Below are 60,319 nucleotides of genomic sequence, written 5' to 3' on the forward strand. Positions count from 1 at the left end.
TAAGCATACGGTATGACCCAGCAATTCCATTTATTGGAATTTATCGTACGGAGATACACAGGTGGCTAAAGACATATATGCAGTGTTCATTGCAGCACAGTTTGTCATGGCAAAACAAATAAACATGGCACATGCATACGATGGAAGACTACGTGACAATGGGTATTCATAGGCTTTGGAAGGATCTTCAAGTGCTAAAGGAAGAAGTGGATCAGTAACTACAGAATAATTTCATTGTCTAATAAAAGGTCAGCATAAGCATGCTGTGTGTGTGTGTGTGTGTGTGTGTGTATTTAAAAAATGATTTGAAAGGATTACCAATCAACTTGGGTTACATCTGGGTAGTACAAATGGGAGTTGGAGTATAAAAGAGACTCTTGTATAACATTCTATTCAATTTCAATTACCTTTTTAAATAACCATGAACACGCACTTTTATAATTTGCATGTCTTTAATAATTACAAAAAGTGTAATTTTTTTAATTAAAAAAATTTAAAGAAATTCTTCCCCACCCCAATATCATAGAAATGCTCAATGCTATTTACTTCAAATTTACATCTTTAAAAATAAAATTTATATGCTTGAATTAATTCACTCAGGATTACAGAATGGGGATATATGTTCAGAGTGTTCTGCAGAGAATGATTATTTCTTTTTAAAAAACTGATAAATTATTTGCAGCAAATCTAGAAAAGAGTAAAGAATAACCACTGGCAACGCAGAGAAAATCTCAGTTAACATTTTGGCACATTCCTACCAAAGGTGCCCAGAGAGGTGGAACCTGAAAGCTTTTCATAGACTTTTGCTGATGACTTGATGCCATTGGCGCGGGGGGGGGGGGGGGGGGGGGGGGAGACAAAAGGGGAAGCTGGTAGTTTGGCTTCGTTTGTTTGAGAAATCCAGCAGAAAAGGTGATACTGAATGGTGAGGCAAATATTCGTCCATTGTTCATGGAGAAAACAGTGAGGTCACCTTAATCCTGAAAGCAGATGTTGATAGGACATGTCCTGCCATAAGGAGGATCAAGTGGTCTTTTAGCTAAAACTTTTCTTGAAGTACAAGGAGAAATCAGTTTCCCAGGAGTGACTTTAACTCACTGTGTGTCCTCCACAGAATTACTTCAGATGGAATATTCAGTCTGTGTGGAAGGCACACACAGTTACGTGGGCTGTGGGATGGCTTGTCTGAGCCCAGCACCACTTAGCAGCATGACGTGGATTTCGGAGTGAGAGCTGCCCACCTTGGAACAGTTGGAAGGGAAGGGTTGGCTCCAAGCACCATGTATGGCTGATGTTACCCCGTTTTGGTCACTGACAGACATTTCCCCAGTCAGCCCACACTGCCCCAGGGACCAAGATGACACCTTCCATTTGCAAACACTAGAGAACAGAGCCTGGTAGAGGACTGAACAGACCCTGGTGACAGAAATATGCATGGACCCTTTGGTCTCAGCTTGTAAGAGGTGGGGTCCAGATTCAAACCCACCATGCCAAGTTCCTTCTCGGAAAGGAAAGAGGAGAAATATCCTGCAGGCAAACAATTCTGTTTTAACAAGGAAATGAGGTAATCCATCAGGTTCAAACAGAGAAAAGGGCTTGAAAAACCAAGAAAATGTAAATTAGGAGGATGTAGACTTCTTTGAGCCTGCCTGGCAAGAGGCAGAGATTTGCAGCTTGATAATATACTTAAACCCACTAAAGCAGAAGGGAAGGTAGGGTAGGAACCTGGAAGTAGAATATGGAAGAAAATGGGATCTTGACATTTAAAGAAAACCAAGACATCTGACTTATCCTTCTCTGAGTCTTGTTCATTTCTTTGATGACATCAACTAAGGGAAACAAGAGGGCGGGAGGCCAGATTGGGAAAGGTTTAGGAAGAGCAGAAATCTAAGGAGAAAGTCTGGTTGATGGGACCAGCTGATCTGGCTCAACCGCCTAACCCTCTGTAGGTAACGAAAACCAAGACCTGGAGAAGTAACGCAATTTTTCCCTATAAAACCACACTCAGCGGCTAAGACTCTTGACTCCCAGTCCAGAGCTCTGAACCCCTGCCCACCAGGAGTGATCCACAGGCCAAAAAGGAAGAGGGGATTAAAGTCCGGGCAGGAGAAAGCAAAGCTACACACCCAAAAAGGAACTACTCAGGCCAGGTTCCATTACTTCTCAGCCTTGGACAACAACTGAATGTTCCCAAGCCTGGATATCTTCATCTGTGAAATGAGGGTGATGGTGCTTCCTCCAGCAGGGCTGTGCAGGGGTTAGGGTGGCAATATGGTAGGTGTTTATTTTAACGGTGTGTTTTTTTACCACTTTCTGGAGCAATCCAGGGCTGGAGACCCTGCTGAAGGAGTTAGTACAAAGGGAGGTGCTGACACATTCCCCACATCCAACCATCCTGGGGCTGGTTAGAGCACAGGACAGAGTCCAATGGTATCACTGAGTTGTGACAGGACTCAACACTTCTCCCTGTCCAGGCACCCGACCTCAGCTCAGCAAGTCTGTGGTGTAAACACAGACCATGTACATACTACAGGGCCCCCATGCCCACGACGAACTGTCCGGTGTCCCAGCCAGGGACCAGAGGTGCCGAGTGTGCGTGCTGCCCAGGTCGCCTCCAGACTGTATGCCATGGGAGGCAGCAAGTGTAAGCTGTCAGCTGAGCGCTGTGGATAAGTCATCCTACACCTTGCAACCCAGGCAGGAAGGCTTTCCTAGGCCCAACTCAGCTGGCCAACGTAAGATGAGCAGGTTGCCACCTGGTTCACCTTCGGGTCGTTGCCCAGCTCTACGCCCAACAGGAAATTCCAAGGGCTGTTGGGCCACAACTATGCCCTGGCCTCCTCGTGCATGGGGCGAGAGTCTGAAATAACTCCTGAAGGCTAGACCCTCCTGCACAGCCTCAATCCTGGCCTCCCCTTCCCAAAGCGAGACTTTGAGAACCAGGGGCAAGAGATGTGGGGAAAGCCCAAGGTCTGAGGAGAAATGAGAGGACGGCCACAGTTTGAGACCCAGTTGTGCCTCACCCCATGCCAACAGGAGGCTAACACACTTAACTCTGCCTACCCCCCAGCCCCTGAAGCTGCGTGTGCAGGGCCCACTCCACGGTACATACAGAGGTGTACGTGCATGCCCACGGCCACCCTTCTGCCCTGTCCAAGTCCTGAGCCAGGGCAATCTTCCCAATCCGGGTACCATTCCAGGCCTAAGTGGATCCCAATCCCCATCCTCAGTTACCTTCTAGGTGATTCCAGCGAGCTGCCCTGGTAAGGGGGCTGTCTCACCAGAGTGCCTGGGACAGAGTCTCATCCCCACCGGTGCCTTCAAAGTGCACGCATCTGTCCATCCCTGAGTCCTCCCACAGAACAGGCCGAGTCAGGGGCAGGGAGGAGCCTCCACATTTTATTAGGGATACTGCAGAAGCAGAGGCTGGAAGCAGAGCAGCCACATTTGTAACGACAGATAAATTAACCGCAATGCGGGGATGGGTGGGGTGGTGGGGACCGGGTCAGGCGCTTTAATATAAAAAATAACAAAAAAGACAAACATGCCCCAAAGACAGGGGGCAGGGAAGGGCAGCACCGTCCAGACAGCAGAAAGGACCAGGGCAGACAGAGAGAGAAGGCAACTTGACCCCTCGCCGCCCCCAAACTCCATCAGCACGGGGTTTCCGGGCTGGCCCCACAGGGGCTCGGGGCAGGGAGCAGCCAGGTTGGGCGGAGATGGCACAGCTGGCGGGCAGGAAGCCCAGCACCACAAGATGGCTCAGCCTGAAGTAGGAGCTAGGGCTGGGACACAGCGGCCTGGAAACCCAGTCCCTCAGAGGAAGAGCCTTACTCTGGGTGAGAGGAGGGACCAAAGGTGGTGTCTCTCCCTGAGCTGAGAGTGGTCATCTCCTCCACAGCAGCGGTGAGCAGTTGGGTGTGCCAGGGACCCCCTTCACCTTCTTATCTATCTGCCTCCTTGGTCCCTTCAGGGAGCGGCCACACTAGCCCTGAGGGTGCAGGGCGTGAGCAGAGCCATTCCAGTCTGTGGTCCCCAACTCCAGAGAGGAGCGTGGCACAGCCCCTCAGCCCTGACTCCCACAGGAGGAGAGTGAGTCATAGAGTGAGTCGCTGAGGGACTCTGACGTCTCCAGCCCTGGGGGGCCCCCACTGGCCACTCTGCCTTCCTCGCCCATGTCCGATGTGCTGGGGGTGCGGCTACCCCCAAACGCCGGGCCCTGGGGAGTAGGGGCTGGGCGGCTGGGCTCCAGGCTCCGCTTCCGGTCCACGGGCAGGGCCTGGGAAAGGAAGGGAAGCTCGGGAGGAAGTTCCTCTCACCTCCTGGCCCAGCCAGAAAGGCACTGGGCTCTGCCCTCAGGATGGGAGATCTGCAGATGGGGCCACCGAGGTGGGGTGCACTCAGAGGAAGCAGGCTGGAGGCATGGCTGAGCAGTCCTACCAAAGTTTTGGGGAAGGAGAGAAATGCTTTCCCCAAGAGGGGTGTAAGAAAGGAAGTGAGTTGGCTGCCCAGAGGGGCATCCAAGGGGCTGTCCCCTCAATCCTCCTCCCGGACAGAGCTGTACCTCACTGGTCTCCCGTCATTCACTGCACCCTTCAGTCCCATTCCCTTTCCCCTTCAGCCATGCTCACCATGGGGGTCCTGGGCAGCCCCTCCAATTGTCGGGGTGGGCACAGGAAAGGGTCAGCGGAGCCACCGGCTGTCCTCGAGTTGGGAAAGGTCCAGTTCTTAGCCAGCTGGACAGGAGGGGGTGGGCCTGCGTCTTCACAGGGATCTATGTGGTGACAAAGGAAGGTGGGTGGTGGTGGTGGGTGGAGCTCCTGGGAAGGCCCACCCCCCTGCCCAGACACTCACCGTCAGGACAGGTCTGATGGCACCGGTGGCCAGGAGCAGCAGTAAGCAGTGCGGGGAAGGCTGGCATACTGGGGTGCCGCCCGCTCACCAGCAGCTCTTCTATGCCTGGCACCTCACGCTCCAGCGTGTGGGCACGGCGGGGGACTTTGGTAAGGGGTGGGGGCCGAGCTGGGGGCACCCCAGGTGGGGGCTCCAGCCGTGGCGGCTTGGTCTTGGGAGGATTCTTGCTGGGGGTCCCACTGCTGCCATGGTCTGGGGGTGGGAAGGTTCCAATGCCACTGTCCAGGGTTCGAGTCAAGGAGCCACAGGCTGGGTAGGGGAGAGTAAGTCACGGATGTGAGGCTGCAGGCAGCTCAGCTACTCTGCCTTCTTCTAGCTTCCTGCCCCAGTCCAGGCTCCATCCCTGGTCAGGGCCCTCCAGGCCCATTCACCCTGCCCCACTTCCCCTAGGCTTGGGGGAGGGGAGGCAGGTACCCTCTGAGGGCAGGAAAGGGTTTATTTCTGTGTAGCCCCAGTGCCCACCTGGTGCTTGGCACCAACATGGCACTCAGGGTCTGGCAACTGCTGTTGTGACAGGAAGGAGTAAACAGCAGGTGAGGATCAACTCCCATCCTTGGCCCTTGACCCTGCTGACCTGTGAAGTGTGAGGTGGGCACTGGCTCAGCCAGGCTGTCCTCCGAGGGCATTTCTTCCCGCCTCCCGGGCTCGCTGCTCAGCTGTGGGGAACAGGAGACCTCGGAGCGCATTCCTCTCACCATAAACCCCTCCCCAAGCCCTGCCATTAGGACCCCTGGAGTATGGGTCTCAAGAGTGCAGGCAGCCCGCCAGCCCTCGGAGACCAGGAGTGCACCTGGCAGCCTCCAGGGCCCAGGGAGTAGAGCAACTCTGGGGAGCGAGCCAGCAGGGTCACAGGGCCAGCGCTCCACCCAGCCCCCATCCCAAGAACCTACCTTCCCAGGAGGTTTTCCACAGCCCTGAAGAGGGCCCACCAGGCCATTTCGGGGTCCACAGGCTGGCCAAGGGTTCTTGGGGTCCGAGGACACTGGCTGGAAGTCACTATACTCGGGTTTGGGCTCCCTCCAGCTCTTGGGTGGCAGCTCCTTGCCATCCACCCTAGGGGCAGCCATACAGACAGGTGAGGGAGGCCTGGACCCACCGAGACACTCCAGCCTCGCTCCTTCCAATCGTGTGGTCCTAGTGAGGCCCGCATGGCCCCCTGCCCCTCAGGGAAGGGGACATATCCCTGGTGGTTGTTCCCAGCAACCCCTCCTGACTATGGGAACAGGCAGAGGAACAGCAGGGGCAGGGAAGATGAGAGGACTCTCCCAAAGCTATCCAGGGCCAAGCCTAGAGACCACTGGACAGTGTCGGCAGGAGATGGCAGAGCCGGTCACATCCTGGTCTAACATGACACACCTGCTTGCCCCAGCTGCACTTGAGCAGGCACTTGCTATCCAAATCACACCCTACCTGGGCCCAATTCCTGCCATTCTGGAATTCTACAATTCCAACATTCTACCTTACCTGGCCCAGACACAGCAATCCCAAGGGGGGGCCCTTCCCTAAACCACAGCTCCTATTGCTGGGTGTGTGGCAGGTGCTAAAGAGCAAGATGGGAAACCCCAGAGGAAGATCCTCATCAGGCCACAGTTGGGAACTTTCTCTTGATTACCGTGTGCAGGCATTTGGGCTGCCTCATCCGACATGAGATGATCCAGGAAAGTGTGGACTGCTCATTTCCTCCCAAATGAGAAACTGCGTCTCAGCACATCTGACATCAAACAGCCAGAGGTAGGGAGCAGGGGCACACACCCCTCTTTCAGTCAGGCCACTAACCCCCCGGTGCTTTGGTGGAATTTTACTTGCTCTTCAACCCCCTTTAACCTCTGTGAAGCCCGAGCTCCCAGGACAGGCAGTCCCAGCCACAGCCCCTGGTGTGCCCGTGGAGGGACAAGCGCCCACAGGCACCAAAGCACCTGCTGACTGGTCCCAGACCCTCACCTGTTGAGCAGCTGCTGCATGAAGGTGTCTGCGCCCTGGTACATACCAGCCAGCTGGCCTTGGACCTGCCCCAGCCCTGCACCGGACCCTGGCACTGGTCCCCCGGGCCGCGGCCGGGCCCTGCTGCTCAGGTAGGCCTTCTCCTCCTCCAAAGCCCGGCGCAGGTCTTCCGCCTTAGCCATCAGCTTGGAGATGTTGAGGCTCTCTGCCTCCAGCTTCCGGGCTTCCACCTTGACCTCCTTCCGGAGCGGGGAGCCCCCACTGGCCCCTTCCTTGCTCTTGGCGGCCTCTGTACGACGGTTCAGTGCTGGCAGCTTGCTTTTCTTCAGGCCAAACCAGCTGGCAATGCTGCTGGCGTTGCGGTGCTTGGCCTCGGTGCCTGGTGCCCGCTCCTGCCCCTGTAGCCGTAGCACGTTCTCCTCGATGCCCTTCATCACCTTCTCCTCAATGGCCGAGTGTGGGGCGCGCCCCTCAGGGCCCTGGCTTGGGTCAGCGGGGCCGGGTGCCGAGGATGTAGGCTGGGCTGTGGTGCTGCCACAGTCTGCCCAAGGCGGGCCCTTCCCCTTGTCAGGCTTGGGGGGCTCCTTGGTGGGTGGTGAGGCCACAGGTCGGGGCACCACCTTGGTAGGTGACTTAGAAGGAAGCTTTGTTGGGCTGCCGTGGGGGCTCTTACTGGGCTTGCCCAGGCTGGGGGCTGAGGTTGGCACTTTGGCAGGGGTGCGGGGTACCTGGGGGCACAGGGCCCCTGCCAGCCGGCTCTTGGCCAGCTCCACTTTGGTGAGGCAGCTCCTTGGTGAGACAGGCTCCAGGTCCACCCGGGCACCCATGGAGTGGGAAGAGTAGACTCGAGCCCCGGGATCCCCTAGGAGCCCAGGGTCCTGTTGCTTCAGGCTGCTTGTGCCCAAGGCCACTGGCCCTCGCAGCGCCCCCTTGCCTTCTGGCTGCTCAGGGAGCTTGGGGGTGGTGGTTGTCATATCTCCAGTGCTTTCCCCTGACCTCCCTGCTCCCCGCACCTTTTCGGTGCCAGGCCTGACTGTCACCCCATTCTTCTCTGGGCCCTGGGGCCCCTCGGGGCCAGTCTTCAGTTTCCCCAGGGCTGCCAGTCTGTCCCGCAGAGGGGTGTAGCCAGGATCCCCAGGTCGCCGCCCCGCCCCCTGGCTGGGCTTCCTGGATGAGCCGCCTGGGGTCCTGCGGCCAGGATGGGGAGACTCCAGTCCTGCTTTGTCCAAACTCTTCTCCTGGGGGCTCCCATAGGGGCAGGATTCTGGGAGACAAGGGCTGGGGGGCACTCCAGGGCTTCTGAGGACCTCAGGGGCCTGTGGTACCTCCAAAGTTAGTTGTGGGTAGGTGGGCACCTGCAATGGGGATGGAGGTGGCTCTGGGGAAGGCCCCCTAAAGGTGCTCCGGGAAAGGTCCAGGATGTTCTCATAGCACGGAGACACCACTGGTCCTGGGGAGAGCGTGGAGGTGGGCATGGCTGGCTGGGGAGGTCGGAGCTGTGCAGAGTCCGGGGTGGTAGAGCAGGGTGAAGGGCTGGTGGGCAGGCCCTGCGCCCCTTCTGGGGAAAGCTCTCCTCCACACAGAGCCCTGCGGGCCAGCAGCGGGGAGGGGCTGCCATCGGAGCCACTGTTCCGACAGGGGATTCGGGTGTTCCGGGGGAACTGGGGGCTGAGCTGGGGGCCTCCTGGGCTGGGGATCTTCTCTGAAGCTGGAGGCAGCTTTAGGAACTTGAGACCTCTGGCTGGGGAGGGCAGCAGGGGTCCCTGGGCTTCTCCAGGAGAAGGGGGGCCAATTTGGAGCTTGCTTTTCACCTGAGATGAAGAGTGGGGGTGGCCAGGTCGTGAGCCCAGGGGGGCATCCTCTGCACCCATGAACATGCTGAGGAAGGGCAGGGGTCCCTGGACCTCTGAGGTAGCACCAAAGCCTGGCCTGTGAGCCTCTGGGGTACCCCCACTCCAAGCTGACTTGGGGAGGCCTTTGGACTTAGACAGCTGTGGGAGCCTCTGGTCTGGGGAGGACGGCTGCCCAGGACCTGGGTGGTCCCCGTTGAGTGGGCCTGCAGCCCCGGCCAGGACAGCCTGTAGGTAAGACTCTGTGTCCTCAAGGAGCTGGCCCAGGTTCAACTGTTTTCGGGCCAGGGCCCCGAGCAGGGTGTCGGGGCTGGATGCCTCGTTGGGGTCACCCGCCTCATCAGAAGAGGAGGAGGAGCTGCTGCCTGGGGCACAGGGTGGGCCAGAGCTGGCACCCTGGGCCTGCGGGGAGCCCCTACTAGGGCCCCAGGGCCGCCCAGCACTCTCTTCTTCCCCTGGGCCCCCCAAGAGGCGCTCCCAGGGCAGCAGACCTCCCAGGCTACCAGGGCCTAGTAGCAGGTAGGGGGCCCAAGGTGAGGTTTCAGGCTGGGGTGGGCCACACAGCTCGCCATTGATGGGCTCTGGTGAGCCAGGACCCTCACTTGAAGGCCGCCAGGGGGTGGCAGGTGAGCACAGAAGCAAGGGGTCAGTCTCTTCCAGGGCTCTCAGCACCTCCAGGATCTGGGCTTTCTTTCGAAGGAATGGGGACAGAGCATCCAGCACGGGGGGTGGGGCGGCGGGGGGTCCAGGGCCTCCTGGCCGCAGCTGCTGCTCCCAACACACCTTGGGGGAGAAACGGCATGAGGAGGAGACCACTTGCAGACCCAGAACCTGCACTGGACATAACTGAGTATGTCAAGAACAGAGCTGGCCGGGTTTTGTTTATGTCTCCAAAAGGAATGGACAGATCCTGAGATGTGATGGCTCAGCTTCCTCACGGGTCACTGAGCCCTAGTGAGCCCGACTCTTCTTTCTGGCGTGACTGGGGCTGGGTGGGCATCTCACTTCCCCTTCCTGCTTATCCCAGCCCCACTTCCCACTGCTGTTTGGGTCGGCAGTGCTGACAACCATGCTTGTTCCAGCGGACGGAGGCCTGTTTTTCAGGCTCCAGAAAGAACACAGAGACTCAAGAAGGGGATATGATGTGGCCAAGTCCTATGTCCGTCACGGTAGCAAGCCCAGGCCTTCTCAGGTCAGACAGGCTTGCTGACTTGATCCTCACGAGAAGGGGATTCCGAATGTGTCCACTGCAAGCCCTTTCCGGCTTTTGCCCGGCCCCTTCTTGGGCCCAGTCCAGTCTGATACAGTGGGTAATTCCATGGGCTCTGCAACCAGACTGTGTAGGTTTAAGGCCCAGATCTACCACTTAATTAGTTATATGATGTCAGCAATTTATTTAATCTCTAAGCTTCAATGTATCATCTGTAAAATGGGATGGTAATCACGTTTAATCTCATAAAATAAGAGCCAGGTGTTCAGCACAGTGGCTGGCACAGAGTCAGCTATGGCTCTTACAGCAGCACTAATGCATTTGCTTGCAAGGCCAGTGGTTGGGGGTGGGGACCTGTTTGTCTTGGTATGAGGTGACAACTGAGGGTTGGCTAAGAATCTGTGTCCCAGGAAGCAACCCTTCCCCTGGGACTCATTAGGAAACAGCAATGGTAGCCACTGACAAGCCCATAGCCAGCACAGCCACAGACCACCATGTTCAGCCCTCCTACCTCTCTCTGCCCAGCACAGCGCCCCAGAGGCAGCAAGGTGGCTGGTCCCTCGGCGGAGCTCAGAGAGGGGGAAGCTGGTGGCTCGGATGGTGGCTGGAGTGGGGCAAGTGGGATCTGCAGGGAGAGGCAGAGTTAACACAGGTGCTCTGTCCCAGGTCCCTACTCCCTCCATCTAGGGGAAGGAAAACATCCTTCCAAGTTTGCTCCTTTAGGGACATCTCCTGGTCCAACATGTGCTTTCACCACTGTCCCCACCACCTGGTCAGAGGAGCCTCAGGAGACCACGACACAGGCAGACTGAAGTGTATGCCCAGGTGGTAGGGGGCGGTGAGACCGATCAGGGGGCTTTGGAGAAGAGGGAGGCCCCTTGGCCTGAGGGCAGTGGCAGGCCTAACCTACTGTTTCCCTGAAAAAAAGACCTAGCCAGACAATCAGCTCTAATGCGTCTTCTGGGGCAAAAATTAATATAAGACCTGGTATTATACATTATATAATAGGTATTATATTATATATAATATTACATTACATTACATCATATAAGACCTGGTCTTATATTACAGTAAAAAAAGACCAGGTCTTACATTCATTTTTGCTCCAAAAGACGCTTTAGAGCTGATTGTCTGGCTAGGTCTTCTTTTCGGAGAAACACGGTAGGTGCCACTGTGGCTCCAGGACCACTTTTTCTGTGGGGCCTCCTCCCCGATTACAGAAAGTGTAGGCCGGGAGGCCCCTTCCTGTTCTGATGGCATCACAGGCTGAGACTAAGGCAAGAGACATTTGTTACTGGTTCCTAGAAAGAGATGGCGGGAGTCTTCATTCTGTCTTCCTTATCCGATCTCCTATGAAACTTCTACTCTGAGGAGTACAAAGTAGTATGTAATCATGGGTCACTTCTCTCTCAGTCCCTGAGAATGTCACTTCGTTCTCTTAGGCATCTCACCTAGATACCAACTTTAATTCTTCCGTCTCCTTTTCCATAGCGTTTAAATCCTGTCCCTGCAGCATCTCTCTGCCTTCCCTCTGGCCACCCTCTGGTTCGGCCGCTCCTTCAGCCCAGAACCTCACGCCTCAGGCCTGGACGCAGCGCAGCGTTTCAGTCTCCCTGACCTGGTTTGGTGGCTTTTCAATTTCTAGTGCACAAGGCAGCCTAAAGCACATTTTTCTTTCCTTTTTTTTCTACAGCATCTTTGTGCTCCAAGCCTCCTATGCCTGCCCACTGCCTACGGAGACAAGTCTGAACTCCTCTGCCGACAATCTGGGCCCAGCCTGCCGGCTCTTCCCTGACACCGTCTCCAGCTCTGTCTCACTCATTGCTCTTTTACACACCCTTTATTCCAGCCCCGTTGAGCAGCTTGCTGCTCCTTAGGCTTCCCTGCTCTGTTCCTCACACCGGGAATCCCTTTTCTCCAGCCCCCACTGCAATCTTTTTAAATTTCCCATCTATCAAGGCCCAGCCCCAACGTCACCTTATTAAGGGAGCCCTCCCCAGCCCGTCTGTGATGGCATCTCTCCCCGCTCATTCTTAGACAGCACTGTCACTCTGCTTTGTGCTACTGCTGTCTGTAGCTTCTGCAGTCCCATCCTTCAGGGGTTACATTCGCTCTGCACAGACCACAGCCCTGTCCAGATCCACATGAGTTGAAAAGGCACTGCTCACAGTAAGAGCTGCATTAGCATTTGCTCAATGGAGCTTTCGTCCTAACAAAGCACAACTTGGGAATAATGTTAATAACGATATTTAGCTGCCGATTACTGACGATCTACAATGGGCTAAGCACTATATATCATCTCACTTAATCTGCACAACAACTTGCAATACAGGCATTCTTATCCCCATCTATAAGGGAAAAACTGTGCTTTGTAAGGTTATATCATCTGCCCAAGGTCACACAGATAAGAATTAGCTAAGTTAGGGATCCAACCAAGTTTACCTCAGGTCAAGGTTAACGCTACTTCCACCAAGTCCTGTTACCTCTGGGGAAGATAAATCTATTGTCCTAAACCCCAAAGTTCATTTTAAAAATCCCAAATTCAAATGCCAGAATTCATGTAAGTAAAAAAGTAATGTTCTACACCTCTTTTTATCACCAGCCACTGAGAAGGGAATGGACAGGGTGATACTGGCCCACCAGTGTGGTTAGCTCTCTGGGGATCCCGGGGGGAACCCCGTAGCAGAGCAGGACTCAGGGCTGGGGCCTCCAGAAATGTCATGGTGATGACATCCTCCTCTGCCAGGGGTCAGGCTTCCCAGGGAGCTGAGGGCATCCTGCTCAGGGTCTGGGGGCCAAGAGCTGCCTGGTTCACGTCAGACAGACAGACACACACACACACACAGAAGGTACTTCTCTTCTTGTCAAGGTCAGGGGTGGGGTGGGGGGTGTGCCGGCTGACCTCAGAACCTGCTGTTCACCTCTGGTACCTAGAGCTGCTCCTAATCCTCCCACCCCCACTTCTCACCCCATCCTTGAGGCTTTCTGATAAGAGTGACCCCAAGTGACACCTTAGTATCCCCCAGGTAAGGCAGGTATCAGGGCTAGAAGCAGGGACCAGGGTCTGCAGCCACGCCTGAGTCAGTGGGTAAACATATGAAGTATGCGCACACACAGAGTAATCTGATCAAGTGCCTTTGCTGACCTCTCTGTGACACCAAGCACTGGGTGCCTTCCACCCAGTCCCACCCCTGCCCCTGGCCAAGAAGAGGCAATGCAGTGGCCAAAGGGGCCCCTGGGGAGTGTGAAATAATTTCATTTTCAGCCTCCACCCATCTCCCCACACAGGGCGAGAACAAGCAAGAACCTTCTCTGTCAACAAGAAGGGACGCTATCCGGCTGGGTGGGGTATACCTGCAAGGTAGGGGATGGCCCAGCTTGAGGGGATTCAGGGAGTTTTCACTCCATCTAAGGCCCAGATCTATCAGGATAGGAGGGCCTTCTCTGGACGGGCAGACCCCAGAATGGAGGGGAACGGCTGACAACCTGCTTCTCTAGGTGTTTGGGGGAAAAAAGAGGGTGATGATGGGGGAAGGCAGGAAGATGCGATAGGATGAGGGAAGGAGACTGGCTGGTGCCCACCTGAGGGAGGGAGCCTGTCGTGAGCTGCAGTTTCTGCTGAAACAGGGCGCTCAGCATCTGGTTCTGCTGTTCCAGGTCAAACACCCTCTTCTTCAGCTTGATGCACTCTTCCCGAAGGTCCTGCCAGCGCCCAGGAGGCAGGGGGAGAAAAGAAGATGATGGCAGGCAGTGAGGGGGCGGGATGAGTGCAGTGTCCCTCCCAAGCATGCCCTTCTCCTGCAACCTCCCCCTACGTGGGAGCTCAGACTGCCTATGTGTGCAGCTATCACAGCTTCAGGGAACGGTCAATTCTCTCAAGCTAACCACCCAGGTAGGCGGCAGATTCCACTGGCGTTGGTATCTTCCCCATCTCTGGTGCCAAGGCCCTGCCTCTTAGAAACCACACATCAAAGAAGGGCCCATACAAGGCAGAAGAACACCTAGGGGTTAGAGGGGACCATATGTCAAGAAGTTACCCATAGAACTTGGGTAAATATTTAGATGCCACCTTATGCTCACAACAGCAACATTTCTTTCAGGGTCATTACAACCAGGAGAAAGCAGCCAGGGCCACAATAAGGGAAAGATTCAAGCCCAAATCAAAGTTACCATAACTCAGAGATCTGGCTTTACCTAGCCCACCCCTGCCTCCAGGGAGAATAGTACAGCCCTGTCTGAGGCGGGGAAGCTGGGGCATTATCAGGCCAATAGGACATTTCCACCAAGCCGCCTTCTCCAGTCGCTCTGAAAGGCTTTGCTGAGCAGGCTCAGAGTCCCCAGGAAGGACCTCCCCTGCAGTACCCAGGGCCTGTTCCAGAGCAGCTGGGCTCAGGGGTCAGAATGTGTCCTGTGGCCACTTACCTTTTGGTTCAGCAGTGCCTGCACCACGTGGTTGGCAACCTGGGGACAGAAAGCCCCATGGCAGAATGTCAGCTAAGCCAGCTTCTGTCTGGAGCAGACAGGCCATGTCTCTCCACACCCCAACATCAGCCCCACTGCAGACCCCACAGACCTCATCCAGACAGCGCTCATAGGTTTCCCGCTGGTTTTCATTGGCCTGAGCAAGTGCTGAGTTCTCTGCCTGCAGCAGGGAGGAAGGGGGTAGAAAGGAGGCTATGGGGTCATCCTTCCCTCAGGGCAAATTCCTTCTGGGGAAGGAGAGACAAGCAGTCTATGAACTACACCCCTGCCCAGCTCTCGACTGGGCAGGACTCTGCCATGGGGAGGCCCGCGGAGACCGACCAAGGGCATCAAGAAGGCAGAGCTCAGATGGCTGGTTTTCTGTAAACCCAACCTCAGTCAGTGAGCTGGAGGAGCCGGGGAGACGCTGGCCAGGAGGACCGAAGGTGGGAGGTGCCAACAGTGGCCGTGATTTCCCTGGGGAGAGGGCAGAGAAGGCCGGAGGGAGGAGGGCAGGGTCTTCGGAATGTGATGAAGGGCCTTAGTTTAAGGGTACATGCCCTTGCCCCTCAACTCCCGAATGCCAAGTCATTCGAACCCTTCTTCCTATGGCCTGTGCAACCACCCATTTCCTACAGCCAGCAGAGGCTGGGGGAGTGGGGGTGAAGTGGGGGAGAAGAAGAGGGGTAAAAAAGGGAGACATTGAGGGGTTAGGACAGCCCTGCCCTGTGCACGCTTCTTGTCCCTGAGCTGGCAGCTAGCCTGGCGAGCGAAGAGCAAGGACAGGGCTTCTCAGAGGAGCTCTGCTAAGAAATGCTCATCTCTGCTCCAGCCTGGTGGAGGGGGCTGAGAGGAAGGTCCACCCACATGAAGCTCAGAGGAAAGGGCAGTCCTGCCACCCTCACCCACCCTGCCCCATGCCCCACCTCCAGCTCCCGCAATCGGTGCAGGAGCTCCTGGCAGGTGCCTGGCTCCATGCTGCCGTCACCACCCTCTCCGGGCCTCAGGTTTCCAGGACTCCCAGGCGGCTGGTCCATGGCCTCCGACATCAGGCCCTGGGAACACGTGAGAGCAGGCCCAGCAGGCTACTCTGGGGCCCAGGGAGGAGGTGAGCAGGGGAAGAGGACAAAGACCAAACTTGTCAGTATTCTCAGAGGTGACATTGTAACAACTCAGGGTCAGGCTGAGACACTCCTGGTCATGGGAAAGACACAGACACTCTTCCCATTCGAAGAACAAAGACCACTGTTTTAAAAACGCCTGTAACTACACTCGCCCTATCACAGGTCACACAGACACTGGCTAGGAGCCGAGAAACTTGAATCCTCCACTGAGACTGGCCTCCAACTGGTACACTGTGTCTTCCTGGGGACTGGGGAGGCAGCCTGCACGCCTCCAAGGCTCCCTGCTTCCACGAGAACCAGCAGACTAGCCTCTTGGCGCACACAGGTCCTCTGCAGGCGTCTCGATGCCCTCCCCCCTTTCCACTTGGCCCCCTCCTTTTTATTCATTCTTCAGGGCTCCCAATCCAAGTTCAGCCAGGTTCTGTAACTGTCTCTCCTAGACTGTCAGCTCTGTGAGGGCGAAGGTGCTGTATTCACTTCATTGCCCAAGCCCACACAGCTGTTATACCTGGTGTGCAAGAGACAGACTGATTACTAAACAGACTAGTCTGTCACTGCCCGAACACAATTCAGCCAGGGTTCTGACCTGTACTGCGTATGTGACCCCCCCACCCCACCCCACTGTTGCCATGGTTACTGACTATCCTTGACTAGGCTTCATCTTCCATTTGAGTTTCAATTTCTCTGCTAGAGGAAAGTGCTCATTTCCTTCTTTTGCAAAATATTGTGGAATTTTCCAGTAGATGGGAAACCTTTCCTCATGTAAAAGGCTGGAGATCCCCGGTCCACCACCAATTACTTGTCTCCCTGTTCCACTGAAGCCCCTATAAAAAGAGCTTAGTGCTTTTGGACCACGGAAGTGAGGAGCCCTCAGCAGCTCCTCAACCAAGCATCTGAATGTTCTTTCCTCTGTCCTCCACGGTGAGACACAGGGGGCCTCTGCCACCCCCAGCCTTCCTCCTCCCGTCCTCACCAGCAGCATGCACAGGCCCCAGAGCCCCTCACCTGTCTCTGCCCCCTCAACCAGGCCGGCACACTCACTCTAGCAGCCAGAATGGTCACCTTGCCTGTGGAGGAAGAGGGAGATGTCAGCCATACATTCCACAAGCATTTATTTACTGCGCTTCTGCTGTGCGCCAGGTGCTGTGCCACAGGGAAAGCCCTGCCTTTATGAAACATCCATTCTACTGGGGGAGGCAGACAACACACAGATAAACCAAGGAGCATATACTGGGCCCTGAGAAGGCACTGATGGGTGACAGTTAAGCAGCGACCTGAATGAAGTCCGGATGAAATCCTGAGATGGAAAAAGCATTCTGGGCAGAGGAAGAGCCAGTGCAAAGGTCCCAGCTCTCAGCCAGGAATCACTCAGCTAGCAGATGGAAAGGAACAGCAACACGTGGTTGCTACATGGCCCTTCCACAACATACGTCTTCTTTAATCTTCATCGCAACAAAGGGAGGTCAATGCTATTATCAACACCTAATATTTGAGATGAGGAAACTGAGGAACAGGAAATTGCACTCACACTGAAAGTACCTTGTGTGTTGGCACTTTCTCACGCACCACTGCATCTGATTCTCCTACCAACCTTGTAAGGGGGGCACCAGCCTGGGTGAGGAAACAGGCTCCAGAGGTAAAGGACACCGTCCAAATTATATGGCTGATTCAAAGCACACTGGACAGGCCTAGATTTCGTCCTACCCCCATGCAGCCTCTCTGGACACACACAAGCTGTGATGTAAGCTCCTCATATTCTGTAAGCTCTGTATCGTCCTGGGCCTCCAGGAACGTTGCACTTAAACAGATCTAGGTTAGAATCCTAACTCTGCCAGATCTGTTTCCTCATCTATAAAATGGGGATAAGACTACTTAGCCCAAAGGGTTGTTGGAGGATGAAATGAGATAACGTATGTAGAGTATCTTGAACGAACTTAGTACGTGGAGGCTTTTCCTATTATCACATCCTGATACTGGCACAGTGCAAAATCTCGCCGTGGAGCCTGCAGCTACATTCCCCGTCTTCCTGCCTGTTCACTAGGTAGGCCGACCCTGAGTCCCAGGCCCCCCACCCGAGGGTCCCCACTGTAGGGGCACCTGAAGATCTGAGAGTGCTGCCTAACGTGCCCTGCCCTCAGGGGGCTCCTGCTCTCCAACCCCCTTCCTGCCAGCCACTCTCCCGCCACAGGGCCAGCTCAACGTTCACTCTTCTCTGCCTGATACCCTAGAAAGAGAAGGGCGTAACAGGAAAAGGGGAGAACGCATCTTCCTGAGTGTGAGTATGTATGCGTGCACAACTGTGGCCAAGGGGCTTCTGAAAACTAGAAGAAAAGGAAAAACTGTGTAGTATTTATTTTTAATACTCTACCACAATCTACAGTCCTTTGCGAGTTTAATATCATAAAAACATATTGTGTATAACTTTGCTCTTAACATTATGGTTGATATATTTAGAAAAGGATAGGCCTAGAAAAACATGAAAAAAAAATTAGGGAATATCCTCCTTCGCACATACACAAATAGGGGTTAAAACCAAAAAAGGCCTCAGGTTACCTCCACCATTGGGCCAGTCCCGCCCCACACACAACACTCAGCTCTGGGCCAGTCAGAAGCTGCCCTGCTTCAGGAGAGGCCGGCGCCCATGGATCACTAGCTTTCCCTCAATCCCCTCACCATTTATTCCCCCAGTGGACACTCCCAGGGAATAGAGGGGTAGGGGGGCAAGGGGTGGGAGTGCTGGGGAGTGTGAGGAAAATAGTTGGGAGGATGAAGGAAGGGAGTGGGATGCAGAGGCCAGGGAAAAATAAAGATAAAGCTTTGAGTTCTTCACACAACAAAACCAAACTAAGGGTGAAGGTGGTTTAGGAGATATCTTTTCCTAAAAACACAAAATGAAAAGAAAAAAGCATCCAGGTCAGGCACCAAGCCCAGAATGTGAAGGCTGGCTGTGGGCTGTGTACATGTGGTTTTACTCGTCTATGTGTTAAGGAGGGTGAGGCTGCAACACACCCCACAGAACCCCAACTACGCCCCCCTCCAATCTGAGCCCCTGTGGATCTCAGTGCAGGGAGGCCTGAGCCCCACTGTGACCTGGGGGAGACCCTCCAAGTGATAAGACTTCCAAGTTCCGCCATGTGTGTCTCCATATCCCTGGCTGGGCCTAGGAGAGGTCCCGGAAATGTCCGCTGAGGCAGGCTGTGACTCAGCCCCACTTTGGGGAGATGTTTGCTGCCCTCGGCAGAGGGGCTCTGGCCGACTCAGGAAAAGGGGCCTTCTCTGTGTCTACAGGGCCATGAGCAGAGGGCAGGCAGAGTCACGGGGAAGAGGCTTGCATTTGAACTTGGCAGTGGGGAGGAGTGCTCACTATGAGTCGAACTAAAATTTTGAGTTCCAGATTTCTATGGCAAAAAGAAAACTTCCTGCATCTTTACACTCCTCTGGGGAATATTAAGATCCAGAGAGTTACTACTACCTCTGGCTCCCAATCTGAGCCTAATTAGCCTCTTCAGAGTCTGGGGTTTGAGCCTAAACCTCATGAGAAAAAAACCCAACCCAGGTCAGTTCCCCAGTGGCTGCCCTGTCCCTGCTGGGTGTCACTTGGGCCCCTTGGCCCGGGGCAGAGCACCCTCCGGCTTCCCCCAAGTCCACAACTCCTATTCAAAGCTCCTGTGTTCAGCCTGACCTGGGGCCAGGGCAAACCCTGGCCTAGGTATTTCAGGATGGCCCTGGTTTCAAACACTCCTTTGGGGTCCTACCATCCATCTTGGATGTTGGGTCTAGAACACTTGATGCCAGCCAGACTAGGTAGGGGTGAAGCTGTACGGCGTGCGAGCTCTAACTTGATCTGGTGCCTTCTTTCTCCCTCCAGAACTGCCAACGGGCACCGCCTCCCACAAAGGCCAGATTCAGAGGGAGGTGACCTCAGTGCTGAGGGGAGGGAGGGAAAGAAAGAGAGGAAGAGAAGAGCTGCTCTAGCCTGTCCTTGGGGGGTGGGGTGGGGGCAGTTTGCTCGTAGCCAGGAACAGGGAAGTGGGAACAGCTGCTTGGGGGGGTTCTCTGGGTAACCTGGGGACGTGGCTGGATCAGCCCAATTGGAGAGTGAAATCTGGGGACCACTATCTCTTCAGCCTAGTTAGTTATGTATGGCCCTTGTACCCCCTGCCCCTTTAAAACCAGGAGGGGATGGGGCTTCCAAGGCCTCAAAAGACATCTGACTTTCTGGTCTTTCTGGCAGCCAGATCAAAGGAGTGGGATCTGCAGCTCCCACCCCCTCGCCTGCCAGGGCACAGGCTGAACTCCGGTCCAGGTCTGGGAGGAAGGGGCCAGGGAGGTGGCAGGAGGCCTGTCCTCCACGCTCCCTCAGCTCGGTCCTTCGCCAAGGCCTTCAGGCCCTGATGAGCCCCTCACTTACCAGCTGTTCCCCCAGTCCTCTAGGGAGAGAAGCCAGGGACCAGGAGGGGGAGAGGGCTGGGCAGCTGAGGGGAAGGCAGGGATGGAGCAGCTCTGACTTTAATGACAAAATCATCCATAACATCAACCGTTTTCCCCTCTGCTCCCCCTCATCCCCCAGCTGCTTCTGGAATCCCTGTCACACCCAAGAAGAGTCCACTTGTAAACAGCAACCTCTGCACCCACAGCAAACACTCCTTCCCAGCTAAGATCAGCCCTGGGTTGCCGTGGGGTATGAGGAGGGATTTAAGGACAGACGCCCCAGGACACGTCTGGCCTGGAAGTGGCCACCTTAATCCCTGGCCCAGGGCATCTTTTAGCCCTAAGAATTCCAACTGGTCTCCTCCCCTCTCAGGGAAAGAACGCAGACAAGAATTTCCTTCCCTGTCCTGACAACTGGCCCCAAGACACAATAGCCCTTCTGAGACGCATGTGTTCACGAGGAAGGGGCGTCCGGCATCCCCCCTCCCGCTTCCTCTTCACAGGCACTCCAAGAACTTCCACACGACGCTGCGGGCATTGATAGACGGTAGGATCAGTCGCCTGCCCTTGCAGGCAGGGGAGGAGTAAGAGCAGTCATCTTAGGAGCCCCAAGACTTCTCTCTCCTCCCCGTGATCCTTCATGTTCCGTCCACAGCATAAGCCAACAACAAAAAAAGGCAGCTGCTGCGGGTGGGGAGAGGGGCTCTGACAGACACAATGGGTTTATTTATAGGGCCACATACCAGGGACTCTGCAGCCAAGAAGCCTAGGCCCCACTCCCAAAAGCCCAGCAGGGCCCATCCCAGCCCTGCCAACGTATTGGAAAAAGCCTCAGACCAGAAGGCAGGAGATTTAATTAGAGTCTAGTCCCAACACTGCAATTTACTTGCTGTGTGACTTTCGGCATATCACTCAGTCTCTCAGGAACAAGTTCTTTCATGCCAAGTGGAGGTTGTTCTAGAAGAGTGGTTCTCAAAATGTGGTCCAGGGGCCCTGGGGCCCTTTCAAGGAGTCCACAGGGTCAAAATTATTTTCATAATACTACTAAGACATTACTTGCCCTTTTCATTCTCATCTCTCATGAATATACAGTGGCATTTTCCGGAGACTACGTGATACATGCTATTACAACAGATTGAATACAGAAGCAGGTATGAGAATCCAGCTGCCTTCTATTAAGTCAGACGTGACAGATTTTGCAAAAATGAAGAACGCTGCCATTCTTTTCACTATTTTGTTTTGGAAAATATGTATTTTCCATAAAATATGTTAACATGTAATGGGTTTATTACTTTTTCTTAAATGAATTACATAAATGTTTAAAACTCCCAGTTTTAATTTATATGACAGTAAATGTTAATAGGTATAAAACCCATATGAACCAAAGCTCTTGTTTTTTAAGTGTAGAGGGGTCCTCAGGCCAAATAGTTTAAGAATCACTTTTCTAGAACAGTGTTGTCCAGTAGAACTTTTTGTGATGATGAAAATATTTACTCGGTGCTGTCCAAACAGCCACTAACCACACATGGCTGTTGAGCACCTGAAATGTGGCTACTCTAACTGAGGAACTGAATTTAAAATTTTGATGGCCACATGCAGTTAGTAGCTAATGGGCCGAACAGTGTAGTTCTAGAAGATCCCTGGAATCTAGAAGATTCCTTGATTTGAGCATTCTAGGTCACTGCTTCTTTTTCACAGACTCTAGAACTCGGGGTAGGAAAGGACAAGACTTGACATGCACTCCTGTTCCCAGGCTTTTGCTCACACTATTTCTCACTCTTTCCCCAGCAAAGGAAAGCCATCTCAGGCGGGTGGCCACTGCCTGGACTGCTACCAAGGCTGTTAGAGCTACTCTCTCATTCTCTGAAATGACTGCTTCACACCCTCTCCTTCCTCAAACTTCTGGCTTATCACCTCCCTTCATTTCCCCAAAGGATTAAAGCCAGCAGAGGGAAAACCCCTCAAATCTCCTGCACCATCCTCCCAGCCCCATCGGAATCCCTAGCTGCTCATCCACGCCTGATCTAGCAGAGGGGTTTGCCCTCTTCCCAGGCAGGGTCAGTCCTCCCTGCCCCAAACCCTCCCCATTTATGTCTTCAGTATCTATCCCGTGAAGGGATCTTTCCCATCCACCATTAAAACCTCATGGGTGTCTTTCATCTTAAAAATAATTTTCCCTTGACATTTCTCTAGAGTCTGCCCTCTTCTATCTTTCATAGCCAAACTGCAAAAAAAAACCCACAAAAAACAAAAAACAAAAAAGCCATCCTCCTCACTTCTTCCTCAACCTGGTCCAACCTCAGCAGTAACTACCACAGTGCTAAATCCAACAATATTTTTCAGTCCCCATTGCCTTCTCAGGCACAAGTGCCTCTGGTGGCCACTTCCTCCTAGACATTTGTTTTTAAGCTTTGAGACATAGTTCACATCCTGTACAACTTACCCACTTAAACTGTACAATCCAGTGGTTTGTAGTATATCCCCAGATATACGCAATCATGACCACAATCGATTTTAGAATCTTTTCATTACCCTTTAGTTAGCACCCCAATCCCAGGCAACCACTAACCTTCTTTCTGTCTCTATAGAGCTCCCTATTCTGGACATTTTACATGAATGGAATCATAAAATAGGTGGTCTTTTGTGATTGGCTTCTTTCACTTCATTCCTTTTTATGGCCGAATGGTATCCCATTACATGGATATGCTACAATTTGTTTATCCATTTATCAGTTGGTTGATGGTAATTTGGGCTGTTTCCACTGTTTGGCTATTATCAGTGCTAGGAGCATTCGAGTACAAGTTTTTGTGTGGACAAATATGTTTTCATTTCTCTTGGGTGTGTACCTAGGACTGGAATTGCTGGGTCATATGGTAACGTTGGGTTTAACTTTTTGAGAACTGTCAAACTGTATTCCAAAGTGGATACACCATTTTACAGCCCCACCAACAGTGTATGAGGGTTCCATTTTCTCTACAGCCTCACCACTTGTTAGTCTGATTTTCTGATTCTAGTTACTCTAGTAAGTGTGAAGTGATATCTCATTATGGTTTTGATTTCTATTTTCCTGATGCTGAGTATCTTTTCATGTGCTTATTTATTGGTCATCTGTATATTTTCCCTGGAGAAATGTCTATTCAGATCCTTTGCCCATTTTTAAATTGGGTTATGTGTCTTCTTATTATGGAGTTGTAAGAATTCTTTCTGTATTCTGAATCATTATCATATATGATTTGCAAATATTTTCTCCCATTCTGTGGGTCTTTTCACTTTCTCGACAGTGACCACTTCCTCCTGGACGACTTTTCCTTTGTGTATTACACGCCTCCTCTCCCCTAAGCCATCTTCCACCTCTACTTCTCTGTGTGAGTTATTTGTGCATGTGTGTGAGTATTTTACTTTTTAAACAAACATAGCAGTATGTTCTCACTGTTCTACATCTTTCTTTAGCAGAAAAATTTTTTAAAAACAAAACTACAGACTTTATTCGGATTTTATTGGTTTTTCCACTGATGTTTTCTTCCAAGATCCAATCCAGGATCCCACATGGCATTTAATCACCATGTCTCCTTAGTCTCCTACGTTTAACAACAGTTCCTAGTTTTTGTCTTTCATGACCTTGACACTTTGGAAGGGAACTGGTCAGTCTTTTGGAGAATGTTCCCTAATTTGGGTTTGTCTGATGTTTTCTCTGAGTAGACTGAAGTTATGAATTTTTGGAAAGAATACCATAGAGGTGATATGCTCTGTTCAGCGCACCGTATCAGGGGATACATCCGTGTGATGCTGAGATGGCTTATAACTGACAACATTAATCTTGGTGACTTGGGTGGGTGGTGTCTATTAGTGGGTTTCTCCACCATAAAGTTACTATTTCTCCTTTTGTAATTAATAAATATTAATATTTTAGAGTGCAATAATTTGTGACCATGCAAATACCGATCCAACTTAAATTTTCATCCACCAATTTTAGGATTCATCAGTGGATCTTGCTTGCAACAATTACTATAGTGTTCCAATGATAATTTTCGATTCCCCTTCTTCCTTGTCTGCTTATTAACTGGACGTTTTCCGTAAGGAAGATCTGTCCCTTCACTCCCCTTTGTTTACTTAATTGCATATTTATATTAGTATGGATTCATGGGTATTTATTTTATTCTTTGGGTTATAATCCAATAATATCATCACATGTTTCATTGCTTAAATTCCAGCTTTGGCCATTGAGAAGTCTTTCAGGTTGGCTCCGATGTCCTTTCAACATGCCTCCATTTAAAAATTTTATGTATCTTTTAACATTTGCTTACTTTCTGGCACCACAAGACGTTCCAGGCTTATTCTGTACTTTCCCTGCCGCAATCACTTTTCCTCCTGTGTTGGGGACAGACCAAAGCCCTCAACACGACCCTGGAAGTCCTGCCCTGGTCCAGCCCCAGAGCAACTCTTTGGAAAAGCTGTCCTGGACTGACACAGCCCACACTGATCTCTCTTCTTAAAGAATCTCCTGTAGGGTCAGTATTCAAACTGTAACGTGTCCTCTTCTCTAGCACCACCCTCTGAGGAAGAGGAGACTTGCTATGCTGTTAGAACGAGGGGTCCCTGAGGAGGGGCCCTGCCTATATCTCTATACTCCCCCCTACTCTCTGCCTGCTCCTGTCACTGCTCCTGTCAGCGAGGCCCTGGACCTGGTGATCTTTTATTCCAGACAGAAAAAGATCAGGAAAAAGGGACAGGTTAAGAATGTGCAATGGGTTCATCAGGTTCCCCCAAAGGCCCCCAACTATCCTCCACCCAAATGGCTCTGAGAGGTCATATGAAAAACCATAGTGAGAGGTGAACAAGGGACATTTTTCAGATTTGTCCCGGACATTGATATGATCTTTTCCAAGCTCTCAACCCATTCCTAGGCCTTAGTGACTCCCTCTGGCAAATGGGACTAATTTATTCATTCTACAGATATTTCTGGACAGATCCCTCAGCATGAGTTGAGGTATATGCTGGGTGCTAGGGGACAGCTCAGAGATGGGTCAGCTCTTAGACTTCTTGGAGCTTTCAGTCATTAGGGAACACAAGCCATGCAGGTAAACAGATGTATTGTGAAGGAAGTTTCATATGAGAAGTCTTGCTGGACTTTAAAAGTCAGAAGAGAAATATTAAACTAGAGCTGGAGGAGTTTTTCAGAATTTAAGGCATTAAATGAACTGAGCCTTTATAGATGGGTAAGGTTTAGATACAGGGAACGGGGAAGGGGGTCATTCCAGGCAGAAGGAAGGGCATAAACAGAAGCAAGGAGACAGAAATCTCTGGGTGTATATGGAAGCAGATCAGTGCAGCTGGATCAAAGGGCATTTGAAGGTGAGTGTTTCCTGGTCCCCTGGCCCATGCCAGTTACAACTCCTCTCCTCTCCCGATTGAATAGGAGTCAGCATCTTTTCAACATCCTGGGTGTAACCAGAGATGTAAGTGGGTCCCACAGGAGGACCCAAGGCCAAGAGGCCCCTGAAAGCAATAGCAGAGCAGACTACTGGAACACCAGCTATCTGCTCTCAGATCCAAGAGAAAAAGGGGCCTGGGAGGCTGCACAGCCTGTTGGCTCTCAGTTGAGCTGGGCGTATGCCCCCCTGCCCCCCGTGCTCAGCCCTCAAGTGCTCACTCCCTCAAGCTTCACATCCTGGCATCTTTCTTCAAAGGCAACAGGCTCTGGCTGGCCAAGGGCCTTCCACATCCAGGCGGCTCCAGTGTTGACTCAGGGGGCACTATTTGGCCAGAGCCCAGAGGTGACCTCCAAGGCTGCTAGCTCTGCTCCGAGAGGAGAAAATAGCTCTGGTTTGCCCACAAGCCTCCAATGAGCTCTGTTCTTGTTTATGTCCACAGATGGGAGCAGGCTTCCTAGATTCTGGTTCTGGCTCAGCCATACTGCATGACCTTAGGTGAAGCCTAGAAACCCTCTAGGACTCAGTTTTCCTATCTGTAAAATGGGGTGAGCTCTCTCTGATTCCTCTCTTCCTGAAGGGCATAGAAGAAAAGGATGAAGTCATGTCTGGAAAGGAATTGCTGCTGAAAAGACAGGTCTTCTTGCATGGAGTAGAGGAATGGGGGTAGGAGATTAGCAGGGCCTTTGGGGTGAAGCCACTGGCTTTGATGTGGCCTTCCTCCTACAGGGCCCACAGGCTTCCCAGGAAGTGTGGGGGTATGGGGGTGTGGGGAGGTGGTAGAGAGGAAGGGACAGCAAATCCAAGAACTTTAGCTTTCTGCTAGCGCCAGGGACAGGAAGTGAGGTGCCGTCTACAGAGGAAGTAAGAAGCAAACACCCCCTAACTTCCCCTCAGCCTAGAGTGGAAAGGAAGGCTCCAGCCTTAGGAGACTGCGGGCAAGAGGTGGGGAAAGAGAAGGCTGGGGTGGAGGTAGGGAGGAGGCAGTATCAACGCCATCTGGTGGAGAAGGGGGTTTCTTGTCTTGGACACAATAAAACCCAAGGGGCACAGACTGGGGGAGGGGAAGAGAAGCTGATGCAGGCAAGTTGAGAAACCCCCCTGTCCAGGTCACAAAGTGCCATATCTGCAGTCCTGGCCCAGGACTCCTGCCTTGCTCTACACCCCCAACCTCGACCAAGGTAGGACCGGTCCTCTGATTCCTTGCTCTTATAGTACATGTCCTTTCTTTGTAGTCTTCATCACAGCTGTACTTCCATAACTGTTGAATTATTTAAGTAATGTGGGCTTTTTTGATAACCATTTCACCTCCAGAATCTAGCACAGCACCTAGCACGCAGTAAGTGCTGGCTGAATGAATGTGCTGACCACGGCTGGGGAATTCGTCAGAGGTGCTTTTGGCCTAACCCTGGCATCTGAATGAAATTCGGTACATGAAGATACATGAACACTGTTCATAGTCTGGGCTTGACTGGGGGCCCTCGGGTGGGTGGTAGTAAAGGTCAGAAAGGTCAGAAACCGACACCCAGATATTGGGTGTCAATAGGTAAGGTGACAGATGAAGACAGTGTACTCTATATGCTACCTTTTGGGTAAGGGGGAAAAATACGTATATTTGTTTTTGGGTAAAGAAACTCTGGAGGGGTATGTAAGAAACTAATAAGTGATTATTTTTAGAGGGAGAAGGTTGTGGAAGTGGGAACGAGATTTCTCAATGTATGCCTTTTTGTATCATTTTGGTTTTTGGACTAGGTAAAAAAAAAAAAAAAAAAATCTAGTGAAAAAATAATATAAAACGTTTACTTCCCCGTCAGGAAGCAGGGACCAGATCCCTGGAACAAGGGAGGGGTGAGGAGGTCTGGCCAGATGAGTGGGAGATTCTGGCCAAGGGACGCCAGTGTCTCCACTCCCTGTCTTCCCAGAAATGTCTCCCTGGGCTAGGAGAGAGGCCCTTCTACCCCTCGACTGTGGTGTGGGACGGTAGCACTAAACTATTCCCAACTTAGCCAGGGCTCCTTCTACCTGGGTAAGCGCTGGGTACATTCTAGATTCTTGGGACGGCGGGGGTAAGGTCTGGCCAAGGGCAAAGGCAGAGGTGGGAGATTGGGCAAGGTGAGAGTTTGAGGCAGGGGGGTAAGCGACTCCTGGATGTGCCTGGGGCTGCTGTGGGCAGGTTCTGGGGGTGTCTCAACAGATCCTCACACAGAAGGGTCAATTATAGCCCCCACTTGAAGCCAGCTGGGGGTGAAATGAATCAGCCCCTGGGAACTACAGCTGCTGAGAACCCTAGGGCCACACCCCAGCAGTTCCAGGATCACTCACAGTCCTATCTAGGAAAAGCCTCATTATTCCCCCACCCGAGGGTCTTCAGGGAAGGACAATGTCAAGCTCTGCAGGAGTGAGAACTGCAGACCAACGTCCCAAGCAGCACCCACCACCCAAGCCTTGCAAGCACAGCATGAGCACCAGAATGGGGTTGTGCCTCCTTTTAAAATATCTATACATTAAAAAAAAAACAAAAAGCTTATTGCGTACTGGAGAATTCCCAGAGTTCAAGGAGCAGCATCAGGCTCAAGGAGCTGTGCCTCACTGGGCTCTCCTCAGCGGCTGCTGCTGGATTTTTAAAAAATCAGTAACAACAGCAATGATAATTCACCTTAATAACAGCCTGGCTTCCCCAGCCCTCTTTCATCTGTGTAGCTCCCAGAGCTGGGAAAACGGTAATTATTGAGCAGGTGCCACACCCCAATGATGATTGTGTTATTCATCAGCACAGGCTGGGAAACTGAGGCCAGGGAGAAGGGCTCCCCTCACACAGAGCTAAGGATGCAGGGCCAGGGCCACTGGGCAGTGAGGAAACAAAAGCACTGGCTCCTTATCTGCTGTCTGGGGAGCAAAAGGAAGGAAAAGGGCACTCCTTTCAGAGTCAGCCAGATATTGGTTTGGGGAGAAGGTGAGGAAAGACCCCAGATGTGTGTCCCAAGCCCCCTCCTCAAACTGCAGCAGTGCCTCGTGGTAGTCCTGGCTGGGAGCCAGGGCCTCTGATCTTGAGCCCGTACACCCTACTCTCCCTAAATACTACAAAGCAGGCCGACCGCTGCTTTGAGCATCTCGGCCATTTCTGCAACACGCACAGACATCACAGGTAAGTGAGGGCTCAGCCCTCCAAACAGCCCCATGTCACAGACACACTCTATGAAGTGAGAGCGGGATGCATCTTGCAGCTGGCTGGGTGGATCAGATCAAGAACCCAAGCCCATCTCCGCAGCCCCCTTCCATCTTTGGCACTGATTTTAAAATAATGAGATTCTTCTTACAGCAAGGACTGGTCATGCTGCAGAAACCTGCAGAGGAGGCCCAGCTGGCCTGTGCCCTCCAAGAGAGCAGGGGAGGGCGGGCAAAGAGTCACAGAAGGCCAAAGATCTTTTCCCATGGTGGCCACGGAGGGAAGCAGTGGAGACTCAATGAGGATGGAAGGGTAAAGGCACTGCCTGTGCAGATCTATCTGCATGTGCCTGCCTGGTAACGTGAGAGATTCTGGGAACAGATATAACCTCAGCTCTGGGAAAACTGTAAGAGCCAAGCCAGGCAGAAACCAACAGCCTGGTCCTCCAACCCTCCGGGGCAAGGCCTGGGGAAAAGTACTAAGGTTGTTCTACGGGATCTGAAGATGTTTTACCTCCCCATGTTAGAGAGCTGACCAGTGATCCTGGAAGGTCCCTGAGATAATACTGTGCCCTTCCTAGGGGTTCAAAACTGCCCTCTCTGTTTTAAATTCAGTCAGGCCTCCTCATGCACGACAAATTAAGGAAGAATGGCACCATGTAAAACACTCGACCAAAGTCGGGAGCCTTGCCTAACACTCATCACCGTATGAATCACTTTCCCCTCTGGACTTCAGTTTCCCCACTTTTAACACAAGGGCATTGGACTAGACTGTCTCTAGGATTCCTTCCGACTATGTTGTTTTGATGTGGTGGCAGATCCCAGATTGATTTACATAAATTTGCATGTTCAATCAGAAATCCTAAACTCCGAGTATAGAAAATCCAATCAGTCCATTAGCACAGCTAGACTGGGACTGGAGGAGCCTGCCAGCTTCAGGTGAGGACTGTCAAAGCAGAAGGTGGGGGATGGGGGGGGAATTAGGGGAGGAGTCAAGGCAAATGGGAGGGAAGCAGCATTTGTTCTGAAAGATGCCGTTCTGGTGCCCTTGGTCACCAAGGGTGGATGGGGCCTGGGGCCCCACTTCAGCTACCAAACAAGGGTCCTTTCTCCTCCCGCCTCTAATGAGGCCTAGGGCTGGCCAGCCTCAGAGCCACACCCCAAAAGGGAACAGCAGCTTCTGCCTAGCGACAGCTGCACCCTTCACTCTGACAGGCACTCCACCATTAACCACTTTCTGGGAAAGGGACCTCCCTGGAAGCTTCCATTCTCCGTTGCATTCTCCCTTCCCTGCTCCTAGCAGTGAGGAAGGTTTCCTTGGGATCTAACTTAAATACCTCTTGTTGCAGCTTCATTCCCACGGGCAGCAGTGCCCAGGGGCTAGCAGAGGGAAGAGCAACGCAGGAGAATGTGCCCCACATCCCACCAACCCCATGGCCTCTCTAACCACCACTCTCTAACCACGTCTCCTTCAACATCTCCCTCAGCATCTGGGAGACCAAGGATGAAAACAAACAAGGAGAATGTGAAGGCCTTTGGCTCTTGGGCTAGAGAGCAAGTCCCAACCTGGAGAGCTGACTCTTGAGAAAGCACTCCCCTCCACGACAGCAGGCTGGGAAAGGTGGGGTAGGGATAGCCTCTCCCAGCAGCTGCTGGGCTGGCATGGCAGGGCCTGGGAGGCAGACTGGGCTGGCTGACGGCAGCAGGGGAAGATCCCTTAGCTCTTTGCCTGGGAGCTGGTGAGGTGAGGTGAGTAGGGACAGGAGGTAGAATGGACAACAGGAGTGGGTACTCCTTTTCCTCTTCCCATAAGAGGGAGGATGAATGTGCTGTGCTCCCTGCTTCAAATCCTAAAACAAGTCCCAACAGCTGAGATGCAAACTGTCTCCAGGGAATCTGCTTACCCTGCTGGCCTTTGGCTGACTCCTCCTCTCTCAACCCCTCCCCAAAGGTTCAACTCAAAACTGGCCCGCCAGGATGTCTCACCAGAAGCCTAGAGGCCTAGAGGCCTCCATGAGTGGGCCAAATCCCAGCCAGCAGAAGTTCACACCTCAAGGCACCAGGGATGAGTAGGACAATGGCTATTAGGGAGGATAAGGGAATCTACTCACTTTCATCCACTTGTGTTCAAATCCCAAGTAACGTGGATTTAGAACTACATCACCCAAAACCTACCTCTCTCCAAACTGAGCCACCCTGCCAGAGGACCTTTCTCCCCTCCAGATTCACTCATCAGTAGAACCACACAATATCAAAATTGGAAGGGAATGTCAGAGCTTTCCAGTCCAACAGGGGAATTTCACAGATAGGGGAAATAGCCCCAGAGAGGCAAACTGTCTTGGCCAAGGTCACACAGCAAGCTGGGGGACCAGAGTTTCTGACAGCAGCCTCATCATACACATTGGATTCCACCTGCCTATCCCGGAAGAGCATTCTTCCCTGCAGCTCAGGCCACCTGCCTTTCCAGGTTCTCACTCTCTCCCAAGGGCCTGAGCTGAAGAAAGGAGCTGGAGGGTCCAAGCCACCTCATGCATAGACCATAGACTTTGAAAACAAATTTGTACTACGTGGGAATCTCCCCAGACAGGAATACATGTGTTTCTCTAAGGTAGGAAGTACAATAACCCCGGTTGTCCTTAGAGACAGGGGACCAATATGAGAGGAGAATTTTGTGTCTCCCTTCTTGTCAGACAAGGGTTCTCAAAGTCAGCTGGCATAATGTGTTGCAGGAGAGGGTCTGCAACAAAGCAACTGGGCTCGGTCCATTTTCCTCAAAAGTACTGACCATAGAATGTTTAGACATTGACCCCTCCCCCCCTTTACTGTCCCCTAGGACCATCTCTGTCCCAGGCATCTCTTCCAACGCTTCTCTCTGGCAGACAAGTGTACTTAAGCAGGAGGACCTGTCGGGGGAAGAGAGCAGGAGTAGGGAGGGAATAAGGGGAATTGCCTTTACAGTCAGAGAACCTGTCAGCCAGAGATCCCTGGCTTCACAGGAAGGTGAGCATTTGAGAAGTAGCAGCTGGATAGGCTGAGCGGATAAGCGCTGAGACACCTGGAAAACTAGGCCTGCGGGAGGTGAGGGCCCTCTGTGCCCTTGGGACAGGGCTGTATCCTTATCCTGGGCCCAGGGTAAGGAGATGGGGGCTGAGGTTCGGACAGTAGCTTCCCTAGTCGGTCTAGGCCAGGGGAGTGTCGGGCACAGATAAATTCTCTGCATTCTTCTGACACCGCAGTCAGGACCCAGAGAAGTGTTTTCTGCAGGCGCTCCCTGGCCCCGCTCCCTGGCCCCACTCCCTACCCAGCCCTTCTCCCTCCCTCAGCCCCTCTTTAGTGTTAAGCCTGCCGGGCTCCCCTCCTCCTATCCGCAGCCCCTCAAAGCCCACGAAGGGTCGCTCTCGTAGACCCCGATCTCTCCTCCTCTCCCCAGCTCCCCACGCCCTACCGCCCCAGGCCACGGGAACTGCAACGAGTACTATGAGGAGCCCGGGGCTCGTCTCCGCGCCTGCGCTTTGGGAAGAGCCTCCCCCACCCCAACAACCCGGCACCGCTAAGCGGCACCCGGACGATGGGAAGCGGGTAGGGTGGGGTGCGCAGCTGGGGCAAGGTCAGTGCTTTCAAAGAGGGAGGGAGACCGGCCCCCGGAACATCCCCCGCTCCCGAAAGTTTCCCTTCCGGGGCCACCGAGTGTGCGCGAGGATGGCGCGGGGGGCGGGAGGGAGTGGAGTGGGGGTGGACAGAGTCGCAGCCGGACCCCCCCACCCCGGGAGAGTGCGGCGGGAGGAAGGGGCAGGTAGCGAGGTCCGGGCAGGAAGCCGCGCCGCCCCCTCCGACCCAAGGCTGCCACGAGAGCCTTATCCTTCATACTCCTCACCCCCAGCCCGGGGCTTTACAGAACCCTCCTTCCCCCCAACGTTCGTCTCCCTTTAAATCCCAAGTAGGCCCAGAACTCACCGAAATCAGGTGTTGAGCTGGGCCAGAGCAGGCAGGATCCGCCGGGTCCATGGCCGCGTCTCAGGGGCGAGGGGCAGAGAAGGGGGGGTGCTGGGGCCGCCTCTCGATGTCAAGGCTTTAAAGGGGCCAGGGAGCCCCGCCCCTCGCCTTGATCCCGCCTCCTGCCTCCCGCACAGCCAATCCACGTTTATCCTGGATGCGCGCCCCTCCCAGCTCCTCCAGATGTTCCCAGGACAAGAGCTAAGTCTGCCCCGCCGGCGCGCGCTGCTTCCGCCCGGGGGGAAGGACCGCCCCTCCCCCTTATAGAGAAACACCATCCCAGGCTAGGCTGGCTCGGGCCTGGTAAACCTCCCCAGTGCCGGGGTACAGGACACCGGGCTGGACTGAGCGGAGGTGGAACGGGAGGCATCTATAGCACAGAAAACTAAATAGGTGCGCGCGGACCCACAGGCATGCGCTTCTGCTTCTGTGGGGCTAGGCGTGCACGTGTATATGTGGTTGTGAGCGTTGGTGTTTGTAATTGGCCTTCCTGCATACGTGATAGGAGTAAATCTATGGGAAGAGCCTTGAGTGCCTCCATGGCCTTAAACGCTCCCGCCTCCTTTTTCTTCCTTCGGGATGAGGTCCTCCCAGTAATGCGGAAAACTGGGCGCTGGGAACAGGCTCCATTCCTCTCAGAGCTGTGCTGGCCCGTTTTCGCACTGGTTCAGGACAAAGAAAGGCTCAGTAGAAAAAGATAACCTTGTTCTCAGCTACTTCCTATCTCAGTGGGGACAAGTTCCCTCCCTGAACTAATCCGTGCTTAAAAGAGGAAACGCAAACAGCCCACCTCGGCCCCTACAGGGCCTCAGAGCTCCCTTCAATCCCATTCTCATTGGACCTCGGATAAACATCTATTTGCCCTCCTTTGGATACCGTATAATCTGCATAATCTGCATTGTACTGACCGGCCTGGAAATGCAGGTTCTGAACTGGGTTCTGCAAGGATATACAAAGGGATCCCTAGCCACAGTCTCTGTCCATTTTATTAAAATTGCTTCTGTTGCGGGATGTGTTAAAGTATCATATTAGTCCAATAAAGGAACATAAAAGCTGAGGGAACAGTGCTCAGACTGGTTAAGATTAATGAAGAGTTCTTCTCTGAAGGAGGCTCTTTAATTTAAAATGGGATTTGAAGGGCAGAGAGAATTTGAGTAGGAACCAGGCAGGGCAAGGACAGGAGACTCAGATAGGAAAGAGCAAATTATCTGCGTGGGACTGATCACCTTGGTAGGGTGGAAAGTGGGTAAATTCAACGGAGATCAGAACCTGGACGTGGATTTGACAGGACAGGTGATAAAGAGGTCATTTTGGGTTCTTGAGCTTAGGGGTAACCTGACTTTTTCAAATACCTGAGGACAGTTATTACTGGAGCCTAAAATGTGTCATGATGGTTACTCTCAATAGCTTCCTTGCCTTTGCTTAAAATTTTTTTTATTGATTTATACTTAACAATAAGATATGCAGATCTTACGGGTTGTTTGGTGAATTTCAACAATATATACTTATGTAACCCTCCAGATACTGAACCATCACTCCAGCAAGTTCCCTCATGCCTTTATAGTTGATTACCCCGCATCTACCACCATGTACCCCCTGCAACTACCTGAATTCTATCACTGTAGTTTGTCTATTCTTGGATTTTCTGAAATCATACAGTACGTACTATTTCGCATCTGTATTCTTTAGCTTAGTAATGTTTTTGAGATCCAGCCATGTGTAGTCTATTCTTTTTTATTGCTGACTAATATTCCATTGTATGAATTACATCACAGTTTGTTTATCCATTCTCCAGTTGATGAGTATTTCGATGTTTCCAGTTTGGGGCTATTATGAATAAAACTGCTATAAACATTCTTGTTCAAATATTTTTGTGAACATGTTTTCATTCCTCTCTCTTATTTCTTGACGATAGATAGTGGCATATTTGGAATCCTGCAACATTCTTACTCATTCAATCATCCAACATCTGTTCAATAGGGATCAGTGGGGAGTTCTTGGTTTACAACAAAAATTAGACATGGTCCTTTTCTTAAAAGCCTTAAAAGTTCTATAAAACTCCACGTATCTGTTGCATTTCAAAGCCATGGGGTGGATAAACCTTAAGAATCTGCCAGAAATTCCTATTTTTGGATGTTTCCAAATAACTAAATTTTTGGAAGCAAACAGACCACCTAGATAGTTTTTTACTTTTCATTTAGTTGTTTACCCTTGTTTAATAAACACAGCCAGAGCATCTGCACTTATTAGACCAAGTACCTGCCCTACTTAAAAGCTCTGGAACATGTGAAAAGTTTAGGCATTCAGATTTTGGCTGCTTCTCTATGCTTCACAAACCATCTTCACTGACATTCACTGAATGAGGCTTTCATTCCTCAGTGGTATTATTCACTTAAATTATTAAAAATTATACGGAAGCCCCAAAGTTGTTTTTCCACCTGTTATATACCACTGACCACATGTTGTTCTTTACTTGTCTGTGTTACAAAATGAGCTAGACTTCTTAGGTCTCTGGTGGCTGCAAACCGTAGGAAACCAGTTTGGTGGTGTAGTCTAACTGCATATACAGTGCTGATGACTGACTGGTAGATGGCATCTGAGAGAACCACCTCTCTCACTGTTCACATCAGTATTTTGGGGTCCTCTGCTTCAATACTATGTGGTCATTCATTTAGTGTTGGAGCATCTTCTTTTCTCAATTGGCATTATAGCCATTTGGCCACTGTGTTACATTAGTTAATAAACTGACCCCAGTTTGGAATTCCTGACATCAGGAGATGGCCTCTCAAAACATTTTAATAATCTGGTTATTCCCCAAGTTGGCTTGACTGTGTGTTCTTGATGTCTTTCCTGTTGAATTAGAGGAAGAAAGGAGCTGGGGATAGGCTAATGTATGGACCATTTGCTGAATAGGAATAGATCTTTGCAATTGCTGCTTAATTCTACATGGGACAACTACGGTCCTTGACAGCATCGCCAGTGTGTGCTTTGAAACTTACCTGGCACAGGTATGATGGATCTGCTCAGGTCCTTGAACCCCCTTTTCCTCATTTTCATCAATCAAAAGGTCTTATTGAGTCTTTCACTAAATGCCAGGCACGATGCACTAGATAACTAATATGGAGTTCATGTTGGGTATGATAAGCAATGAGATTGAAAAGCAGTGGAAGACGATATTTTATCCCAAGAGCAACGGAGAACCTTTGAATGGTTTTAAGCAGGTGGGGTCACATAATCAGATTCCATTTTAGAAAGAGCACTGTGGTTGCAGTGTGGAGAATACAAAGAGCAAGACAGAAGTCAGGGAGACCAGACAAAGTTTTTGTAGTAATTGAGGGGAAAAATGAGAAATGTGCTGTGAAGTAGGAAAGTGATAGTGGTGATAAAGAGATGATTTCAAGACATAATAGTAGGATCAGCAGGTCTTGGGAGTGGAGGGAAACAGAGAGACCAAAACCTCTGCTTTGGATAACTTGCAGACAGTAGGACCACTCGTTGAAATAAAAAACACTGGAGGAAGAGCAGGTTTGAACATGTTGACATGTTTGAAATGCCTGGGGGGACATCCAAGTGGACATGTCTATCCAAGAGGTCAGAGCTTCCCAACTGTTGTGTCTCAGGAGGAGTTTACAGATGTGCTGCATGTTGATCTTCTCAACTCTCAGGGCAGCACAAGCTCCGTCTGACAGAGAGCAGTCTCATTTACGCTGGGTTGCCAGGTAAACACCATCATTTTCTGTGTGCCATGATGTGGAAAAGGTTGGGAAGTACTGATGTATAATGATGTTGGATAAATAATTCTGAAGCTCAGGAGAGAGATCTGGACTAGAGAGAAGAGATGTGTGAGTCATCAGGACATACCGTGTGTCCCGAAAACAAGACCTGGCCAGACTATCAGCTCTAATGCGTCTTTTGGAGCAAAAATTAATATAAGACCCGGTCTTATATTTTATAAAACCCAGTCTTCCATTATATTATATTATATAAGACCGGGTCTTATAGGAAAATAAGACCCGGTCTTATATTAATTTTTGCTCTAAAAGATGCATTAGCGCTGGTTGTCCGGTTAGGTCTTATTTTCAGGGAAATACGGTAGGTGGCCATAAAGTGGAGGAGATTGTGCAAGGAGAGAAGAGGGACTGGAATAGAACCCCAAGGAACAGTAACATTAGAGAGGGGTATCCAGAAAAGGAGGAAGAAAAGTGGCTGAGTGCTGACATCAGAGCCTGAGAGGTTTTCAAAACAAGACCAGATAGTTCTGCTCTTGCTGATGTCAAGCTGGGCAAGGACTGAGACATACCTCTGACTTTAACCACATGTCATTGGTGAGAAGCAAAGCCAGATTTTGAGGGGCTGAGAAAGATGGTAACATAAGGAATGGACACAAGAGTGTTTAAAACTCTTAAGAATCTTGGCTATGCTGTGAGGAAAAAGTTAGACAGGTGGGCAGGGCAATGGGGGATGAGTGTTATTTTAAACACTGCTTAATTTAAAAAACATTTAAAATGTTATTTTTAAAAAAGCATTATGTGGGGCGGCCAGTTAGCTCAGTTGGTCAGAGCGCGGTGCTCTTAACAGAAAGGTTGCTGGTTTGATTCCCACATGGGCCGCTGTGAGCTGCGCCCTCCACAAGTAGATTGAAACAATTATTTGACTTGGAGCTGATGGGTCCTGGAAAAACACACTTAAAATAAATAAAAGCTTAAAAAAAAAGATTACGTGCACATGATTTAAAAAATCAAATAATACAGAAGCAATTATTTGTTGCATTTCCCACCCCCAGCAATGAGCCATTTCAACCTTTTGGCTGATTCTTTGATATGACTAAATATGCTTATCTGCTGTTGATTTTTTCACTCTGAGATGTTTTATTATCTTCTCTGTGTATATTCTTTTTAAAAGGTACAAAACTCACACTATTCTGCACCTTACTTCTTGCAATTAAAATATCTTGGAGACCTTTCTATATTAACATATATGGCTTTACCATATTTTTTGTTTCCTACTGATGGGCATTTAGGTTGTTTCAAGCTTTACACTTTTATCTATCAACTTAATGGATAACATTGTACACACATCCTTGCATACTTATGTGAGTATGTCCACAGGATAAATTTCTAGCAATGGGATTCCTGGGTGTATGCAGCATACACTTTGATAAATATTGACAAATTACCTTCCAAAATGGTCATGCTAACAGGATACAAGAATACCTATTTCCCCCCATTCTCATCATCACTGTTTAAAAAATTTTGTGAATATTGTTTTAAGTGATGGTATGTTCTTTCATTGTTTTTATTTGCATGTAATTAATAAGAAGAGGAAACAAGTTTTCAGGTGTTTATCTGCCATTATCATTTTCTGTGAATGTCTTTTTCTAATAGATGTATGAGTTGCTTGTATCATAATGAAATTTTCCCTTTGTCACATGTATTGCAAAGTTTTCCTACTTGGTAGTTTGTCATGCGATTTTAACTGGATTTTTTTTTCTTTTCTCTCTGCCTTATGTAGTCAAATGTATTGATCTTTTCTGTTGTGGATTTTGGGTTTTTTTGTTATGTTTAGAAAGTACTCCTATTTTTAAAATTACCTTTTTCCTCTAACATATTAATGGTTTTCTTTTTAGTTTTAAATATTCCATCCAGGGTTTACTTAAATGGCAAAGGCTACTGGTATTTCCCAGGTCTGCCCTAAGTTGACATCTCCATTCTAGACAGTCAGTCCTGTCTGTTCTCAGAGTAAAACACCCATTCCTCTGTACCCTTGCCAAGAGGTCCCTTTCTCCAGGCTCACAGGGCATGCTCCTTTCCCTCTCGTGGATCATCACAGAAGCTATATTCCTTTCAGGGGCGGCTCAAATCCCATATCCTACAGTCTTCCATGCCTATGGTAGCCCACAAAAATTTTTCCTTTTCTGAAGCTCACGTGATCACATGCTACCTTGGACGAGCCTCTCCTTTTCTCTTCAACTTTAACATATTTGCTGCATGAGTCAAATCTAACTTTTGGAAGTCCAGGGTTGTTTAATCTACTTTTCCCAACCCTCACAGCAGCTAAAAACAGCTAAAAAGCAGCTAAAAATATGCTAAGTATATGGAAGGAATTTGATATAACATTTCTTGATTTGCAATAAAAGTGTATGTGTGCATTAGCCCTATGTGGCTAATGAGCACCTGAAATGTGGCTGGTCCTAATTGAGATGAGCTGCACGAGTAAAATGCAGTAAAATGCACACCAGATTTTGAAGACAGTATAAAATAATAATGTAATATATCTCATGAATTTTTATACTCACTGCATGTTGAAATAATCTTTTGGATATATTGGATTATATATTTTTTAAAAAATGTTAAAAGTATATCCAGGATCATTCGCTATTCTTGTCCTTCAAAAATTCTGTGTCATACGTGGTGTTGGCTCCTAAATTAGGCTGATTTGTGAGGATAAGTAAGATGATCTTTTCTTGGAGCCAAAGATATTCTGTCTCCAAGGGCGGGCTCTCCTAGGTCATTATGCAATCATTACTTTCTTGGTGGCAGGGCCTCTATTTATGAGCACTATTTACACATCTTTGAAACTAACTGCTGCAGACTTGAAATGCAACAGTAACTCCCAAACAGGTCAGGTAACTGCTCAGCCAATAGAAATATTACTAGTGAACAGGTCGGGTTCAGATGCTGAAGCATCTCCCAAAGCTTTTAATGATTGGAGATTCCTCAGTTAACTATGTAGACTGAGCCCTTGCCTATTCCTTTGGCTACTGGGACCACTTTCTGCCATGAGGGAGTTGGGACAGGTGCCACTTGGCTTGTAGCCTGGTCTCACTGTTGTCAGAGCCCCTGACCCTTCTGTAACAAATTACCACAAACTTAGTGGTTTAAAACAACACAAATTTATCCTCTTACAGTTCTGGGAGTCAGAAGTCTAAAATCAAGGTGTTGGCAGGGCTGCATTCCTTCAGGGGAGAATCCATTTCCCTGCCTTTTCTAACTTCTAGAAGCCACTTGCATTTCTTGGCTTGCAGCCTTCCTTACATCACTCCAACTCGTGCTTCTGTCATTACAACCAGTGTGGTCAAATCTCCCTTTGCCTTGCTCTTATAAGGACACTTGTGGTTACACTTTCGGGCCCATCCTGATAATCCAGGTTAATCTCCTTCTCCAAATCCTTAATCCTTTGTCAAGATCCTAATCCACGTCTTCACATCTGTACACATCTACAAAGTCCCTTTCGCTATCCAAGGTTGCGTTCACAAGTCCCAGAGATTAGGGATGTGGACATCTCGGGGTACCATTACTCAACCTGCCACGGCCACCTATACATTTCTTCACACTGCCTTGGTGAAGGGTGGTAGGAGAGCACCCAGCAGGGTCACAAGGTTTCAGTGTTCTTAAATTAAATCTACAGAGAAGCAAGTAAATTCAGATCTGTAACTACTGTGATCATTCTGATTATAAACTGGCCTCATTTCCATTAGCAACAATCACTTCCTCCCAGAATTGCTTCCTGTAAAATGCTCTGTAGTGCTGAAGCTGAACTCCTTGCTACTTCCTCATCCTAAAAACAAATTACTAGGATCTTAAGATGCATGTTTGCTGGAGATGAGGTGTTTTTCTCGTAAGCCTTTGATCTAAGAAGCCTAGTGTGAACTAAAAATAAATAATAAATAAAAATAAAAAAAAATGTAATATACTATAGTTAATGTATATCCTATTTTAGTCCTTCATTTTTTTCACCAACTTAAACGTCATTAAATGAAAATCTTCACTATACTTCTAGAGGCTAAGAATGATTTTCTGAGTACTATACCTTGCCGGTAAGTTATATAAAGCTTTTTGGAAAACAAATGCCAGTTTTTCCTTTGAAATATATTAAAATATTTGATTTACCTAGAGCAGTCCTTTGTGTTTTTACACAGGAAAGACTTTTCTATTTAAGCAGAAAGAATACTGAAGTTTATCAATTAATATGTCTTGAGAAAAGGCTTTAGTTTTCATTCTTAAGGTGATGTGGATTCTTCACTAGCCATTATTATTAGGAATTATCTATTTGGTATATGTGAATGTTTCTCGTGTTTAAGTACCCAGTAACATTTTTTGAAATCAAAAAGAGAAAACAGATTCATAATAAAAATTAAAGAAATTCAAACAAAAAAGAAGCCTAGTGTGGTATGGGGCATGCTTACAGAATGTAAGAGCACCTTGTTTTTAATACTCTTTATTCTGCAAAATACCTTCACGTCCTTTAGCTTACTTGGGCAGAGAAGGGTTTTTATAGCAGTTGTACGGATGAGTAAACTGATGCTCAGAGGGGTTAAATGACTTGAACAAAGAGGTCATACAGTGAGTTGTTGGCAGATTGACACAAACTTGATGTGCTTTCCACACACGGCTACCAGGTCAGAGTCCATCCCAGGGGGCTAAGAAGGAGCTGTTGGCCGTGGAATCCCTGCCTCCCGAGCACAAAACAGATTGAAACCCACTTTTAGGAGGTCCTACCCAGGGGTCAAAGCTAGAGGCAGGTGAGAATTTCAGGAATTCAGGGGAAGGTTAGGGTTGCTGGTAAGTCAAGGGTACAGTGAGAGGGTAGTTTGGACCGAGGGAGACTTAACAGAATCTGGGTCTGCTCTATGTAGCCGCCAACTACTTTTCCAAAACACCCATGATGACCAAGCATGTTTGTCTGGTAGGCAGCAGCCGGGGTACTTGACCTAGAATTAGATCTGACTTCTGTGAGGGGACGTCTAAGAGCATCAGGGATAGCTAAGACTGGCCTGGCTAGGCTTCTTACTCCCAGGTCTGAACACATAATCTGAAGACACACAGGAACTCCAAAGCCCATTCTTACACTGGCTCCCTGGAGTCTCTGCCCAATCTTGATTTCTGTGACATCTCAAGTCACAGCAGCCGTGGCCTGGACTCTATAACCATACTGCCTAGGCTCAAAGCCCAGCTCTGCCATTTACTAGGTACGTGATCTTGGGAAAGTCACTTAACCTGTGTTTCAGGTCCCATATTGTAAAATGGGAATAACAGTAACTACCCCTTAGGACTATTTCAACGATTACAAGTTACGTTGTCTAGTACATGGTACTAGATTATCTCTTTTCTTTTTTCCTATTTCTAACCAGTCCTTTTATTTCTTCTTTTTCCCCCTCACTCAAAAACTATGAGCTGCCCTCAGACCTAGGACCTGGTCCCTTATCATATACACTTATTTTTGGAATTTACTCCTCATTAAATCTCAATCACTCTATACGGCTTCCGGATTTTAATATTCAGTCGTGATCTGCTGTTCTCTCCCAAACCATCAATAATCAGGGCCTTGAAGACCAGGACTGTCCAACAGACTTTCTGCAATGATGGAAATGTTCTGTATTTGTGCTGTCCAATAAGGTAACCACTAGTCACATTTGGCTATTGAACACTTGAAAAGTGGCATGACTGAGAAGCTGAATTTTATATTTTATTTCATTTTCCTTAATTTAAATAGAAGCACCTACCACAGTGAACAACATAGGTTTAGGCACCGGGTAAAGCACAAGACTCTAGGCCACTGAAGGTTTTTTAAAAGAGAACACTGGAAGCAAAGCAGAGATAGGACGGGGGGCGGTAGATGATGGAAACCCGTGGTAGGCACCAGTCACGTGAATGGAATAAATGGGAGTTCCATGTTATTAGCAGAATTTGTTGGACCGTGTGACTATTTCAGTGTGGTGAGTATAAGTAAGAAGAGTCCACTGAAGTTTGCAATTTGAGCAATGGGAGGATGGCAGCACTGAGGTAGGATGAGGTTTAGAATGAGGGTGATGAGCTTGCTTTCGGGATATGTTGAATTTGCGGTGTCTAAGAAATATCTAGGTGTATATGACTACAAAACAGGAAAAATATTAGTCTGGAATTGTGGAGGTGGGGCTACCAATATACTTTGGGGTTATTAGCATATACGTAGATGTTAAAGGCATGGGAGTGGAGGAACTCACTCGAGAAAAATATGTGGAAGAGGGCTGGATGGACCCCTCATGGTGGTCTATGCCTGCTTGTGTCAGAATCATTTGAGGAGTTTGTCAAAAACAGATTCCTCATTGTGAATGTATTTAATGCCATGGAATTGTGCACTTAAAAATGGTTAAAATGGTACATTTTGTTATGTATATTTTACAATAAAAAATGCAAAAAAACAAACGAAACCAAACCAAACTGATCCCTAAGCCCCATGCCTGACCTGAATCACTGTTTCTAGAGATGAATACAGGACTCACCAGGTAACTCTTATGTAAATTAAAAGCTGAACCAATTGCTTAAGACATAGTGAGAAACTAAGAGATGGGAAGAGAATAAAGGGAAGGAGGTATGGTGGAGAAACTAAGGGAGAACGAGGGGTTCAAACAAAGAAGAAGGGGTCAATAGTGTTGACTGGTCATGGCCCAGGAGGAAGACTGAAAAGAGACCAGACTTGTTATTTCAGTAGTTATTGATGGATGAGGGAGCAGAAGCTGTGGGATCTATTCTTTCAAAGGATTTGCTGACGTTTAGTGGTGAAGAGATAGAGGAAATACTGCATAACCTTCAGGAGGAGAAAGGACACAGGAAAAATTGGTGGTTTTGAAGATGAGAGAGAATTGAACATGTTGGTAAGATGACAGGAAGGAGTCAATAAGGCCAAAGAGACACCAAAGGGATCCTCCATAAAGCACGATCTGGGCGAGGTCGTAGAGGTTGGGATCGAGAACTCAGGGGGAAGTTATTTAGGTAAAAGCTCACGGGGAAGGTAGAAGTGAAAACGAGGGAAGATAAAGACGTTCAAGACTTCCTGACACAGCAAACAAGAATGGCACTAGTGGGCAGTTAGGTCATCTACTTAGATTAATGGAGCAAGGACAGAGTCAAGAGCCAGTAGAAGGGTAAAAGTCTGGAAAAGTCACTGGGATAAAAGTGATGAGCAGCAATATAAAAAGATTGAAAAGTAGTACCGGAGTCTAACTGGGATTGAAAAGGCACCAACCAACAGAATTAGCCTGCACAAAATAGAAAAACTGGTTTTCCTAAGTGAAGGTTTTGCTACCATGTTCCTGCTGTTTACGGTCAGCAGTGGCCTCTGCTCTCTCTTGCATCAAGTTCAAATTCCTTAGCAGGAACGTTTACGTAACTTCTTCATTACTAGGTCCAACGTGTAATTGGTAGTCTAGACTCTCTTGTTCCCTGCTCCTTCTATAACTTCAATTCAGAAAATAACAGGATCGTAGGGATTTTGAAGCTTATCAACCCAATCTCCCTTCTTAGCTAGGTATGTTTTGTTTTTCTATCTTCTCTTCACCAAACAAATCTTTCTCCACCTTCCACTTTCCTCTGGACTGAACTCATGGGCGTTTTAAAAATCAAAACCTGATAGACGCCAGCAACACCCACCCCAGCATTTATGCTCTAGCATCCAACTGTAGACTACATTTTACGCATGTTTCTCTGCACATATTCCCACCCCACACTAGTGTGTGTCCTCCACCTCCATATTGGTATGCTTTGGCAAAGAATCGTGACAAAAAAAGTCCTGAATTAACTTATTCACTGGCTTGTCTTCTGTTCTGAGCTTGGGTGAGGTTCTTTTTCTTGAGCTGAAACCTCCCTGGATGCAGTGGGTAAAAGCAGAAGTTTCTTATCTCTCCCAGATTCACAGGGCATTCTCAACCACACTTATCATTTTTATTATAATTATATATATCATATACAATCCCACTTCATTTCATTTGTGCCAGTTGGATTTGGGGTTCATAATTTACATCTTTTAAATGCCAGCCAAAGCATCTTGACTAGTATCTGTAACTGAGCCTGGTCATGTTGGAGACTTGACCTGCTCTGGAAAGATATGATGTTTCCTCTAATCCTCTCCTTCAGCCAGGCCATTGTCTCTTCTCTCCAGGTTATTTGTGAGGTTTTCCTTGGAGGCAGGAGGAGAAAGACCAGAAGAAGCCTGAAGAAGCCAGATCAGATTCAAGGGGCCAAGGGAACGGATACATCCTAAGGCTAGCCTGGTCTTTAGAAATAACCACCCAAAGCAGCCCCTTCCATAGCCCAGCAGCAGGGCCCCTTGCTCTATGCATCTCAATCCAGATAGCCCAGCGCTTTGCTCCACAGATACTCTTCCAGGATTATCCCAAACAATGGAGAACAGAGAACTGATTCTTTCAATTGCATGTCTTGGACATTTTACAAGCTTCTAGCAGGTTTTGAAGCAGCCTAACTGTTGAGGAGTTAAGGAGAATGAACTTAATTCTCAGTATAAAACCTTTCAATATCTCTTTCCTGGTCTTCCTGCCCTCTCATCTCACTATCTCCAGACTCTTAATCTGTCCCTTTCTTTCCCTTCTTCTATCAGTGATTCAGGGATTGGCTGAGTCTCTGTGGTTTGTCTTGCCCTGAAGAGCAGAAGGCTGCGGTCCCAGCTGGTATTGCCAAAGCAGCATACTAATTCCATGCCATGGTCCTGGGTCAAGATCTTCACAATCTGACTGGCCATATCGCCTCGGATGGCAAGGGAGTGGAAGTGGTCAAAATCATGGAGGCCCAGCTTTCGGAGACGCCTTGCAGCTGCCCGGTAACACTTCCAGGGCTGTGGCTCCACAAGGAGGTAGCGACAGAGGGAGGAAAGGTGAGCCAGAAACTCCCACAGGCCATGGTCCCCATGGTTCAGATGAATCCACATGGTTATTGACATGCAGAAGCCAATGTCAAAAACTGAGCGTCCAAACTGGCTTAAGAAAGAGCTCAAGAGAACCTTCCGGCTCCTTTGATTCATGAAGTCCAGCGTAATAAAAGTCAAGGCATCAGGAAAAGGGCATTCTTTTTCAGCTCGCTCCACCAGGACTGGATCTATGTCGCAGCAGAGGAGACGGAGTTCTCTTGAATCATCTGACCAGTTCTCCCCATCACGTAGGGAAAGGAAGTGTTTGTACAGAGCCACACTCAGATCCTAGAGGAATCCAAAAGAGCTTTGTCATTGCAGCTTTCAATCAGTGAACGGAAGAGAAACCCATCTCTTATCTCTTACTGAGACTGCCACTTATTCCTGGCTTTAGAGGGAGACTTCTAAACTAGCTTAAGGAGGTTGCCTTGAAAGTTTTCCAGAGCAGGCCCTCGGCGCCCCCCAGGGGTAAAAATAGGCTGTAATGCATCATCTGTATACTTGCCTGACCCGTGGCAGATTGGGTTGTATAGTTTTAAGTTACAGCCCAATAGATGCAGGAAAGAAACTCAGAGCAGTGTTTTCCAGCTGACGTTAATATGCTGGGAAACTTGCTATCTTTTTCTTTTTTAGGTATCTCAGACCCCAGAGAGGAGGAAAGTGTTCCAGAGGTATAACCAGTGTTTCTTACCAGGAAGGTGAGGAACAGGGCTAGTACCACCTTATAAAAACCTGCTTCTCACACCTGTGGGTGGGAAAGTGGATTCCAAGAAGTCCTCATCCAGCCTTTCGTCTACAGCTTAGTTTCACTACCTGATACTTCACCAGCCCCTTCTGAGATTTACTCTGTTTCTGCATCTATTACTTCCAAAAGTCACTGCTGGTCTACTTCTTCGATGATTTGTGAGTCTCACCATCTTAGCATTTTTTTTGACTCTAAAACAAGTCACCATGTCCTTTCTCTAATTTTTACTTCTATAAGCACTATAACTAATTCACGTTTGCGTTGTTCTACACATTTTTTTCAAGCCATTTTCCTATTCACTACCTCATTTGTTCTATGCAACAATTCTGTGAGGAAAATATTTATGCCTTTTTGCAAGTGAAGAAAGTGTGGATGGAAACAACCCAGATGTCCTATAATAATAGCATGAATAAATGAATGTGATATATTCCTTAAGATGGAATACTACATAGCAGTTAAAAATGAAGAAATTCAGCTCAGTGCAGCAACGTGGATTCTCATAAATACATAATGCTGAGTAAAAGAGCAAGACAAAAGAAAGTACATGGCAAGCTTCCATTTATACGAAGTTCAAAAATGGATCAAATTAAACTTTGTTGTTCAGGAATACAAAAATAGTAAGCTATAAACAAAAGCAAAGAATAATAACAAAAGTCAGGCTAGTTGTTACCTCTGGGTGGAGAGGGGGGTTTACAAACAGGAAAAGGCATATGGGGGACTTCTGGGGTGCTGATGTTTTATTCTTGATCTGAACAGTAGTCATAAAGGTGTCAGTTTGATAATAATTCATAAAGTATAGAGTTGTTTTATGCACCTTTCTCTATGCAGGGCACAGTTCACACACAAAAATTATATTTTAAACATAATGGTTCAGAGGCTAGTGACTTACTTGTCCAATGTCACATGGTTAGCACACAGCAAGAGTTAGGGTACATTAGGTTCTTTCTTCTTACTTCTTAGTCTTTAACAGGCATACACATCACCTAGGGATCTTGCTAAAATAAAGGCTGACTTAGCAGATGTGGTGTGGGGGCCGAGATTCTGTATTTCTAGTAAGCTTCCAAGTCATGCTGATGCTGTATTTTAAGAACCACACTTTGAGTAGGAAGGTACTCTACTAAGCTGCTTCATTTTCTCCCCAACTCTCTATGTGCTTGTTTGCTGTCTCCCTCCTCCTAGCTAATCTTGCATGTGCCCCATGTCAGACCAGTCTCCCCTCCGCCACATCTCCTTATCCTCTCCAGCCTCAATTCCCCAATCCTAGAGTCCCCTGGAAGCTTAAAAAAGAAAATACAGATTCAAAGGCTCAATCCCCCAAGATCCTTGATTCAGTAGGTCTCGAGTGGGGTCTAGGAATTTTTAAAATTTAAACAAAGCACCCCATAAATTATGGCACATCTATACAATAAAATAGTATGAAGCTGCTAAAAAGGAATGGAGTGACACGAGTAATCTCCAAATTATTAAAAGAAAGGTGCAAAATAGTGTGCTACTTGTGTAAAACTAAAAGTGGGGAGACAGTTATACAAACAGAAATGCTTGCATACACATAGGATGCATACCTGAGAAATTATAAATAGCAGTTACCACTGTATAGGGGAAAAGGAAGATTTAGGGTCAGGCGTAGAGACTTGCTCCCTCAATGTACAATTAGGTTGAACCACTGCCCTAGTTAACTGCAACTATGCCCTTGCCTCTAATATGTGTATATATATTACTGTCAATGTTAAAATCTCCTGTGGTTTCCTAAGGATTTTCATGAAATCCTAAGCCAATCCTCTCTCTTTTCCATTGCTTTCCCCCTCTGATTTCCTATATCATCAGAGTGGAGAAATGTTTGCAGGGGACACCTAGACACCCACCCGTCTGCTCATTCCAGCTTTGAGTCTGTATCCAAATGTCCCCCTCCCCTTTATCCTATAGCCTTCAACCCTCCACCAAAGTCTCTTCTGTGGAAGACCAGCAACACAACCAAATTCTCCCCACACCCTCCTGCTCCCGGAGGTGGAGTGAGAGCATTCACTTTGGAAGCATTTGGTGTCAGAGACATTTCTCTATTTTGCACGTGGTTTGACTATGACCATTATACGCCTAAGAATACTTTGCGGTAAGAAAACGTGGCAATGCCTTCCTCCAGCAGGATGCTGTATTTTCCTTCTCGATCCTCCACACTGTACTCCGTCAACTCATTGCTCTTTAAATAAATATCCACTCGACTCCAGGATCCGTCCTGCACTGCATGGCACACGAGTATTAATTCCAGGCACGATTCTGTCACCTCTGACTCATCTCTTCCAGTAAACCAATCCCAACCCCAATCTCCCAAACGAAGGTCTCCGGAAGCCCCCTCTCCCCAGCCAGGTTGCCAGCCACGCTGACAGGAGGCGAGCGCCGGAAACCCTGGGTGGTGGCCCATCCCACGCGGGGTTTGGCCTGGAGGCGGAGAACGCGGAGGCGGGGACGCGGGAATTCGGAACGTAGTTGAGAAAGATTCCGCCCCAGGATTCCTAAGAGATGCTGGCGGGACCCTGGCAGATAGCTAGTGGCAGCGTGGGGTCGGTAACACGACACCTTTAAGCTCTTTTTGGGAAAGGTGTGATGTCACGCCCAGGCCAGAACCCCAGTGGACATGGAGGCAGCCGACCGCTCGGCTCCCCGACCTCCGATCCCTCTCCCATCACTCACCCCGGAGTTACACCCCACGTCGAGCCCCAGAATCGGCTTCGTCTCGGAACCCTGAGGGAAGAGCCGACGAAGCAGCTCTGGGGGCAGGAGGCGGAGCCGTTGCTCTGGAGGGTGGAAGCGGGAATAATGAGGGAAATTTCCGAATGGGGCGGCCCCGGGTTCCAGAACTCGCGGTTCCTGTTCCGCCACAGCCTCCTCAACGCCCCCAACGCTCTGTTTAGTGGACGCCGCCATTAGCCTCAGTCTGGCCTCTGAGTCCCCGCGGAACCGGAAATCGGGAACCTGCGGCCCGCGGCGCCAACGCGCCTGCGCTGAATGGCGGCGGTGCGTGGATATAAAGCGGCGTTCACGGAGCAAGCGCTGACACCTGGCGTTTGCCTTACCTTATAGAGTGTTCGCCACAATCTGGGAAGTGATTAGTGATATTATCCCATTTTACAGGTGAGGAAACAAGCCCTGAGAGGTTAAGTGACTTATCCCATGTCGCCAGCCCCTGGAAGAGCAGGCGCCACATTTCAGTCTCTTCCTTAAAGTCAAGGGGACATTAACCCCTTGACGCAAGGCCCTTGCGTGGTACTCCTGACACGACTAGGGAACAAAGTCCCAATACACAGGTTCAGATAGAATAACACAGCTTTATTTGGGAACCAACGTCCCTCCAGAGATCAATGCTCTGGTAAGCATCATAGGTTATACAAGATAAAATAGAATTTAATAAGGAACCAAGTCCCAGAGTCAATCGAGATGGAAAAGATTCCTGGTCCAGGAGACACCACTGGACCCCCAAGGAATGTGAGACAAGCTGGTCATGCAAGGAAGACCTTGGGAGAGTGCGGGAGTATCTCAGCTTGCCCCTGGCAGATGGTCGTAGCTGGAGCGCCCAGTCCATAAGACTACTCACTGCACTGCTCTTGAGCTCTGCATTCATCCTCTTTTCCTTGGACTTGTTTACTTTTTAGGTGATAACCAGAAGTTGTTTTGGTGAATGTGTTTAGCACTCAATTTTGTTACGCTCAGTTTCACACATAAACATAAACATGGTTACTTTTATGTATATGTTCTACACATAAACATGTTTACTGTCACTCCACTCTTATCAGTCTCACACCTACTAGTAAACAACTTGTTTTGCAAACCTCAATCCAACAACGACCTGTTTATAGTATATTTTGTATGCTCTATACAGTCAAGCTGAAATAGTTTCAACTTGGGCTACCCAGAATAAGGAGTTAGTTGGGGTCTTGGAAATCAATTTTGGTCCAACTTCTTTCCTCTACAAATGGGTAAAGTGAGTAGAAATTTTTTTGTCCAAGGTCACACAGTGAAACTGTGACACAGGAATTTGCACCGGGCTCATCCCATGATTCCAGGAAAGGGTAGCTAGGAGCCATCTGTCCCTTGAGGTGCCAAAAGACCCAGATGGCCCTGCCTGCCAGGTGGGACAGGTGGACCACACAACTGTAGACAGTCAGCTTCTTGAGAGATAAGGACTATGCCTTAAGAGCCAGCACTTAAGAGTGCTTACCAGGTGCCAGGCACTTTTCTAAGCCCTTTACATGTATTAACTCATTTAATCCTCACACCGGTCTTGTGAGAAAAGGACCATACTTATTACCCCTTTTATGTAGATAAGGACATAGGGGCACAATAAAGCAACTTGCCCAAGGTCACGCAGTTAAAAATGATAGTACCAGGATTTGAACCCAGGCAGTTTGGTCCAGAGGGTGTGCTTGCAACCATTGTTATTCTCAGCCTTGAATTCCCTAAGCCTATCATAGTGCCTGGGCCAAAGATGCTCAATAAATATTGCTGAATAAAAACTTAATATTGTCAACATAAGAAACATCCAAACCTGTAAAGAAGTTTAATGAGTTTGTTTGAGTCAAACTGATGACAATCGATGAAAAGCAAAATCTCAACAGATTAAGAAAATGCTCCAGAAAATGGCAGTTTTGCAGCTTATTTTATACATTAGAATCAAAGGAGATGTAAGGAGGGTTATGTGAAATCCATTGGTGGTAGATTAAGGGGGTGGGAGAAAGCAAAGCGGCAAGCTCTCTGGGATTGGATAAAAAATAAAATGGAGAGACAGATACTTCTTTTACATTGGTGGGCACAGGATAGTTAACAACACTTTACAGCACAGAGAGATAGTATTCAGGGAACAAGATAACAATGAGGGGTTCTGTAGTCTGGTGCTCTGGTGCTGACGGTGGGTTGTGCCTTGACGGGTTTGGAAAAAGGGATTCCTCTGACATTCCCAGGGTATGTTATCTTAAATGCAAAAAGACAATAGACAGTCTCACTTAAGGTAAAGATTGACCTTTGTCAAGGAAGCTACAGGCCAAGGATGTGACTACCAGCCATGACTCGCGTTTAGTTATGAATTTTTATGTTCAGACCACTCTGCATGGTGAATTTTGGTCTCAGAGTTTATAGGGCCTGCTTTGCGGGCCTACACTGAGCTTGTCAGGTTTAGTATGTGGCCCCTTTTTCATACACAATGTCAACAAAGGTTGTTGGGAAAACTGGTTATTCATATGCAAAAGAATGAAAGTAGACCCTTATCTTATACAAAAATCAACTCAGAATGGATTAAAGACTTAAACATAGTGAAACTGTATGACTCCTAGAAAAAAAAATGGGGGAAGGGCTTCATTGATCTTGGCAATGATTTCATGGATATGAAAACAAAAACAAGACAATCAAAGCAAAAATAGACAAGTGGGACCACATCAAGCTAAAAAGCTTAGGCATAGCAAAGAAAACCATTGACAGAGTAAAAAGGCAACCTACAGAATGGGAGAACATATTTGCAAACCATATATCTGATAAGGGATTAATTTCCAAAATACATAAGGAATTACTCCAACACAACAGCAAAAAACACTAATAACTGAATTTTAAAATGGTCAAAGGACTTGAATAGACATTTCTCCAAAGGAAAACATACAAATTGTAAAAGTATATGAAAAGATGCTCGATGTCACTAATCATCAGGGAAATGCAAATCAAAACCGCAATGAAATATCACCTCACACCTGTTAGGATGTGACTTTTGGAACACAACCCATCTACAAATGGAGAATTTACTCTTTATTAAAATAGAGAAATCCTGCAATTAGTCCTTGTAGAGTTTGAAACCACTTGGAAATAATAACCATACAATTTATAAATGGAGTGTTAGAGCCAAAAGGCAACCAAGAGAATATTCATTCTAAACCTCTCATTTTCAGATGAGGAAACTGAGACTCAAGAGGTAAAGGCAGTTTCTCCAAAGATGGAGTCAAATTAGTCAGGGTAGGCTAAGTGCTGTAACAAACAACCTCCAAATCCCAGTGGCTTGCCACAATAAAGGTTTATTTCTTCCTCATATTACAGTCCAATAGGAGTCAGTTGGGGTGGGGGTGGAGAAAGGAAGAGCCCTCCGCTTCTCAGAGGCTTCATGGACTCATCTAGAACCTCTGCATTTCCCTGCTGCCCTGGAGTTCTCCAGTGAGTCCTCTATATGTGGCTGCAGATGAGGGAGGAGAAAGATTGTAGAATCTCAAGGGATGATTTGGGGGCCAGGTACACAAGAGGCATTCCTTACTCCCACACACATTCCATTGGCCAGAACTCAGTCCCATGGCTCACCTAGATGCAAGAGTGGTGGGGAATATAATCTAGCAATGTGTCCATGAAGAAAAAACAAACAAACATGGATTTGGGAGAAAAAGAACTAGTCTCTGTCCAGGAAAGGTGGGAGAAGAGGAAGAGAGTAAATATTTGTGGAATATTAGCCAGAAGATTGGAGCTGGATTTTTGTACATTAATTCATTAAATTTGGGATAGGCTTCAGATTCATCTTGTTCCCATGTTGGTATTGTTTGTTTGTTTGTTTGTTTGCCTCAGCCCCAAATGGAAGATAAAATGGAAACAAGGATATTTCTCATCCTTCCTCTCTCTCCCAAGACACATTTTATACCCCAAGGGACTCATAAAGAAAATATTCTACCTTCACTAATTACTGATGAGATGGAGATGTATATGAAGACGTTTTGAAAGACTTTCTCTAGCCTATGCTCCACACCTAAACCATTTTCCCTTTTGAAATTCCATATGACCTGCAGATGATTAACTGCTAATCCTTTCATTTGTTTTCAGAATCCTCCCCCCTTTCTCCCTCTGAAATAAATAATTTTCATTATATCAGTCAGGATTCTTGGTTGCAAGCAACAGAAACTGACTCTGGTTGACAAACAGAAAAGGAACAAACAGGGCAGAGTTGGAAAATAGAAGACAAAAGATAGAGTCCAGTCTAGGAGGTCTGATAGCCAAATAATAGGACTCCCAGAAAGGGAAAGCAGAGGGAACTATCAAACTATTTATCAAAGAACTATCAAAGAAATCAAAGAATTATCTAAGAAATGATTCAAGAAAAATCCCCAGAACTGAAGGGCCTAACAGGTGTCAGGTATAATGGATAAAAATAGTTCCACAAGATACAACATGGTAAAATTTCAGAACATTGAGGACAAAGAGGAAATCCTACATGTTTCTAGAAAGACTGAAAACAAAAGATTTCATACACAGGGTCAAGAATCATAATAACACTGTATATCTCAACAGCCACACTGGCAGCTAGAAGGCAATGAAACAATGCCTTGAAAATTTTGAAGGAAAGTTATTTCTAATCTTACATTCTATACACAGCCAAATGATTAAATGTAAAGATAGAATGAAGATATTTCCAGACATGCAAGAAGCCAAAAATATTATCTTCCATCAACTGTTTCTCAGGAAGCTACTGGAAAATATTTTTCATCAAAATGAGATCGAAAACCAAGAAAGGGAAGTTTATGGAATCTAGAATGCAGGTTTTCAACAGAGATGAGGGGTGAAGGGAATCCCAGGATGGAGATGAAGGAAGATTCCTGGACAATAGCTGCCAACAGATCTTTAGAGTGAACAATGCAAGTTGGAGAAGTCAGGAGATTCCAGAGAGAAGATGGTGTCAACAAGATGAAATTGATAGAATACCTAAAGTATTTGAATATATTGAAAGGGTATTTACCCACTTGGAGGAAGGTTAAGAAAAAAGTTAGTAGTAAGGCCATAGAAAATTCAGCAAATGAACAAACAACTAACAACAATGATTAACCTTCAGAAAAGCAAAACATTGTGCAAGAAAGGAGAAGTAACCATTGTATATTACATAGCTCAGTAGTCAACAGGGTTTGTAGCCTTAATAATGTAAACATCGTATATTGCTCAATCCACAATTATGGATATAACCAAATCAGAAGGACCCCTGGGTTAGTGGGAAGAGGAGGAATGTGTGTGTGTGTGTGTGTGTATCCTTGATTTCTATCTCTTTCTCCCATTTTGTTTTTAATCCTTTCTGATTTTTTCTCTAACGCCCTTCTATTTTAGCATTCAAACTAATGTATTTTCCATGTTTTCAATAATGCACATGTATTAGTTTTATCATCAGAGAAAAGACCAATACAGGTTATTACAAAAAAAGAAAAAGGTTGGAACCCTGCCTACAAGCAACCTCAGCCTTCCTTCTGAATTCACTGTAGACGTAGCATCTGTGAATTTTTCTAAATGTTATGTGAGCCTACTTATGTTTTCAGCATGTACCACTGGTTAGGCATAATGAGTTCCACAAGGTCACCCTGCTGTGCAAAGTTTTCTTTCATAGAATCATAGAATCTTACATTTTCATTTATCATCTTTCAAACCCAAGTGATTTCCTGAATTCAAAAATTTTATAAGCTGTGTTCAGGACAAGGTGGCTGAGGCAAGGTCTGTGAAGGAGAGCAGTGAGGGTAGGACTGGGGTGCTTTGGGGTTCTTGGGAGGCAGAGTTGGTGGTAGTGAAACCAGGAAGGAGTGGACTGGGAAGAGGAGAAAAAGAACCATCACCTGTTAAGGACACCTCGGGAGGACAGATCTGACGTAAGACTCCGTATGCCTACAGAATAAAGTCCAAAGTCTTTAAATCAGGGCCTCTTAAATGCAAATGAATCACCTGACCCTCTTGTTAAAATGCAGATTCTGATTCAGGAGGTCTGGGGTGAGCCTGGAGTCTGCATTTCTGACAAGCTCTCAGGTGACACCAAGACTGCTGGCCCATGGAGCATACCTTGAATACCTAAGATGACCTGCAAGGTCTTCTAAAACTGACCTTCTGTCTGTTTCTTCAGCTTCACCTCCTCCGCTCCACTCCCCACCCTGTTCCAGCCATGCTGAGCCACTCGGAGTTCCCTGAATGTGCTGGGTGGGAGCTCTATGTCTTTGCACATGCTGTTCCCTGTGCCTGGAATCTACCTCCCCTCCCCTCCCCCACAACTACTCTCCTGAAACCCAGTTCACATGTGTCCTCTTTTGTGAAGACATTACTACCACCCACTGTCCTTCAAAAAGAGTATTTCCTTCCTCCTAGATGTGTGTCTATTACTCACTTTGTCATACAATATTGCAATTTTTTAATTTACTATGAACTCGTTGAAGGAAAAGACCATGTCCTGTCTATGTATCCCCAGCAGCTGGCAGCTAAATAAATGCCTCCTACATGAATGAAGGCTTGTTTTATAAAGAAGGAATAGATTCTCAACAACGTATAGTTTTACACAGAGGACAAAAAAAATTAAGACTCAGGAAAGGATATTCGATGTGTCCGGTAGGTGATACTTGATAACTGTCACTACTGCCAGTTTTCTTCCTATGCTTCCCTTTTTCCTTCTTTTCTTTTTTCTTATCATCCTTCCTAACTTTCCCCCCTCTATTTGTTTACTTTTTAAACTTCCCTTTACAGTATATTTTATTACACAGGTTATGTATTTTTTTTCAGTATAGAAATATTAGTAAATCTAGATAAATCACACGAAAAGTCCTGAAGTCTTACTTATCACCTGGAGATAACCATAACATTAACACTTTAATTAACATTTTAATGTATATCCATCTAGATTTTTTCCTATGCATAAGTATCTATAAAACGTATCTGTGTATTTATATATACTTCATTAACATTAAACAAATTAATGTTTTTAATATTACTCTAATCTAGCTGTGGATAATACCTCCTTTGGAGACAGTACCAAAAACCTACATTTCAGAACATTTTTGAGGAATATAGGCCAGTTAATTTGTAGAATATCCTGCAATTTGCTTTTATCTAATGTTTCCTCATGATAAGACTCAGACTTTGCATTTTTTGGTAAAAATTATATAAGTAGAGTGTGTCCTTCTCAGTACATCACATCAGAAGGCACATAGTGTCAATTATTTGTGATATAAATGGATTCATTTTTTTTCCAGAGGCTTGAAAAATAAAAGTTTATTTCTTGCTCACATAAAAGTCAGGGGCTGGTATTTTTGGCTGTCAGGTGGCTTTTAGGAACCCAGGTACCTTTCATCTTGTGGCTCCCCCTCCTAGAGCCTTGAAGGTCTCTGTATCCACCCAACAGCTTAGGTATAAGAGAAAAATGATGTAAACTGATTCATGATTAAGGTGGAATCTACCAGGTTTCTCTGCTGTAACATTATCATATTTCCCTTTGTAATTAAAAAGTAATGTATGAAAAAAATCTGTGCATATGAAAAGATACTAAATAGTCTTTAGGGAAATGCAAATCACAACCACAGTGAGACACTACATCATACCCAAAAGGAGGCTAAAATACAAAAGATAGACAATAACAAATATTGGTGAGGGTGTGGAGAAATTGGAAGCCTCATACCTTGCTGCTGGAAATGTAAAATGGTGCAGCTCCTTTGGAAAACAATTTAGCAGTTCATTAAAAGATTAAACATGGGTACCTATGACCCAGCTATTCTACCTCTAGGTATATACTCAAGAGAAATGAAATCATATGTCCACACAAAAACTTGTACACAAATGTTTATAGCAGTATCATACACATAGCCAAAAATAAAAACAACCCAAATGTCCAATTGATGAATGGATAAACAAAATGTGGCATACCCATACAATGGACTAGTATTCAGTCATAAAAAGGAATGACATGCTACAACATCCCAACTCTGGGATCCCAAGAGTCTCTGCATATACCATCTTTCCCCGAAAATAAGACCTAGCCGGACCATCAGCTCTAATGCGTCTTTTAGAGTAAAAATTAATAAAAGACCCGGAATTATATTATATCATATTATATCATATCATATCATATCATATCATATCATATCATATCATATCATATCATATTATATTATAGACCCGCCTTATATTATAGTAAAATAAGACCGGGTCTTATATTAAGTTTTGCTCCAAAGGACGCATTAGAGCTGATGGTCCAGCTAGGTCTTATTTTCAGGGAAACACAGTATCGACAGGAGGACCAGTGTCCCCTTTTCCACATAAATGTGGAGAATTAACTCACACTTAGCTACACTGGGTGAAGCAGCTCTGGTGTGAAACGTCCACCCTGAATCCGGTTCAACTTCACATACAGACTCCCTGAGCCATCTGAGGCAACAAACAAAAGGCGGGCAAAGGAAACAGCTCAGGTATCATAATTACTTTATTCTTATCTTCTGTCAGTCACGGAAAGGGAAGGTGAGTCCCGGGAAAGACAGCCCTGTCTGAGGATGTGTCTCTGTCCTCAGACACTGGGAGGAAGCTCTAGGGTGGGGTGGTGCACGAGTGGTTTCCAGCAGACAGGTAAACAGTGTCCAAGAGATGTGACAATGGCTGGACTAAAGAGAAAGCCCAAGGCTGATGAGAGGTCTGAGGAAATCTGAGAAGAGCCTAGAATGGAAGCCAGAGGCCGAAGCCAGAGGCCAAATCCAGCCCGCTACCTGGGCCACAGGGCCCTCTGCTTCTCTGTCGCAAACCAGCCCATGCTTTTCCTCAGACAGCCACTGAGGGGCAGCAAAGTGCTGGTATGAAATCCAGCGGGGCCTGGTGGGGGGGAGGAGGAAGGAGGGATGAGAGGGGGTTAGGTGGTGTGTGACAGGTCCTGGGACTTGTCCCCAGGTGGGCCAGAAAAGGGAGAGGTGGAACCATTTAGAGTAAGGGTGGCTGTCTGATCCTGGCTCCCCTGGGAAGAAGAGCAGAGGATGGAAGAACCAAGATTCTTGGGACTTCCCCAGACATACAGGAGGCGGCAAGCATACACCTGGGAATTTGTGCAGGAGTCTGGGGACTTACATGCACTTCCCTGGCTCCATGGTCCCCAATCTGCAATCCCCAGGAGAGGATCTCTTGGTCTGTCTTCCCCTCAGGAGGAGACCTCTGACCTTACATCACAGATGGTCAGATTCCTGGCTGCCTCTAGCTTTATGAAATCCAACCTACCCCTTCCTGGGCCCAGCCCCACCCCTGCCAAAAATGTGAGGGGCCAGGAGGCTCCCCTCCTTCTCTGCAGCTTGTGACACCCGCCCATTTTCATTTTCGGTGTCTCAAGTTTCTTATAATCCCACATTCCTGTTCCCCCGCCCTTCCTCCTTCCAAGGCCCCTCCAGGTGTTCCTGGGCCTCCTGGGGGCCTGGATGCAGGTGGAATGCCAGGGCTCAGCCCTGGCTCTGCTGCCAGCTCAGTGCGCCCTGGACCCCTCTCAGGACCCAGAGTAGGAGAGTCTGCAGCAGACTCTGCTTTGCGATGGCCCTGAGTTGCTGCTGTCACGTTGTTTATTGCTGAGAGCTTGCTTCTTTCCCCCAGCTTTGGCATGTCAGCCTCTGATAAGCTTCTCAATCCCCAGTTTCTGCGTCTACTGTCCCAGGAAGAGGAGGACTTACTTGAGTGTGGATTCTGAGAAGCAAAACGAAGGCCCAGGCTGAGAGTGGCAGGGCAAAAGGGGAGAGTTCTGACCCCTCAGAAGTGGAACCAGAGATTAGGAAAGGAATCGAAGGGGCACCTGGGTAAGGAAGTCAGTAGAAATAGTGTTCTGGTGCCTCTCCTGCACCACCCTGGCCATGGTCTTTCTTCTCGCTGGTAGCAAAAGTGAATCACAGACAGCAAGAAATACTTGCTCAATACACTGGGCCTGTTGGCAGTGAGGCTGAGAATCAGACACCAGCATCCTGCCTCCTAGTTTATGTCCAGAAGGTGGAAACCACAGAGAGGAAAATGGTGGTGGTAGTGAGAGAGGAGACGGAAGGTCAGGAGTGGCACTGAGAACAACAAATCCCAAGAGACACGAGGGCCTGACCACCATGCAGCCTCATTCCAGCCCCACCCAATCTGCTACCTGTGTGACCTCACGCCCAAGCCCCTTGACCACCTCAGCTTTTCCCTCTGCTATGCAGAATACCGCCTTTGTAGAATTGCTGAAATAGATTGATTTAGGACAGCACACAGTAGGCATCCTACCCATTGCCTCTTATCTCACACACAAACGCCACCATCACTTCTTGGTTCCTTCTCTCCTCAAATATCCAAGATGGAACAAAACTTCAAATGCTTCTGCAATATTTCTTGAAAGCTGGAAATAGGAAGGGTGGGGAGGGAGGGGTTGGGAACATAGACAGCATACCTAGTCACCCTCCCCAGGGACAAACAGGTCCCTCAGCAGAGGGGTAAGAGAGGTGGCCCTGGAGGGAGAAGAATCCACTCTGAACCTCTCTGACCCCACCCAGTAACTTTCCACTGGCTGGGAGTTGGCTGCTAGCACGCGCTGGCTGCGCTGGCTGCAGGCTTCCCCCAGGCATGGCCCCCTGGTCCCCTCCCCAGCAGGGTTTGCAGGGGGCTGGGTGGCTGACGCATTCCCTGCCTGAGATCTCAACTGCCTAGAGGCTGATAAGGAGACCTGGCCTCCTCACCTGGGACCAGCTGGAGGGACTGGCCCTGGCTGGATAGCTTCAAAATTAGAGATGAGGAGATAGGGAGTGGAGGGGGCTTAGCAACTCTGTGCAGAGTGGCCAGAGAAGCTAGAGGAAGGGACACAGGTACTGCCAACTGAGGCCTCAGGAGGCCGGGCTGGGGATAAGCCAGCAAATGGAATCAGATGGGGAGGGTTTAAGAAATAAGATGGGCAGAAAGGCCTTGGGAAGGGCTGGGGGCAGGGCAGGATTCCCTTCAGATGGGGCTAGCTCCGTTGGAGTAACCCTCCGGCCCTCAGAACATCCAGTCCTCGAGGCTAAAGCACTCAGCCTCAGGCCTGGGACACATCTTGTGGGGCCGAGAGGAGAAGCTCAGAGGAGTAGGTCTCAGCCCTGCCAACCCCACACACCTCCCAGGTGGATGCAGGTTGGGGTGAACTGGCAGTGCTGCAGAGCCCAGACCCCCCGTTGGCTGCACTGTTCCCCCTTCCCTTGGAAGGCTTTCACTTAGGAGCAGGGCCTCCTGCTGCAACAGTGCTCTGTCACGACCCAGGAGGGGAAACCAAGGCAATTACAGATGGCACTGGTTTCCTACCCCTCCCTGGTTGCTGTGGGCCCCAGGGCTCAAGTCCCTAGAACAAGCTACTGGTCCTACAGCGGAGGGAGGATGCGCAGCCTGGGACAGCCATACTACCCTTCCATCTCCCCCACCTGCAAAACACGCTCACCTCATCTCCCAGCTATCCTTCCACCCACTGCCTTACAAAGTGTTAACGCCTGACCTAGAAGGAAGGAGAGGAGGGGAGGACCGGACACAGGACAGTTTGCCCCAAGGTCACACGGCAGTGGCAGCCTTAGGAGGAGTCTTGGTGGGGGTGCAGGCCTCAGCCAGGCTTCCTGGGGTCTCTCTCCCACATCGGA

General features: G+C 48.5%; 2 protein-coding genes across 4 annotated transcripts; both read right to left on the reverse strand.

Annotated features, from left to right (window-relative positions):
* Window positions 1-3,385: 3,385 nt before the first annotated feature.
* Window positions 3,386-32,602, reverse strand: NCKAP5L (NCK associated protein 5 like). Of its 3 annotated transcripts, none has more exons than XM_033118067.1 (13): window positions 32,480-32,602; window positions 16,506-16,567; window positions 15,303-15,461; window positions 14,489-14,557; window positions 14,338-14,376; window positions 13,498-13,617; window positions 10,427-10,540; window positions 6,856-9,488; window positions 5,805-5,967; window positions 5,489-5,570; window positions 4,855-5,163; window positions 4,632-4,774; window positions 3,386-4,279 (listed from the first exon to the last, which is right to left on the reverse strand). In XM_033118067.1, the coding sequence occupies exons 3-13, from the start codon at window positions 15,423-15,425 to the stop codon at window positions 4,067-4,069; spliced, it is 4,008 nt and encodes a 1,335-aa protein (XP_032973958.1). In that variant the 5' UTR covers window positions 15,426-15,461; window positions 16,506-16,567; window positions 32,480-32,602; the 3' UTR covers window positions 3,386-4,066. The 3 variants fall into 3 exon arrangements, 2 of the variants coding, with proteins under 2 accessions (XP_032973958.1, XP_032973957.1); XM_033118066.1 differs by having other exon boundaries at window positions 15,303-15,466; XR_004424182.1 differs by lacking the exons at window positions 3,386-4,279; window positions 4,632-4,774 and having other exon boundaries at window positions 5,105-5,163; window positions 6,902-9,488; window positions 15,303-15,466.
* Window positions 32,603-42,365: 9,763 nt separating this feature from the next.
* Window positions 42,366-48,882, reverse strand: BCDIN3D (BCDIN3 domain containing RNA methyltransferase). Its single transcript, XM_033118754.1, has 2 exons — window positions 48,627-48,882; window positions 42,366-45,484 (listed from the first exon to the last, which is right to left on the reverse strand). Exons 1-2 carry the CDS (start codon window positions 48,858-48,860, stop codon window positions 44,843-44,845), a joined length of 876 nt encoding a protein of 291 aa, XP_032974645.1. The 5' UTR covers window positions 48,861-48,882; the 3' UTR covers window positions 42,366-44,842.
* Between the last annotated feature and the right edge of the window lie 11,437 nt (window positions 48,883-60,319).

This window comes from Rhinolophus ferrumequinum, chromosome 10 (genome assembly GCF_004115265.2).
Source record: "Rhinolophus ferrumequinum isolate MPI-CBG mRhiFer1 chromosome 10, mRhiFer1_v1.p, whole genome shotgun sequence".
Lineage (NCBI taxonomy): Eukaryota > Metazoa > Chordata > Mammalia > Chiroptera > Rhinolophidae > Rhinolophus > Rhinolophus ferrumequinum.

Bases quoted from the DNA above. Each gene is read 5' to 3' on its own strand.
- BCDIN3D (XM_033118754.1), bottom strand. From the start codon at position 48,860: ATGGCGGCGTCCACTAAACAGAGCGTTGGGGGCGTTGAGGAGGCTGTG. The intron at 45,485-48,626 runs GTGAGTGATGGG...GGATTCCTCTAG, and splicing joins ACGTGGGGTGTAACTCCGGG to GATCTGAGTGTGGCTCTGTA.
- NCKAP5L (XM_033118067.1), bottom strand. From the start codon at position 15,425: ATGTCGGAGGCCATGGACCAGCCGCCTGGGAGTCCTGGAAACCTGAGG. The intron at 5,968-6,855 runs GTGAGGGTCTGG...GGCTGCCCCTAG, and splicing joins ATGCAGCAGCTGCTCAACAG to GGTGGATGGCAAGGAGCTGC. The intron at 5,164-5,488 runs GTCAGCAGGGTC...TCCCCTACCCAG, and splicing joins GCCCACCTCACACTTCACAG to CCTGTGGCTCCTTGACTCGA.